This window comes from Emydura macquarii, unplaced genomic scaffold (assembly GCF_026122565.2).
Source record: "Emydura macquarii macquarii isolate MOO-44397 ecotype Brisbane River unplaced genomic scaffold, CSIRO-AGI_Emac_v2 contig_2636, whole genome shotgun sequence".
Lineage (NCBI taxonomy): Eukaryota > Metazoa > Chordata > Testudines > Chelidae > Emydura > Emydura macquarii.
This window is the reverse complement of record NW_027132773.1, coordinates 28,036,834-28,108,922: the sequence shown is the minus strand read 5'-3', so window position 1 is coordinate 28,108,922 and position 72,089 is coordinate 28,036,834. Positions and strand designations below refer to the sequence as shown.

Sequence of the window (72,089 nt, the reverse complement as noted above, 5' to 3'; positions counted from 1 at the left end):
GTGGTCAGATTACACCATCCTCCAGGACTTCCCCCACAGTGGCAGGAACTTACACCTCTACCAGAAAACTTCACAGAGACTGGAGCAGATGGGCATTAAGCAGACTTGGACTCAATGCTGGAAATGCATCAAGCACTTGAGGCTCCTTTGCGGGAGAGCACAAGATTCCAACAGTCACTCCGGGAGGGCTCTTTGTACATGCCCCTTCTACAATGAGCTGGACTGGGTGCTGTCCAGAATCTCAGTACAGAGCCGGAAGTAGCTCATGACATGCTCCTTAACCCCTGCAGGACTCTATCTGATGGGAAGCTGATGAGTGCCAGGACCAGAGGACTCAGGAACTGCAGAGGATGCCCCAGAAATGAAGCATGTGATCTGGCACCTCTACCCAGAGGAGTATCCCCCCTCCACTGAACCTGAGGAAACCAAAACCCAAGGCTGGTAAGTTACAATGGACTTCCACTCTCCCTGCCACTATCTCCTCTTGCTCTGGTGCAACATTCCTGACTTTAAGCCCAGCCCTGGCTCCACTCCAACTTTTATATGGTCCCTGAGTAAGATGTGGCTATAAATCAATGATTTTATTGATTTCTGAGGAAGCACTACTATGCATTTGGCAGAACATACGTCTGAAAAACAAACCATTGTGGTCTTGTGTATGTGCATTTCTTTACCAGCATGCAGGCAACAGTTGTCCTGGATTCATGCATAGCAGAGGAAGGGAAGAGGCAGGTTTAGAAAGATCCTAGCTGGGGCTGAGACAGTTGTAGAAAATGTATAGCTGTTGTCTAAAGTCAATAACACCTGTCTTTTGTCCCTTGGAAAAGTACACAGGTTCAGTGCTTCTACCACACCCCCAATCTTACTACTCTTTTAAAACAGGAGCCAAGTGGAACAGGAAAGGGAAGGGAACATTTTAATTGTCTGAGGAAAATTTAGTCACAACAGTTATTTCTCCCTTGGAAAATTACAAAATATTTACCGTCCCTATCCCTGGTGTCTGGCCTCTCTCTGCATCGAGCCCTGCTGCACAAGCCAGAGTAACAGGAATGGGAGAAGTATGCAGTCTGTCTGCTAGATAAACACAGTGCAGCATTCCTTTGCTGTGGAGAGGGGAGGGGCTTGTGGTGCTGACCTGACACTTCTGAGAATGAAATAACACTGTTGTTCCATTTTACTGTTAGGCAGGCACAGGGGCAGGATTTTATGATAATGCCAGGGGATGGGTGTTTTTCATGGTTTACATCTCCCTTTGCATGGAAACTCCATATGCAAACTGGGAATATAGTTGAAATGCCTCCAACTCATGTAACCATATTTCAGCAAATTTCTGGTGTAGCAGAAACTCCAGCTGAGTCTTGAGGAACAATAGTAGTGCAAATCTGCTTAGTTCATCGTCATAACTGATCAGACCCTTCCATTCAGCAATATGTAGAAGGGTGATTATGAGTAGAAACATCTCTCTAGCATAAATTACTGGATCTCCTCCGCAAGATGGAAAGCCACCGCAAGATGGAAAGTGAGTATGTAGGGCAAATGGCACAGGCACACTATAGAGAACCATACGGTTTCTGGGAATAAAGTCCCTTCTCCCCCCTTCAAGTACAATCCTGGTCTCCTAAGCATTGTGGCATGATGAACTTTTCCAGTGATTCCCATGTTGGTATTCATGATTCTGCCTCTGTGGTCCATTCAGCCTTGAAGAATGTATGAATAGTAACTTTTTTGGTTCACATACTCATGTGCCACTTTTGGTGGTCAAAGTAGTGGGATGTGGGTGCCATCTGGAACTCTTCTTATGGCAACCACCTATGGGTATATCTCAGTGTTAATTGCCTCACAAATCAGCACAGCCATTACCCCAACAGTCGATTTTCCAACCACAAAGTGGTTTGCAACGGACCTATGCCCATTTACTGTTGGTAGCTTCCACAGGGCAAGAGTCACCCACTTCTGTGCTGGTATGCTTCCCTGAATAGACTGTTTTAATGCTGGAGGTTTGGTGCGAGTTCATCACACAGCACCATGAAGCTGTGTTTCCTCATTTGGAAGTTCTGAAGGCACTGCTGGTCATCCCAGGTTTCCACAATGACATGATCATACCACATCATGCTGGTTCTTCTGCACCAGAAGCTACTGTCCATGGGCATACAATGGCAATACCAGCATTTACCCTATCTGTACCATAGGAGCTGAATGAATTGTTATTGACATTAAGGTCAGATGCCTTCCATGTGTCAGAATGTTCTGCCCAAATTCCATCCAGCATCTTGCTGATAGCCTAATCCATTGCACAGACATTTGGCCCATGACAAAGAGCAGGAGTGGAACCATGTCTTCCACCCAATTTGGCGGGGGGAGACATGAGCAGGAACAGCTATTGGCAGATGTGGGCAGGAGGGGGACTGTACCAACAACACATAGCAAAGCAGTTCCTAGAATGTCTCCCTGTGAAGTACAGAACTCTGGGATACTAGCCCTGAAATGGTAGGGCTAATGTCATGTAACAAATGTGGCAGTGTAGATGCGGGTATATATGTGTACATGTGGACACTCATGCAAGAATAGGGAACATGTGAGAATGCAGAAGATCAAATAACCAAGTATGCATGCCAGTGTAGACACAGCCTATCTTTAGCCTTTTGAGTATGCTCTATGTTAATTACTATAGAAATTTCCATAAGCCTGAGCAGACTCAAATGGAGATGACCACTTGTACATTTACTAAAAGTGTTGGGGCTGCTGCCAACCACCTTTATCCCTGAGTGATTACTGAACATTACACAAAGGAATTGGCAGACTTACTTTTACAAACTGTTTACTCTCTGTAAAAATAATTTTAAATTTGACCAATTACTGGGATGAAAAACAATTGAAATTATTGATCTCTTGTGTCTGAGTTTCAGGAGATGGTTTGTGTCTGATCTTAGTTTTATCTCAACAGGTTCATGTTTTAATTAGATAATGTTTGCTAAGTGCTTTGAAGATTGATTAAAAGATTTATACACATAATTATTAAGGTAGAGAAAGTCTTCATTCATTTTTCAAGCAATATCCTCGTCTTTGTAAATGTTAAATGAGTAGATTTGCAGAAAATGCATCCTTTGTTTATTGATTGAGGGGTAAATGTCAGGCAGGCAGTTCATAAACAGAACCTCTTTCTTTGATGCTACTGTTTTCTAGGACCAGAAATAATTCAGTTCATACTGCCACATCTCTCTCTTATGCAGAAACCGTCTCAAACAGTCTCAAATTATGGCTCCTGGATTTGTGATTATTAGTGTCGGTGAGAAGTGAGACACCAAACTCATTTAACTCTGGCTCACAGGGTTGCTTAAATTTTAGCCTTGAAGGTGAAAAGCAAATCCTATTTCGACTAAGTTTTGCGGCCCCAAAGGATCTGTGGTGTTTTGAAAGTCAGAGACATAGGCCAGTGCCTAAATACACTATAACACTACATAACTGCCCTTGCAGGATCAGTAATATTTTCCATCACATTCAGCCAGCTGCTGACTTAGAAAGTTGAAGGTTTATAAATGAATGGACTTAAATAAAGCCACATTTTGGAAATTTGCTTGAAGGACTGATGGAACAAACATTAATGTGGCTGAAATCATGCAGGCTGAAATTATACTTGTGTCTAAGATTATTGGTCTTCCACTAGCTTTTTACAAAAGATAAAAAATCCCTTTTCATTCATTTTTGCCAGACATGAAGGGCAAGAAGCTAGAGGCCATTGCTTGCTGCTTGAACTAAAATGGGCTTAACCTTATACTTATGATAAACAGTCTTTAGACATAGAATGGAAAGAGCCAGAAGAAATATTCTAATAGCTATGGGAATTAGTGTCAAAATCAGTTACATTGTCCAGGACTTACACAAACGTATTTAGCTGGAGATTTGGGGGGGGTTACATTTGAAAATATGATGTTTCAAAATGTTTCTCTCTTGAGGGGGAATGGTGAGTGGGTGGGACGAGACAGGGGCTCACAGAACTGTGAAGTTGTGGATTGTGACTCAGTGGGATAATGTTAACATCCATAATAGAAATGGTCAAATAAAAAGACAACTGATGTGAACCTTTGCCTAAATCACAAACCAGACCTTGGCTTAAAACTCCAACCACACCTAAACTTTTTCTTAAACTATGAAAGAATTTCCTAATTTTCAAGGGCTATATACAGGTCTGTCTCTTATGTCTCCACGTTTCAGATGAAACAGAAACACCAGCATAACACAAAAATGCTATTCATTCACATAGTATTCCTGACTATTTCTGTATGGATAACTGATTTTTCAATTCAGTGTCCAGTGTTCAGTGTAATTTTTTAATTATTATTAGTTTCAGGTTGACCCAAACCAAAAATTTTCCAGGGAACTGAAAAAAATGTTCATTTCTGTTGAACAAAATGTTTTGTTCTACAGAAATCATTTAAGTTCATTTTCAAGTTTTTTTTACACATTTTTATTTTTTTAAATACAATTGAAGTAAATTTTTGAAAGAAAATGTCATTGTGAATTGAAAAATCAAAACCACTTCATTTTTAAAATGTTGAAACAAAACCTTTCAATTTTTTTGAGATTTTTTATTCACTTCTTTCTGACAAACTATTCAGTGAATTCCACATGAATTCACTAAATGTTTTGGTTAACCCTGTATCCTGATCCTTTTGATGGTTCATAATTGCATTGATTACTAATTGATACTAATTTAATGAGCTCAGAGCAATAGGGTTTTCACCCCAGAATAGGCTTCACAGAATTAAAACTAACAAGTTCAATAACTTGTAGAGAACTCCAGGGTGTATGGCAAAGACACACACTCTGAGAGCAAAGCAAAGCCTTAGCCACTGTTATTAAAACAATAAGTAAAGACAAGAAAGCTCCAAACCACAAAAAAATAAATAGCAGTAATATAGTAGTAGGGATGTCTTTGGTGTCATTCCCTGCATATGCTCATATACTTATATATTCACACCCTTTCTTGAGGATCTGGGTGTGAGAGCAAAGGACCAGCCCTGTTCCTGGCATGACAAATAATTCCAATCTTCCAGACCCCTAATATCTGAAGGATGGTGGTAGATAGTAACAATGAAGTGTTGAAAGGTCAATGATGGAAAGCTAACACCTGCTCTGTGGTGGCTCAGCCTATTATTGGGCCTGGAAACTATCATGAATATTCATCCAAATATCCAGCCTCCCAAGTCCAAATCTAACTGCCTCACCCTCCTAATATTGGGGTTCCCTTATGCTATAGGTTAACATATTAAAGCTTTTTTGCTCATTATCATATACGTCACCTATTGCTAAAGTAAATTTGTGATTTAACATATGCCAGTGATTCTATCCTAAAATATCCAAACCCAGTATCAGTTCATTGTTCCTGCGGTTGCCTTTTATATTATGTACCAACTCCCTCTCTTGAGCAAGCTATTCCCAGTTCCCCAAAATCAAGGGTAACTGTCAGACAATTTTATATATGCTGAGGAACATAGGCCTACTTCACTTATACTAACTTGCTTATGTCAGTGTCCTACAGGATACATGTCTGACAGTTCCTTGCATTACTGTTAAGTAAAATAAAAGGCCAAAATAGTTCTATAGGTTACAACCCGAATCTGCATAATCTCATGACAAAGCCTGCTTGTAGTATTTCCAGACTCTTTGGTGGTATTTTGGCACTTTAAGGCCAGCGGGGGAAGTTTTTGGAGTTAGGCTAGCCCATTCTAGAAGGTCTATTGCAGACAGAGATTCAGGGAAAGACAATGATAGCTGCTAAGAGAGTGGAAGTGTAATTTTATTACAGTTTTGCTAATCTGTTAGTCTTTGTCTCTAGGGTTACCACCTTTGAAATGCAAAAAAAACGGTACCCTCCCTCCAAAGGCAAACTGGCTGCAACCCCAATCACAAGGCAACTCCCCCCCCCCCCTCAACAGCCACTTAGTATCTAGAAAGAAAACACATATAGATGAATAACATTGTCCCTCACTCGCACATGACTCAAACCCTCTCTCACACATGCTGTGCGCTTGCATGCTGGTGGGTAGACAGCTGCTGTATTTCAACAGTTTTGGTCGGTTATTGCTTAAACTGCAGAAGTGGGGACACTGCAGCATCTTTAGTTGGACACAGAAACTTTTGATATTAGATATCCCAGCGTATTGTGATACTAATACAAATATTTAGACCCACGTAAAAAAAAAAAAAAGCCCTGCTGATTACATTATTTTTCTGGCAAATCCATAAAAAAACCAACCAAGCCAGTCAAATACTGTCCAGGTGGTAACCCTATTTGTCGCAAGCCGAGAGTGGAACTGATTCATAGAACTTGCAAAGTGAGGCTTGCTTGGGCCACAGTCTCAATGGGTTGCTTGATACTAAGGTACATAATTACAGTATGTGTTTTATCAATGAAGAGATGATACATGCCAATTTTACTTTGGACAATCCATTTTTTCAAGAGATTTCTGTTAGGATTCCTGAAATATCTTAGTTTCTCATCTCTTCAAGCAGAACAGTTGGGTTTCCTATAGCAACAAAATATTTATGCAAGACCTATTGCTACACTGTTATAGAACCTACAGGTAAGTATTTTTGTGCCAACCATTGTTCAAGGCCAAAGCTTGTCTTACTTTGTCAGGTGACAACACTGCAATGCAAGTCCAATGAGCATAGTCAGTGCAAAAGACCCCAGCTCTGGCTCCTTAGGGAGGAAGGTGGTGACTACCTAGCAATTCCTAAATTACTGGAAAAAATCATCCTGTGAGAAATAGGTACAGATTAACGTTGAGCCAGTAGTAGCGCCAGCACAAACACTAAAACAAGTAAGTATACTTCTGCCTTTTATGGGCAACTGCAACCATAACAAAATCTTGCCACAAATGTCTTACTTTTGATTTTTAAATTATCATCACCTTAGTGATCAAGTCCTGCATAAGTATTCATTCAGACAGCACAGCTCAATCCCAAATCCTGCTCCAGGGTGCACTGGGGTTGCTGAAAAACCTGAGGATCTCTTGGGACAGTCTTTTCTTTTGTTGTGCCAAGGCCATGGTCAAGGCCAGAGCGATTCCAAGGAGGGGGAAAGTAGTGTTAGTCACATCAAATGCCCCAGCCTCCACAGTGCAAATAGCCTTATATAATCTCCCATAAGAGAACAGATGAAAAAGGAAATAAGCAGCACTGGAAAGATTATTGCAACTGGAATGGAGGATCCTGGTGGATTATTGAATCTAGAAGACAACTTCAGCTACGACTCTCTAAAACAGAAATTCCAAGGAGGAGGTAGGTAAGAGAAGAATCAACATTCAGATAATTTGGAGAGCAAGCCATACATAAAATAAACTCTACCGAATTACTAATCCCACATAACCTCAGTGCAGATTTTGCAGAGTCCATAAAACCTGAATGACGGTGGCCATATTGGGCTTGTGTCAGGCATGAAACTGCATAAGAGGTAGAATGTGGTCTGGGGATAAGAGGAAGGAGGAGACCCATAAGGAGATGAGGGATGTGAATTCCATCCCTGTAAACTCCAGTGGAAGTTTCTGCATGGCCTAAAAACTCCACCAGCGTGCTGTCGTTGAATAATTTTAAAACGGTTATTGACAGTTTAGCAATTTCAAAGCAAAATCTTCACAAAGCTGGAGTTATGGTTGTCAATATCTATCACTTACTGGTATTTAATGGAAAGATCTCTTAAGAGACTGTGGCAGCTTTCTTAGAAAATTAGCCTGGAAAGTAAAAGTGAAGGTTACAGTTAAAAACAGTAAAAAATTAGAAAGTATACAAATATAGTAATGTTCACATGACTAACTAACTCTGTATCATTTGTATCATTGTCCAAAAAATATGATCCCTAAGACAGTTCTGTCCTCAAATATCACACATCTCCATCACATCAACCACTCTGAAAATTGAGAAGTGATCTATCTGGACCACCTTAACTTAGCTGAAAGACTGCTTGTACTCTACCACAGCATTTAAACAAAAGTACATCTGTCTTTACATTGCTTCAGCAAAATGTTCCTGTGCTATTTAAGACCATTCAGAATCATTGGAATAAGACAGACTTTTACATCTCTTCATTTAAAAATTGACTAAATCTGGGACAAAAGTCAAGGCAATTGCCTTTGAGTGGGATTTTTAGAGGTAGTCAATACTGACTCAACTCTGCTCCCACTAAAGTCAAACGTAAAACTCCCATTGACCTCAGTGGGAGCAGAGTTAGGCCAATGCTGAACACTTTTGCTAAGTCACCCCAGGTTTCTAATGTAAATGCTGTCCTACTGTGAGGCTTAAAGTAAAAGCTAGCTGCTCTGTCAGGGACAATAAACCTCTTCAGTGACAGAACAAAAACTATATACTGGGGCATAGAGTGATGGGAGAGTCACTTTCGTGTATCTAAGCCTTGTTTATGCAATAGCCAATTCCTTGAGCCCAGAGACAAACTACTCCAATGAAGTGGATGTATTGGAGTCCAAATGTCTCTCCCTGTTGGCTGCTTACTTGTTTATTTCTTATCCAAATCTCCATCAAAATAAATTCTTCTGACATGCAAGGTGTGATGGGGGGAGGAGAGAGATAGATTAGAGACTGTTTCGGTGAGTTAAAATGTGCATTCCAGAACTTCTAATGCTTGTCTATCTAAAGCATAACTTTGAAGTTTTAGGCTTTCTGAAGTTTCTAATAAAATTACAGTGTTCTCTTAGAAGATTTGTTTTCCCTTTCAGTAACTGATAGATACTTTTTTTAAAGACTTCTCTCCAATTTAATGAACTTATCTACCCATTGATCTAATCTGATGTAAAAAGCTTATATTACAAGCTTTTAATTAATAAGTAATTGAAATGATGAAATGATAGTAGCAATGCTAGGTTTCAGGATTTACAATTTATTTGACAGGTTCCCTGAAATGCTGCAAGAATTTTAATTTTTTTAAGAAATTTGTTAAGTTTTTGTACTACAGTTACATTTTAGACTTCTATTTGTATCTAATCTTGTACATTATATATTCTATTTGCCTTCTTTATTTATAGCTTTGTCAACTGCTACTGCCTGTGACCAAGAGAACTGAATATTATTCTATGAATGAGCATTTCACTGGTGCCAGTGGTAGGATTTCATTCACAGCAGAAAATGAAATGCATCATCTATCCTACTGATTCTAACATAGCAGTAATATAGCTAATAGGACATCCCAGATCCAATAGCAATTCTTACCAGGTAGATGAATTGATGGTCAAATTCTCAGCTGAATTTTACGCTACTCAAAGTACTTACTCTAGACCAAATCCATTTACCTCATCTTGAATCATTCTAACAAATTTATTTATGTTGTGTACTAGTTACATGCCTTTCATGCACAATTGGTAGAACAATCTCTGCTATTGCTGTGCAAAAGAAATGCTACTAAATATATTCTCTCTATAAGAATGTATTGCTATGAACATTTTCCTCAGTTAGGGTTTTTTCCTTTGGCTGTTTCATTTCCCTCAGAAGGGTTTCTTGTTTCTCAGTGCATAGCATGTGTACACAGCTCAAAAATGCAAATACTGTATTGACATAACATTGTCTTACAAGTACTTCAAGCAGCACTGTTATACTTAATAATTCCTCCACATTTCTACTATAAACCTCATGATAGGGTCACTTATAGTAGCTTTAATAACCTGAAAGATATTTCTATAAAAAAGGAAAGTGAGTTCTAATTAATGACAGACAAGAGCTCTTCAAACTGAATTACAATAGAGAAAGTATATGTATTTTTTTGAATACACTGAGAGATGGGCATAGACCATCTTGATACTGTAGAAGGTTAATCATTAAAATAAAAGGCCCTGAAATCAAAGAACAGAGGGGAAAATTTAAACAAAAATCAGATTTGTAGGGGGTCTGAGATGTTTTATGGCTGTAATTTTGTGTATTTACTGAGACAATAAAGCTTGAATTTACTTGCTCAGAGTCTGATTTCTGCCTTTCAAAATGGGTGCTGCTCACATACCCTGATTTTCAACAGGCTGAAAAAGAGCTTCTGGTGAGAGTTCTGGTTACTCAGTGCCTTTGAAAATCAGGCCAATGGTGTGAGAGCAAACACTTTGAAAAGACAGTAGTATTTGGGATGCATGTTTTCTGACTTGTGGTAACCTGAACGGAGCTAGCAAAATGAATTTGGGAAAGAAAAAAGCTTGGTCACACTGTCCGTGCTGCAGCTTACAAGGCAGCCATTTCAAATTACAGCAGGTTAATCACTTGGCATGGACACATGGAGCCCTAATACTGCGTCCTACCAAAAATGTATGTACATTCTTTAAGCCATTTTTCATTCATAGAGAAGCAAATGGAAACAACACTGATTTTCTGAGCTTTGGGCTTTTGCTTTGCTGCACTCCAACCTAACTAAAAAAAGGCTCCATTTTAAACAAACAGAAAGGTACTGATGTTTATGGTTCCTCTGTGCACTGGATTGTTTGTGTTTGAAACATAATGGCTTCAGTATTTACAAGTAAAAATAGTTACTGGGCTGTGCTACATTTTCATGTATATGCAGAACCTCACTATGCTTCGCTGGGATTTTGTGGGTGGAGCTGGCCTGAAGGGGGCACAGCAGGGAACTGTCCACACGCCAAAGTAACAAACCTACAAGCGGCAATATTTTGGCTTAGAAATCCAGTTGATTCTTGATGCAATTTGGAGCTGAATTCTCTTTGAGTCCCATTTGTGACTGCTACTTTGCAAGCACACGGGGAATCCAGAAATGAAGCCAGGTTTCCAAGAGGCAGAGGGTTGTTGATATGATGGGGACTGGCAGCAGCAACAAAGATGGCTTTTGGCTCTACATTTCTAGGAAGACCCTCCTCCATAGACCCCAGTGCTAGGGGACCTTGGCCCCTTTAAAATCACAGCCATTTCCTAGTAAAGAAGATAATTGATCAGGAACTCTTCAGTTAGATTTGTAGCGTTTTCCTGCGTATCTGCCTCTCCCATGCCATCCCACTTGCACCACCTTGGTTTCTCCATAGAAATAGATGATACTTGAAGGTAAAAAAAATCATTGTGAAAACAAATGGGCAATGGCTAAATTCTGGCCCTTGGATACACATGAGACAACTCACTAAGAGTAATGCAAAAAACTATGTGCACACAAAGGCAGAATTTGCAACACAGATTTTATTTTTGATCTTTTACTCTCGACTATTTTGTATTCCAGTAAGTGAAATTCACTTCATCTACAAAGCCAGAGTAATTGTGGGTGAAGTGCAGAGTGAAAATCCAGCATCACAACCCAACACCAGAGTTCTAGATTGCAGAATAGCCTTTCACACTCTGCTGCCGCTCTAGACAAAATACTGGAATAGCAGCTGCAATCCATCTACACCACTTGCATATGGTATTAAAACTACAAGATGCAAGTATACATGTTTCCTGTAGCCTTCTCCTTTGAACTACGGTGAACTGGGCGTGTAGAACTTGCACTGTCTGGCAGAGCCATACCAGGCTTTTTGCAGTGGGAGTGTGGGACTGGTTGGGCAAGGAGACTAGGTGTTCAAGAGGCTGAGACTGGGAGCAGGTTGGCAGGGAGGGGAACATTGAGACTGGATGAGGAGCTGAAATCTAGTCCCTTTGACCTTACCAGAAGAATGTGTCTTCCAAACTCACTTCCAATCTGGGTTTGATAAATGAGTGTGTATCGTTTGATCTCAGTGAATAATTACTCCTGTTCTCAACTAACTGAGTTGTTGAGCAGTAATTGAGTGAATTTCTTTTCATGCATTTAAATAGATCTTGATGCTGATGCAATTTATGTTTATTCTCAATGTTTAATCATCCAGAACTCTCATACATAACACAGTGATGCATTCAAGAATGGCACTGCCATGTAAACCAATGTGATATATCATAGAAAACTTGCAATCCCTTGCAGCTGTGATTTCATTTCATTTTGATAAATGACATCTCCATAATCTAATATTGGCACTGTAGTTATAGTTGTGACACTAGCTGTTCTCTGGCAGGCAGAGTAAGATGAGCCATGGTAGAACACACTCAACCAGGTTTTATATTTATTTATATTGTGTTTTGAGGCACTGACGTGTTTAGCATTTTTATGTACAATTCATTGACATAGTACTTGAAACACAATATACAACCTACATTTTTAAGCCAAAATCCAAATAAATAAGCTATCATCACCCTCCCTATTCTTGGTAACAATCTCTTCTCCATTTCCTCACACAAAACTCCACAACCAATTAAGAAAAAACTTAGATCCCCAATCCAGCAAAGCACATGAGTAACTTTAAGCACGTCAATGGCACTACTCATGTGCTTAGTTACTCATCTATTTAAATGTATTTTTGAATCAGGGTATTAGTACACTGAAACTATCTGGCTTTCATGTTGTCTCTGGTGTATAAAATGGGCCTAAAATATTTGTCACTTCAGTTAGCATGTTATTATTGTTAGTGAAACACCAACATTTACTGGCAACATCTTGCCAATGGGAGATGACAAAGAGAAGGATGTAAGCCCCACCTCTTCCATAGTTAGGTGTCTGAATTCAGGCTGCAGGGAGGCGCCTATCTCAATTAGCAAGCCACAACTGGGAACCCTTCTCTTGGAGTCAGGTGGCTTAGATACCTAAATTATCAGAATATCCCATAGCTCAGTGGCTAGAGCATGGGCCTAAGAGGTAGGAGACCCTGTTCAAATCCTTTTTATCCTTCAGTCAAAGGAGGAAGTCTCCTGTTAACGTAATGGTTAGCCCCCTCAGCTAGACTGTGGGAGACCCAGGTTCAAATTCCCCTCCTTCTGCCTGAGAGAGAGAAAGGATTTGAACAAGGGCACATCCTATCTTTTAGAAGAGTGATCTAGCCACTGAGTTATGGTATATTCTGATGTAGGGTTCCCTCAGTCTTTTTGTTGACACTGGTCCACTTTGTATAAATACTTAAGAGTCACTGGGTGAGAACACAAGAGTGTGAATGACTCTGTATCTCAGTGGTTAGGAAACCTATGTGGGAGACTCAGGGTCCAGTCCCCCTACTCCACTGACTTTTTAATTATTTATACACAGTGGAACAGTTTCAACAGGAGAGACTGAGGGAGCCCCCACAGCACACTATCCAAGAGCTCAATGGTTAGAATGCTCTTCTGAAAGGTGTGAGACCTCTGTTCAAATCCTTTCTTGCTCTTCAGCAAATGATTTTATCACATCCCAGGTCAGTGCTCTAACCACTTGGCTAAAAAATAGAATGTGACCCCCTAGTCAGGTTTTGAACAGAACCCAATGCAATAGGCTGTCCCTGAGCATGCCTACCAGATCAGGCCATGCAGATGGGACAGGTACTTCTCCACGTATCTTCCCCTAGTTTGTGGATCATGCTGGGGCTTACACTGGAGATAGGCATCCAGATACTTAGAGTGAGACAGACTGTATACGCCAAGTGACAGAAACTTAGGTGTCTAGGGAACTCTTACAGTGAAAATTTAGGTGCCAAGAAACTTCAGATCATTAGAGTTAGGGTGGCAGCCATGCGGAGGTTTTGTGTATCGTAGTGGTGCCTAAAACAGGGACTTACAAGCCTAAGTAGAGTTGTAGATCTAGACCAAAGCTTCCCTCATTGATTTTAGATTTGGGTTGAATACAAAACAACTAAAATTCAGTAGTGTTTTGATTTGGAGTCTGGAGTCAGGATCATCTGTAATATAAAGTTTTAATTTCCTAAAACTCATTATACTGAAGGCAAATTAGTAAAATTCATACATTTAAGGAAATACAAAGGCTTGAGACTGACATTGGTCAACTCCAAGCAGGCAAAGGATTCCCTAAAGGTTCTAAATTTTAACGTGCAGAACTCCTACTTTTGCAGTACGAGAGCTAAGCTGTACTCACTAGTTGTGCTAAAAAGCATTTCAATTTATTACGTAAACAATCATTTTCATCATAAAGATGGAGACATTTCATTCACTCTTTTTTGAACCCCTATTCAAACTCACATCTGCAGCTGTAACAGCTGGTATTGCCCCGTTCTAAATGCAGGGCAAGAATCTCAGTTGTCTTAAACTAGCATTGTTTCACTGAAGTCAATGGCGGTATACCAATTTACACCAGTTCAGGATCTGGTCTAGTATATAAATACCAATGTTTTCACACTTCAGTCTATTATTAGTGAAGGTTTATTATTGTTTAAGTAAAGAATGAATCCAACCAAAGAAAACTGAATTGATTTGAGATTAGCTGAGTACATAGAAAACTAAAGCTAACTCTTATGGGGCAAGATAGGCCCAAAGAACAGAAAAAGGCAGGATTTACATTGGCTTCAGGTATAGCAGGCAGGTTTAGACAGTTTTTCTACAGTCAAAAAACCGACAATTTTAAATCTAATTTTACAAAACGTAGCTCCAAGCACTGCCCGTTTTACAAGTGATTCCACTGACACTACTCACATGATGACAGCAAGCAAGATTTGCCCCAAAATTTAGAAGGCTCTCATGAATTTCATACTGTCCTCGTTATTTAAAGCTCTCTCACTAAAGAAGGTTTTGGTTTAATAGTCTAAAAACATGTCTTTTAAAATATTGGTGATTTTTGCATCCTGACAGTGCAATTTCCTTGAGTCATTCTGAGAATTTCTAAGTGGAAAGTTGAAAATTTCCACCACTATTAAGCCCTAGGCTGGAAATGGTTCTATTTGTCATTCAGGACAATAGGGGGACTTCTAGGTTGCAACAGTTGACTAGGCTGTGGTGTGACATGTAGAGATTACTTCTCCCAAAAGCCTAAGTGTAACTGAAAGTAAAGTGTGGTGTTTATCATTTGACACTAATACTGCCATTTCTTCAGTACCTGTCATCCAAGGATCTAAACCACTTTCCAAAGTTACTTAGTAAGCTTCAAAATACTGCATGCAAATATTCTTACACACATTTTACAGAGGATAGGTGTCTTTTTTTTGGTTGCAGTGAAAATACTAGCTTCGGGTGGAGAACACACTTTTATTAAAAGATAAATTTGTATCAAGTGTTTTTTGATGTTTTGATATTTGATATTTTGATGTTTTTTGATATTTTACAGAAAACATTCACTACTTAGTGACAAAGAATTGCACCTTCTTATCTACAAACACTATCTGTAAGTTTTGTTGTGAAGATCGAAATGGTTGAGACAAAACAAGGGGAAAAATATGATTTCTAATCTAAGTACACTCTAGTAGTCCAATATTATTAGGAAATTTCTTTTTCAGGTCTTGGTTGTATTACAATTTTGAAACACACTCTCCTGTAAATTAGACAATATGCCATCAGAAGACACTACTGACACTTTATAAATGATTGTACAACAATTCATGGTGTATAGAGTAGGACAGAACAAGCAGTTTTCTTACAGTCTGCAATACATCTGAGATTTGTTATCATAAGGTGCATTAATAATTTCTCATGCTGTTCCCAAAGAAAGCTAAGAATTTGTCTTCTTCCAGAAGCACATAATGTAGCTTCTTATACTTAGTGTGCCGTATTCTCAGTTGATGGAAACAGATGCAGTTCCATATATTCATACCAGCTAAGGATCTGTATCTCTCTCAAGTGTCTCTAGTAGTTATTAATTTTTGTGATGTTGTACACTAATTTAATATTTTTATTTTACATATAGTATTTACAAATATTTTTTTAAATTGTGAATGCATTTCATGGTCATTAAAGTAATGATCTACTAAAAATGTCTTGTATCAGATTTAGGGTTGGTTGGTACAGTGCAAGCTTTCCCATGTAGGTCTGCCCATACGTTTGATTACTGATTTGAATGACTCCTGCTATTTCAGTCTGTCAAAGAAGGCAAGCCTTCTGAATTTGACTCATCATTTTGTGCTTTGCATCAATGGAGGGAGAACTGAGAGCTGCAAAACAATCTAGGATTTGATCTCTACTCTTTAGAAGTGCAATACCAGAAAATTGCCTATAACGATACCCATACTCTTGTTCTTTCAATTGGAATTACATTTATTATATGTAATATATTAAATACTAGCCTGATTTACTTTTTCTTTTCAGACTGAAGCCCTCTGTAATGAATGGTTCCCTAAGCAATGAATGATAATGTACTGCTTCTGCAGCACTCACTGAAGCTGAAGGAATTAACTCCATTTGTCCTCTCATCCCAAATTAACTACAATACTATATTCCCACTAAAGAAAATGTATTATACTGTACTTTTGGCACCAGCACTTTCTACTTAATGACTACACATTTACTGCCTTGATGAAGATCACTGCATTTGAACCCAAAAGAGCTGGCATGGCATTCATTTATGCACCGCATTTAATAGGAGGGGAAAGCAATTATGAAACTAACTATGTTTGCTTGTGGAAAATTTCCACCACTATTAAGCCCTAGGCAGGAAATGGTTCTATTTGTCATTCAGGACAATAGGGGGGAGTTCTAGGTTGCAACAGTGGACTAGGCTGTGGTGTGACATGTTTAGAGATTACTTCTTCCAAAAGCCAAGCACATCCTAAATGAGGATGAGTGAAACATTTTGGATAAAATGAAATAAAAAACTCAGTATGAACCTTTGTACAAACTTAACCCAGATCATTTCTGAGGGTTAAAAAAAAGTTTGGATAACTTTCAAAAGTTCATTCTCTTTGTTTTTCTTTCTTCTTCTTCTTCTCCTCCCTGCCCACTAACCCCTACCAAAAACGTATAGTCCTCTGCACTTCCTCTGTCCAAAAATAGCCCAGATCTACAAAGGGATTTAGCTGTTAAAACACATTTTAGGCATCCAGCCACCCAAGAGAAGCCACAGACCCTGGGTTAGGCACCCAAGCTCCCTACACAATGCTTGGTGAGAGATAGATGCCTAAGTATGGGATCCACAAAAACAGCACTCTAGGCAGAGAGCCGCCTAAGATAGTCAATAGCAGATGCTGATGAGGGGGTGTGTCCTAATCCCACCCATCTCATGCAGTTAGGTCCTAAACGGTTTCTTATAAGGACATCAGCAGCACATAAAATCATAGAATCGTAGGACTGGAAGGGACCTCGAGAGGTCTTCTTGTTCAGTTCCCTGCACTCAAGGCAAGACCAAGCTTTATCTAGACCATCCCTGACAGGTATCTGTCAAACCTGCCCTTACAATTCTCTAGTGACTGAGAGTCCACCACCTCCCTAGGCAATTTATTCCAGTGCTTAACTACCCTGACAGTTAGAAAGATTTTCCTAGTGTCCAGCCTAAATGCCCTTTCTGAAATGTAAGCCCTTTGCTTCTTGTCCTATCTTCAGAGGTTAAGGAGAACAATTTTTCTCCCTCCTCCTTGTAACAACCTTTTATGTATTTGAAAACTGTTATCATGTCCCCCCTCAGTTTTCTCTTCTCAAGACTAAACAAACCCAATTTTTAAAATCTTTCCTCGTAGGTCATGTTTTCTAGACATTTAATCATTTTTGTTGCTCTTCTCTGGATTTTCTCCAATTTGTCCACAACTTTCCTGAAATGTGGTACCCAGAACTGGACACAATTCTCCAGTTGAAGCCTAATCAGCGCGGAGTAGAGTGGAAGAATTACTCTTTGTGTCTCGCTTTCAACACTTTTGCTAATTCATCCCAAAATGATATTTGCTTTTTTTGCATCCACCGTATAGTAGCTCCATCTAGTTTGTATTTCCCTAGTTTGTTTAAGAAAAGGTCATACAAGACAGTATCAAAAGCCTTACTAAAGTCAAGATATACCACAAGATATACCAGATGCCTAACTCCACATAAAATAGGCAGGGAGGAGGAAGTCTCCCTTATAACTGTTAACCCAGGAGCTCACCTGGCATGTGGAGAAACCATGGCTCAGTTCCCCCTTCTGCCTAATAAGGGGCAGAGATTTGAACATGCATTTCCATCTCTCAGGTGAGTGCCCTAACAACTGGGCTATAAAGTCCCTCTCATTGTCTCTCTGGGCCAATATGTATTTAATTGCTTCAGCAAGAGGGTGGTTCAGGCACTCATCGGAGAAATGGAAAACTCATGTTCAAAACCCTTCCCCTCATTAGGCAGAGGGGGGAATTGAACTATGTTCTCCTACAGCCTGGGTGAGTTCCTAAATTAGTGGGCTAAAGGTTACAAGGGAGGTGGCTGCTACTGCTGGTTGTTTTCAGTAGAGTTAGGTGTGCTCTAGCCTCTGTGCATGCATATTGCATCAGGTCTATAGGCATGATAGGTGGGAGAAACACCCATGTTCATCTGGTTTGAGGATTGTCCTATGGATTAGCCATTTATATGCCTGAGTGAAGCAGCAGTGTATGTGCACAGAGGCAGAAACTTAGCAGCTAGGGGACTTTACCTCAAAAATTTAAGTATGAAGGAATTTTAGGCATCTACAGGGTTAGATGGCAGCTGAGCAGCGGTTTTGAGGATCCCAGTGGCACTTAAATCTTGGACTTCAGAACCTAAAGTGGGAGCTAGGTGCCCAGTCCCTTTGTGGATCTGGGTCTATGACAATAACTTTATGTCACTCTGGGACATTGGGTGCTGTGGTGCTTTATCAAAGTAATCCTCAAATCTTTTAAGGTTCATCCATCACTGATAAAATTAATATTATTTTAAACATACAACCATAAAAATTTAAGAATGGGAGTGTGTATAAACTTATACAAAGATTGACACGTGCTTAACATTACTCTGTGAGTGGTATGTTGAAATCAATATGTCTACTCACAGTGCATAAAGTTTAGCACGTGTCGGCCTTTACAGGGTAAGATGCATATGTAGCAATTCAGCTGCTATTGCAGAATATGTGACTAAAATGCAGTAAAGCAAAAGATACAATAAACAGAAACAGACTGAAATTGGTGTCTAGATTCTTTAGGAAGTGTGCATACTTATTACATGCTCAAACATAAGTGGGTTAGCTATATTTCATTTCATTTCTCAATGGATATTAAAAGTTAGTACATAAGTCTGAATTTCATGCTGGGTCCTATGCATGGAATAACCTCAATCCCAATTCACCAGGCCACCATCCTCTTCTCATTTAGATCCCTCATAAAATCACATTTATTCTGCAATGCCCATAAACAGAATCTCCAATTCAAGATTATTTTAGAATTTTGACCACAGGGAAGCATATTGAAAAATATCACAGAGCCATCTGCAACTTGCATTTCTTCTCATTGCTTTCCATTCCTTTAGTTTGTGAGTGAAGGATTATAAGAGGTTCCATCAAGTAGTCACTAAAGCTAGCAAAAGTCCCTTTTATAATCCCTTTTATGATTCTAATGATAACTATTTATTGTTGGACAAAAACGAGGATGAAAAATGATGCAAAAGTTTGGACATTTTTTTCCCATCAAAATTAAGAAAACTTTGACCAGCTCTACAACAATTAATTTCAGGTCTGTCCCTCCAGCTTCTTCTTGGCTATATTTTTTCAGAATGTAATTTTCTTATTGAAGTTATCTTAAGAGACTGTTTTTGTTTCTTTTGAGGTTAAGATTAATTCTATAATGTATGTTTCTGACCAATCAGTGACCTTTCCAAATCCAACACAGTTCTGGCAGTTTTTCAATCAATTTTCTAGTTATAACCAAACATGAAAAAGGCAAATGAGATAATTTTTTAGATATGCATATATCTCTGTTCTCAGTACTAAAATAATTCTTGTAATTTATAAGTTTAGGCAATGAACATTTTGGTTGATTATTCTACAGCCATCCAGGAGACATATATTTCATTAATTTTAATGGCAGATGTCACTGGATCCCGTACATTGTTTTTACATTTGAAACCTATAACTGAAGATTTTGTTCTGAAAAAGACTGTTTATTGCTGAATTGTATTTGTCCAAATATTGACATTTTAGTACGTTAAAAGGCAGTTGAGAAGTATGAGAATACATACAGCATTTAGCCTTTCTAGAGATGAAGCTTGTAGTAAGTAAGTAGGTTTCAAGAGCCCTTATGATTATTCAGAGATGTGTTCACTGCATTTGAAGTGACAGATAACTCCCGTTCAACTCTTGATAGACCAACATCAATGAGTAAATATACCCGGTGAACTGTGCCTTTAGAAATTAAAGAGAAGAATGAAGAAAAATGAGAAAGGTCTCAAACTTTTGTACTGTAGAGAATTACATTTTTTAAATGTGTAATGTTGTGTTTAAATACAATTGTTAGCAATTGTGGGCTTGATCCCGTACCTTTGGAACTGTAAGGAGCTCTGGCATTAACTTTGATGGAAATAGGATCAAGTCCCGAAATTCAGGGGTTCAATTTAAGCATGTTTCTAGAGATGCTCAAAATGTGTTTATTTTTCAAACTGTGGGGAAATATTGCATCTTTGGCAAAGGAATATGCAGAAGCATGTTGGACAAGTGGGCTTCTACTCTCCCATAGCCACTCCAAAAAGTCATCTGTACAGTCCTTTTATCTTGTGTCATATGCAGGATCCCATAACAGCCTCTGGCTATAATACTAATAACTATTGTTATTTCCAGATGGTCCCCTTTGCTGGTGGTTCCTAGGTTCTGATAATATATTCAATATACAGAAAGTTGGATTGTCACAGAAATACACATTTTTTGCCAGCATAGTAATGCCTAAGATTTCACTTGGAATCATAGAATCATAGAATATTAGAGTTGGAAGGGACCTCAGGAGGTCATCTAGTCAAAGCACCTGCTCAAAGCAGGACTAACCTCAGCTAAATAATCCCAGCCAGGACTTTGTCAAGCCGCATCTTAAAAACCTCTAAGGATAGAGATTCCACCACTTCCCTAGGTAACCCATTCCAGTGCTTCACCACTCTCCTAGTGAAAACTTTTTCCTGATATCCAACCTAGACCACCCCCACTGCAATTTGAGACCATTGCTCCTTGTTCTGTCATCTAGTACCATTGAGAACAGCCTAGCTCCATCCTACAAACACTTTACAAATGAGGCATCCCACTTAACCCATGTGTATAAATATTTGCAGGATGGGGTCCTAAATATGTAACCAAAAGATACTATGACTTCGTAGAGCAGTAGTCCAAAGTACTACAGCTTCCAAAGTTGTTACTGATATATTTTAAATGTTATGATTATTGAATACTCTAATATTTGTGTTTAAAAGCCAATTGCTTCTCTGTCAGAAAAAGGCAATTTCACTGGCAGAGTATCTTTATTTGTGTGTGAGTGGTTGAGGAATAGTATATCAGCTATGTATACTTTTATTATTATCAGAGCTTTGGGACCATAATGAAGGGTCTCATCAGGGAATAATAATACTAAGTACTTTTCAGTATATATTAAACTGTGGCATTCTTGCCATTTTCTCATTTGAAATCCAACAGAAATGTTTCATTCCTATGATTTTTGCTGAAATGAAGCATCTTATTTTATGCTAGTTTTACACTTTAAAAATTCTGTTTAACAATATTTGTCAGGGTAACTTCTCTTTCTTCCACTGGCAGAGGCAAGTACCTAAAAATGCCCATGCACACTAATGTGTTACCTAGAATGTTTTTTAAAATGATTCAGCAGCCTGTTTATCTTATAAAGATAGATTTTCTGATGGGTAATCATTCAGCACTGGCCATTCTACAAACTAGACAGTCTTCAAGGCTATTCCTTACAGCTATCCAAATTTCAGCCAAGCTGCCAAGTATGCATTATCTACTAGTACTCTCTGAAGGAAAAACTAGGATTGTATGTTGTAAATTTTCAGTGGGTAGGGTTTTTTAAAAAGTACAATAGCACCACAGACAGGGGTGGGCAATCAGGGCAGTTTCCATGGGCGCCAACTTCCAGGGGCACCAAATCAACATCTGGGGGGGTGCCACATTGCTCAGCTGGTCTACTATCTTTTTTTTTGCCCTTGGACAAAACACCTAAGGCCAGCCCTGATCTCAGAGTTAGCCAACACTTCTAAGGACTGTTGTTTAAGAAGTTCTTCTAATGTCTTACAAAAAATATAAAATTTACAACTAAGTATTCACAGGACAAACACAATTGTATCAAAGACTGTCTACAGGACTATGTGATCAGAATTAAGGAAGCAAAGAGATCTTTCTCTTCCATCATCACAGCGCAAATGCACAGCTGACAGAGCTATTCTGAATAGGGAACTACTAGATAGCCAATTCAGGCTGCATCGACTAAACATGGAATCTAAGTATCAACCATAGTTAGGAATTCTCTTTCTGACTCATAGAAATCACAAAAAGATAAAGTGGCAAAGACAGAAAGCTCTAACCCAGAACAGACTGCATTTAATAACGAAACAACTCTATCAATCATGACATAATTTGACTCTCTTGCATATGCAGAAGCTCATGAAACCCTGAGAAACAGTTCAAGCCACCATCAAAGAATAACTACGCCCAGTACAAATTATGATTATCTATATCTCCTTCAGAGAAACAAACCTACCATCCTTCCTGAAACTGGAAAATTTGTATATTTTTTTGCAGGGAGCGAGGGTTGTTTTATTTTATAATCTGATTGACACCTGTCACACACGCTAATGTCTTTGAGGTGGGCAGTATGTTTGAAAGTATTTCCAGGCTAATAGACAAGAAAGCACACAGCCACATCCATGATAAATCCTTAAGGGATGCACCCTCCCTGCATCCCCTGTCATGATTTCCTTGAGCTTGATAATCATACAGGGCAATAGAGTTGGACAGGTGTCAGTAGAAGAAGGCTGTTTTATCCAGTCATGCAGATTGTTGCTGCAGGGAGGAAGTGTCCCTTTGAAAACAGGCTCTAATCCAGAAAACATGTATCAGTACACACATGTTTAACATTACATACATGATCAGCCTTGTTGAATTAATTGAACTAAATATGTTCTTCAGGTTAAACACATGAAGTATCCACGACTTAAGCAATAGCACATACTTTGGTTTGACTAATAGCCCAATCCAACACCAACTGACGTCAGTGAAAAGACTCCCACTGACTTCAGTGGAGATGGATTAGTGTGAGATTGAGTGAGAGTTTTAAAGGTATTTAGGCACCTAAAGGACTGATTGGCAGCTGGCAGGATTTTCAAAAGCTTCTATGTCCCATTCAAGTATGTAATGGCCCCTTTTGTGTGTCTGTGGCTTTTTTTAGGAATTACCATTTCCATATAAGTACTTACAAAATATATTTTCAGTATAAATTTCAGTAAAGAGAAATATGAACAGAATAGAGTACATGCAGCATGATTTATTTGGCCACAACAGAATAAGCCCAGGGGAAAAACCATGAAAATATTGTATTTTAATCTATTTTTAAATTAATGTTTTCAACTTGATATTTTGTACTCACACCTTTGTCTGTCTTTTCTTGCAGAGAGGCATTTACCATATTGCAAATCATCAGTTGCTGCTGTTTCTATGTGCAATATTTCTTATCTTCATGATTTTTGTAATGAACAACTGAATAAAGGAATAAATTATCAGTTTTCCACCAAACCAATGCTGTTTGACAGTTTCTAATTGAACATAATGATTTTATTAGTGTATTTGACTAGAATTTAATCAGGGCATGTTATTGTTAGAATAATTACCTTTCTTTGATGGTTCTGCCTTTTCTTTCATGCTGTATAGCCTTCAAGGAGGAAGAAAGAAAGAAAAAAGCAGATTTACTTTGTATTTGTTGTTCAGTAGCTTAATTCTTCTACTTATTAATTCAGGATCAATTCAGTTTGACAGTGGGTCACACACAAAACCAGAGTTGTAGTACTAAGTAAAAAGTATGAAAAGTTATTAAATATGCATTGACTGATACTCTATCTGGATGAGGACCTTTTCAAAATAGCATACTAAACATTTTCAAAGGAATTCGATTCAAATTTGTTTTTTAAAAAAAATCAAAATAATAAACCCCCAACTTTTAACGGATATTGATAGATATTAACACTAATGGGCAGAGACATATAACGTAAGACCTTGGGCTATTTTATTTAAATGCTTTTCTAGAGACTCGTTACAGTTTACTAAATGGCTATTTAAATATACTGTAGGTCATAAGAAAAAAAAGTGTATGCTAAGGGCGGAGAGGGAATTCCTATCCCTCTCCCTTGCAAGACCACACATGACCTAAAAATTCAGTGGAACTTCATCTGCTCTTCATTTCCACTGAGCAGGGGAGATGTAGTCATGGACACACTATTAAGTGAGACTCCAGGCCCTCTGCTTGCTGTTCTCCATTACATCTATCTCAGGGCTTGTTGACACTACAAATTCTTTGCTGGCATAGCTATACCAGTCTACCTATGCTGGCAAAGCCCTTCAGTGGAGACACAGGTTATACTGACAGAAAGAGATATTTTGCTAGCACCACCTCCCCAAACAACACATGCTATACCAACAAGGTCTCTTTGCTGGTATAACTGCATCTACGCTAGGGCTTTTGCCAACAAAGTTAGTCACTTGGTGGTGTCATTTTTCACACTCCCAGCCAACATAGCTATGCTGGCAAAACTTTTTAGCATAGACTAAGCCTCAATAAGAACCTCACAGCAATGAACCACCTGTTCTATTTTGCCTTGTGATGTGCTCAGATACAGCACCATGATGACAAGATCATAATAAATAAATAGATGGCACCAACACAAAAGTGGGTCTCTAGGAGCTTTTGGAGAAAGGGAACAAAAAAGTGAAGCAGGCCACCATAGCTGCACCCTAGATATTGAAGTAGTGGTATTGGGAAGACTGCCTGGATGTTTTACAAGCTGCAGAAGGATCTATTTCCCCAAGGTAAATGTCACTGCACAGAGCCTATTTATTGGAAGTTTCACCAGAAGATGACAATTTACCCATTAATCTTTGCAGAATTTCTATTCCCAGTTTTTATTTTTATTTTATGACTAATTTTGCTGTTTATACACTTTTAAAAAGTATTTAAATTATTATTTAAATATCAACTTTTTCTTTACAGACCCAAAAATGAAGAGATCTAATTGATACTGGCACGTTGTTTATTTTAATCGAGTACACACTGTATTTCCAGGATACCTGAAAACTTACTTTTGAAAATATATTTATAAAGTTAAATTCCTGAGTCCTTTCTTGGTTGGTTATTTTTACTTAAAAACTGTACAACTATATAATGGTCACACATGACAAATGCGGTTCAAATCACTTGATGCCCATTCAGAAGGTGCTCAGAATCCATGGTGATGAGGACAGTATAAGAACCCTGAACAGAACAGACTAGAATAGTGACAGTTTGTATTTTTTGTATGGGGTGTGGATTAAAAAAAAATCCTAACGTAGAATATCAAGTTATGGTCCAAAACAAGTTTTATGAAAAAATTATTTAATGCCTAAAAATAGCAATTGAATAGCCCCTTAATTACAGAGATGTACTCATGGCTCTGTATGAACATTTTATTAGTTATTTGACAGAGCAAACGATGGTGTAACAAAGCTAGCTGGGAATGCTGAAGATGCCACACTTTTCTTGATTATTCCGTAAGTGTATTGATTCTAGTTGCATCCTGTACTGACAAAGCATTCTACAGCTATCTAGCAAATAGCTCCAGAAAAAGGAATTTGTTTTATTATTTTTCTTTAAAAAATATGCCCCTAGGAAATTCCATTAAATTCCATTAAAAATGTTATAAGAATGTTAAGATTGTAAGATGAAGACAGGAAAAACCAATTAAAGTTGCCCACCCAACCTTAGTTCTGACCCAATCTTTAGTTATAACATAACACACTATTTTTCCACAGGACTTCAGTCTGATTCAGAGTACAGGATGGATGGAGAATGTGGGGGTGTGTGTCCAACTTGCTTACCAAAGGGAGCTGTGATCTTGTGAGGAAAACAGTATGTAATCATGTAGTTAAAGACTCATTGGTACTGCATATACAAAAAAGGATAGAGTTAAGGGTGTTTGGAAAATTTTGGCATTCCTTTTTGCTTTATGTTGCAGTCTTAATGCTCCTATATTTGTGAATGGAATATAAATGATTGTCAAGCAGTGTTGCCTTCAAGAGGAAAACCCTACAGCATGAATCGAAAAGCAGAGTTTTTACCATTCATTTCTTCATGGTTCAAAATCAAAACAACACAATAGATATTTTCTATGTTCTTAAAGATTATACACACTGTGTTAAGGAAAAATGTGGCGACCGAGAACAGTGTTAAAATTGTTTGAAAGGAACATCTGGTTTCAGTCCATTTCAGCCTTTATAAAAGAGAACTGCTCAGCATTAATAATGATACCCATTACTGCCCTAACAGCTGTTTGTTGTCTGTTTATTCTTAAAGGAGACAGACTGTTGTTTCTGTTCTCTGATAATGTGATCCCATCAAAGGAAAACCCACTGTTGTAGTTATACTCATGTATAGAAATTTCCAACTCTGATCATTGTTTTTGAAGAGATGGTCCAGATCAGTGGAGACAAACAAAGCAAAACAAAAACACCAACCTTTTCTTTAACGGTGATCATCTCTTATATATGGAAACACACAGCTTCTGTCTGTGGCTAGCAGAAATATCCATTTCAGAGCTGCAATATGACCCAAAAATTACACCCCAAAGTTTCTGGTTGTGGTCTAAAACATTTGTGGGTAACAAGATTTTTAAAAATAAACCTATTGAAAACCACAGACTGAAAAGAAAAAAACAACTAAATTGAAACCATCTTTATTAAATGTTTCTATTAATGTGTTGTACATAATATGTCAATTTATGCTGATCATGTTGCATTTTCAGATATTGTATGTGAAAGGCATTGGAAAATTATGACATATTATGAAATGCCAGAAAAAATAATTAGAATAATTAAGAATCTATATGATAATGCTAGATATGCAGTCAGGGATGGTGACTGTGACCAACTGTAGCCCTGTATTTAGCCCTTGCACCCTATTGTAATAATCTTTGTACAAAGTATGCCTTCTGTGGTATCATTTGAAAACTCATAATTTGCTGATAAAATATGTGTAGCTACGTTATAGGTAAAGTTATAAGATTCCATTGTACGGTGGTACTAGAACATGTTCTAGTATATATGTGAGCAGACCAGGAGTGGTGGCTACAGCAGCGAAGTGGTAAAAAGGCACCCTGGGTTAGAGGGCAGAGAGATAGAACTGCTCAGTCTGAATTGTACCTGGGTATGTCATAATGACAACAACAGCCAAGGGTTTGCAGTGACAAGTTGAATAAGGTAGGTGTGTATTATATCTCCCACTATGGTTTGAACTGGTCAAGCGGAAAGTAACTGCAGAAAGCAGCCAAGGAATTTTATGAACAAAGAATAAAGCACAATTGGATGACTTTGTTTTTCCTGATGACCTAATCCTGCTTATTTCCAAACAACATTAATGGAAGGAAAGAACCAGCTTTGGCAGACACAGCAAAACAAATTGGTATGTCCATCAACAAAGGGAAGTCAAAATATATAAATAGCAATGTCCCAAACGGTACCCTCCAGGTAGATGGAGACACACTAGAAGAAGTTATTTTACGTATCTAGAGAGTGAGATGATATGCAATGATTGTGACATTATGATCCATGTCAAGCAACAAATTACAAAAGCAACAAACATTTTCATAACTTTGAAAAGATATGGAAAAAGTAGCATGATTGGCACTGATATAAAAGTACAACTTTTTAACATCAGCATTACATCTGTCATCCTTTGCGGAGTAGAGGCATGGAAAATTACAACATAAATTGATAAGAAGATAACTCATTTCAAAGAAATACCTGTGAAAGATCTTCAGAATAAATTGGAAAGAGTTTCTTGCAACATCAGAAATTTTAAGTAGAGCAAATCAACCCAAAACATCAAACATGGTAAGAAGACGATGACGGACACATTTATGACACATTTTAAGGATGCCACTAACACAACTTCCACATCAAGTGATAATATGGACTCTACCTGGTAAGTGAAAAAAAGGGCCATCTAGAGAAACATTATACAGAACAACAGAAAAAAGCCAAATCCATCAACATGACAGACAGCACAAGATCAAAATAAATGGTGGAAACTGGGGGATGTCCTATGCACAAAAGGCAACAGGAGGATAAAGAAGCAGCAGCACCAAAAGGCACTGCTAGACAAAGTCCGTATTTCTAATTTTAGTAGAATAATAATAGTAAAATGCTTTTTAAAAGCTATTCTCCCCCACCACCCCCATATAGGAAGCAATCCTAACACTCAATACACAGAGATATCTGCCATTCATTTCAGTAAGAATTTTTCTTCTGTCAGGACTACAGGATATTGCACTAGGTCTCAAGAGACCTGAGTTCAATTCCTGCTCCACTACAGACTTTCAGTCTTTTAGTCTGTCTTTATCCCCATTTTACAGAAGGGGGTCAGTGCCTCAATTCCCCATCTATAAATAAGGATAATAGTACCTCCCTACCACCTCACCTGTTGTGGGGATAAATACATTAAAGGTTGTGAGGCCCTCATATGTTACAGTAATGATGGCTGCATCAGTATCAAGGATAAATAGATCTATCAAAGATGGATAGACTGACTCTACAAAGCACTTAATCATGTGCTTAATTTTGAGCACACGATTATGTGCTATTGACCTCAATACAGTTTAAGCATGTTCTCAAAATAAGGGACACACATAAGCATGTTCAGAATCAGGATCTTAAATAGCACCTATAGCAACAGTATTTAGGCCCCAAAGTGTACACAAATGTGTATACATACAGATACACACATACACACTATCAGCCCACTATCCAAATGAAAATGTGTGTTCACAGGTCAGGTCTATACTAAAATGTTAAAATGACCCAGTTATGTCCCTCAGGGGTATGAAAAATCCACCCTAAAAAGCTGACCTAATCCTCAGTGTAGACAGTACTAGGTCAAAGGGAGAATTCTCGGAGAGGTGGATTAACTATAGTTATGGGAGAATCCCTCCCATTGCTGTTGTGAGTGACTACACTTCAATGATACGGTGGCACAGCTGCAGCGGTTTAAGTGTAGAGATAGCCTGAGTGACTCCTGAAGTAAATCAAAAATTCCCATAGAATTCAATGGGAGCTGGATCAAGCCTATAGTATCTTAGGTTTCCTCAGAAAGGCACCTATTCAGCAACACACTTAAGCACATGCACACATCCCACTGAAGTCAGCAAGCTGTAAGTACCCAGGTAAGATTAGATCAAAGGCAGCATCTGCTTTTTTTCATTATGTGCCAGATTTACAAATTTGGTGATAAAGATCTGAGGAGGTCAGACGGATTGCCAAAGGATTGCCCTTTGTTCTAACAGTTAGGCTACATGATCTCCACACAGATATCGCAGCCTTTTTGAAACTTTATCTGAGAGTCCATTTCCTAAAACAGCAGCTGTATCATTTTACTGACATTTCCAGTGCTTCATAGATAGCTTAGTACCTCTTGTCTATCAATCTTTCTAAAGAATCTATGCAACTTTTCTGCTCTCCTAACGTGTGTAATGGAAAGAGAGTTGGAAAACAAGTAAAAGCATTTATGGGAAGATGTATGGTATAATTATATCAGTGTATTATTAGAAATGGTTAAATGACACTATGTGTGTAGTAGTACTTGAGGTGTGTCTGTAAAATACCTCCAAAGTAACAGCCCTACCTTGAGCATTGGTAGGTGCCAGTGATGCATACACTTAACAATTTAGCAGATGTCATTCTGAGATGCAACATCTTTGGATTCTCAACTAATCAGCGTTCTTAATGCTACAAATGTACTCCTTGGCTTGTCTTCCAGATATTTTTCTATGGAAATCCAGTAGGGTTACAAATTACTTGTAGACATCCAAACACTGGATAATAGCTGAAATATGCCACATTTGCTCATTTCAAACTACTATAACATTCACTAATTTTCCAGAAATGAGACCACTGTCTATATGCAATAAGGCTACACTGATTTACACCAGCAAAGGATCTGGTCCATGGTGCATATTTGCTCCTCCTGGATAAGATGTATATGGTGACCTTTACAATCAGTCATAGTACTGATTCCCAAAGACACAAATAGCTGGATTCTTCATTGGTGTTAATGGGCACAACTCCATTGAAGTCACTTGAATTGCACCACTTATGATGAGGTTAGGTTTGCCTTTATAGTATATGTACATTATAGGCAACAGCATGATAAAGGAGGAAGGTAAAGGAAGGGGAAGTGGGAATCAGGATTTTTGGAGAAAAGGAATGATGTGAAAAATCACCTGAAAACCAGACTTCTATGGAGATGATGAGATACGCAAGAAATAGTTATAAATTTAGTTCCACATTATATTGCAGCTCAGCTTACTTGCACCTTCAGCAAAATAAAACAAAGACAGAACCATAGCCATTCACAATTGCTTTTATTATTTGTTACTTTGGAAGGGGAGTGCGGTCATTCATATTTGGAATTTGCATGTGGATTCCAGATTATCTGCTTAACAGGAAACTACTGAATTAACCAGGGAAAATGCCAACATACATATTTAGCCACTTGTCTATGCACTGATTAACAAGAGACAATTTGTAACCATTTTCACACACTATTTTTAGAAACATTATTCCACTAATTTGCCATCTGTGATGATTTTTAATTTTTTCCCCTGGTAAACATTTCTGAGAAATAATTAGAGCGGTAAAAGCTTGAGAAAATCTGCCTGGCAAGCAAACTCATCTCCCTCCCCTTGTAAGGCAGACAAGTTTTCCAAGCCCAAACAGATTTCATTAGAATGAATGTAGAATTTAACAGTAAGAAAAGAAAGAAAAGCAGCTGAGTTAAGTGAAACAAACACTAGACCTTCTTGATATCAGTCTAGGCAAAGTCTGAGTCAGCGGATGTAATTTATACGGTATAGGATTTTTTTGGAAGGGAAAATGAGAAATTGAGAGGAAGGATGATCTGGAATTGGGACTAGACTGAAACTTGGGAGATCTCGGTCGAATTCCTGCTCTGACACAGACTTCCTGTAAGTCACTTAGGACCCTGTCCTGCAAGTTGCTCTGCTGGACAGGCCCTTAAAGTCAATAGGGCTGCATGCACATAGCATTTGCAGGACTGGAGTCTTAGGCTACAGCTACACTGACAGCGGCAAAGTCGCCGCCATCAGATCGATTTCTCTGGATCAGCTGAGCGGTCAGTGAAGACCCGCTCAGTCAATCCAGAAATCGACGTACTAGGACCACCTTCGCAAGTGGCGTAGTGCTGCGTCGACTGGAATGCTGTGCAGTGAAGACGGCGCGCAGAAGAGGAGCAGAGAAGTCGAACAAGTTTTTTGTGTAGCTTGCGTAACTGCTGCCGAATCCCAAAGGTAAGTGTAGACAGGGTCTTAATCTTTGTGCCTCACTTCTCCAATCTGTAAAATTGGCATAAAACTTCTTTTGTCATGTCTATTATATTGTATATCCCTAAGGGCAGAGACTTCTTTCTTACTATATGTATGTCTACACAGCAAAGAAAAACACATCGCTGGCCAACTTGGGCTCGTGGGACTTGAGCTGTGAAGCTGTTTCATTAATATGTAGATTTCCAGACTTGGGTGGGAGCCTTAGCCCTGGGACCCTCCCACCATGCAGGATCCTAGAGCCCAGGCTCCAGTCCGAGCCCAGAAGTCTACACAGCAATGAAACAGGCCCGCAAGCCTGGGTTGGTTGGCACAGGCCAGCCCCAGGTGTCTAGTTCCTGTGAAGACATACCCTATGTGTCTATTCAGTGCCTTCAATCTTGGTCCTTACTTCTAGACACTACTGTAATACAACTAAATAATAATAATGAAAGGCAAACTAATTTTTATTTTAATAATATGGGATTGAAAAAGCAGTTCATTTCTTATTTTTACTTTAAAAAAAAGAGGTAATTAGAATCTAGAAGATCTTTTCCAATAAATAATAGCAATTTTAAGGCATGTCAAACTAAGTCCTGACTATATTTGATAGCAATTTTTAAAGATGACATTGACATTATTATGGGGTTAATTGTAACTCAGACATAAAACTTTGATGAAACAAAGAAAATCTCACACCATGTCATCGCTAATTTTATTCTGTAAAATTGCATTTGAGAATTTATAAAAGCATAAAATATAGAAATGTAGCAGGATGCTCTAAGATCCTCTCTGCTTTAAAGCATGGAAGGGAACTAAGAAAAGTAATACAGTAGCTAAAAAAAATAACCATTGTATGATTGGAAAGGGGAGTGAACAGTGAGATGGTAAAATTTGCAGACAATGCAAAATTACTCAAGACATTTAAGTCCAAAGTTTATGTGAAAAGCTACAAAGGGATCTCGCTAAACTAGGTGATTGGGCAACAAAATGCCAAGTGAAATTCAATGTTGATAAGTGCAAAGTAATGCATACTGGACAACATAATCCCAATTATAAATACAAAATGATGGGGTCGAAGTTAGCTATTACAACTCAAGAAAGAAATCTTTGAGTCACTGTGGATAGTTCTCTGAAAACATCCACCCAATGTACAGTGGTAGTCAAAAAAGCTAACAGATGTTAGGAAATGGATAGATAATAAAACAAAGTTTCATAATGCTACTATATAAATCCACAGTCTGCCTACACCATGAATACTGTATGCAGTTCTGATCATCCCATCTCAAAAAGACATTAGAATTGGAAACAAACATGTTTAGGGGATGGAACAGCTTCCATATGAGGAGAGATTAAAAAGACTGGGACTGTTCATCTTAGAAAAGAGATGACTAAGGGGGTAACATGAGAAAGGTCTGTAAAATTATGAATGATATTGAGAAAGTAAATATGGACATGTTTTTTACCCCTTCATATAACACAAAAACTAGGAGTCACCCAATGAAATTAACAGGCAGTAGGTTTAAAACAAACATAAGGAAGGACTTAACACAATGCACAGTCAACCTGTGGAACTCTTTGACATGGGATGTTGTGAAGACTAAAAGTATAACTGGGTTCAAAAAAGAATTAGACAAGTTCATAGAGGAGTGGTCCATCATTGGCTATTAGCCTAGATGCTCAGGGATGAAACCCCATGCTTTCAGAAGTTGGAACTGTCCAACAGGGGGATGGATCATTCAAAATTGACCTGTTGTGTTCTTTCCCTCTGAAGCATGTGGCACTGGCCACTGTTAGAAGACAGGATACTGGGCTAGATGGACTATTGGACTGACCCAGTATGGCCGTATTTATGTTCTTAGTAATGGGTATCGATGGGCTTGATCCTACAAGTCACAGGTACCCAACTTGACTTCAGAGGTAGTTGGGAGTCCTGGGCACCTCACAATGGGTGCTTTGCACATTGCAGGCTTGGTCCACAAGAGTACAGAAGAAAATTGTATGATAGTATACTGTATATTTGACAAATAGTTTGTGAATGTAATTAAAAACTCTAAGTGAAATCCTGGCCCCACAGAAGTCGATGGCAAACTGACTTCACCGGTATCAGGAGTTCACCTGACGAGAGAAAAGGTCGCACATTCAAAATTAGTGTTTCCATTTCTTGATTGTTGAGCATTTAAAATGTAAAAACCTTATTATTAAAATAAGTCTTTGTATTTTAATTGCCCTGGTGATGATTTTCCTTCCTCAAGAAAACAAGAAAAAAACAAACCCCACTCAAGTCCAAAGCAATTATTGCTGAGGAGCTTAGAGTCATAAATTGTGAGGCCAGAAGCGACCACCGTGATCACCCAGGCAGACCTCCTTTGTAACACAGGACATAAAACTTCCCTAAATTAATTTCTATTTGAACTACAGCATATATTTTAGAAAAACATCCAGTCTTGATGTAAACATTGTCAGTGACAGAGAATCCACTACAACGCACTTTTGTCCCACTTTTACAAATTTACACCTTATTTCCAATCTGAATTTGTTTAGCTTTGGCTTCCAGCCATAGGATCATGTTACACCTTTCTCTACTAGACTGAGAATCCCAATTACCAAATTAGTGTTCTCCATGTAAGGATTTATAAACTGTGATCATGTCACTCCTTTAATCATTTCTTGTTAAAACTAAATATATTGCGCTCCTTGTGTATATCACTATAAGACAGGTTTTCCAATCCAATTCTTGTGCCTCTTCTCTGAACCCTCTCCAATTCACCAACATCCTTCTCGCAGCCCGAATACCATGGTTGTTAACTCAAATGATTTTTTTGGAATGGGATTTAGGCTGGCACTGAAGCCACTCTCTCAATGGCATGAAAATCTGCTGTCCTCTAGGAAATTCCAAATCTGCCTGGGGGAAACCCATCCTCTGAGTGGCTGCCTGTCCCACTCACCCAGCTTCTGAGACAGAGCAACCAATCAGTGCCACTGCACACAGCAGGCAGAGCTCTGCCCCCCTTCTCTTATGCTCCTCCCCCATCCTTGCCATCCCTGGAAAGAGGGTGAAGATTCCTGGTGTTGCTCACCCCCAGCCTGGAAGGGGGAAGGCATCCCACAGCAGTTGCCTCCCGAGGCCTGGAAGAGGAGATGAAGAACCCCAGCAGGAGCAGAGGTGAGATATTGGGGGGTTAGAACTGTTGTGGGGGTGGAACTGATCTCGGGCTGGTTGGGGACCAGGGGCCTGAACTGATGGGAAGCTGAGTAGGGACTGGGCAGAAGTGCATGGGGGAAGGACAGGCAGAACTGATGAGGGAGCAGAACTGATGCAGGGTTTGGGGGGCAGAACTGATATGGAGAGTGGGGGTAGTCAACTTAATTACTGGGCAAGGGTGGACAGATATGGGGATTAGTGCTCCAGCTGTGGGGACCAAAATCATCTTACCCAATAAATCTGGGTAAGTGGAAAACACTAATTGTCATACACATGAGGGATGAGAAGGGAAGCTCAAAAGTCAAAAGACAAACCAAAAGAACACAACATGATCTTTTTTTTTTCGGAGTCTGACTCATGATTTTTGAACCTTTGGGGTTGGCAGTACTGGGACACAGTATTTAAGTAGCAGTCACACCAATGCCCAACAGAAAAGTCATCTCTTTCTACTCCTATTTGATATTCTCCTTTATTCATCCAGGAATTTAATTAACCATTTAGGATACAATGTTGCACTAGGAGCTCATGTTCCTTGGATTATCCAGCATGACCCCCCAGTCTTTTTCAGAGTCACTGCTTCCTAGAATAGAGCCTCCCAGCTCCATTCTTTATTCCTCGATGCTTAACTTTACCTTTGGCCATATTAAAACCCATTTTGTTTGCTCGCACCATTTGTTTCCCTGGGATCCTTCAAACTGTGGTGGTTACAGCCCTGCAGAAGAGTAAAGCCCCCTCCTCCTGCTAGCTCTTAAGGTACTCATCCTTCAGTGAACTCCACCTAGGTGAACCACAGTACTGATGCAGAAAGAATCCCATTGACTTCAATAGGTCTTCATGTTGATGCATGGATCTGTTCACGCAAGGCTCGTTAAAGGATCAGAGGCTGAAATGTTGCAGAAGAGAGGGGTCCCCATCCTACATGACTTCTAAATGCTGCAAGAGCTTAGACTTGATTACAGAATCCATATGGCATTGAGGTCTATCTACAGAGACTTATTCTACTCTAGAAATGCTACATACAGACTGCAACTATGATGTTCACTAGAAGCAATACTAAGGCCAACTTCTACTCAGCTTACATGAATTGTTCTGCCATAATTCCCCAATAGCCTCAGTCCTGCATGAGGACTTAGCAGTTTAGTTTAGCTATTTCAGAGTTATGCATGACCCAATAAAGAACCTTAAAATACTTAGACCCTGGTCCTGAAAATATTTATGCATATGCTTACATTTACAGATGTGAGTAGCCCCATTGAGCTCAAACAGACAACTCATGTGCATACATTTAAAGGCATGTGTAAGTGTTTGCGGGAGAGTGGCCTTAAATTGGGGACAGTATTTATGTACTGTTTTCCCCCAGCAGAATTCAGAAATAGCAGACGGGATTCTCTTCAGACTTTCAAAAAGAGGCCTTTGGACCAAAACTAAACATGGACATTTTCACCCCAAGCAGTAAAATTCCAAAAGGTTATGAGCAACCGAAAAAAGGGGCTATTGAGATAGCCTCACTGAGTGCTTCTTGGTGCCTTCTATAATTATAATGGCTCCTCCGCCTGTCTCTTTCTTGAATTATAAAGTTCTCTCATGAGCAGTTTGACTGATATTGAAACCACAGACAAGCAGTTCTTGGAACTGCTCTAAACATAAGCAGTATGGTTTAGTTTCTGGAAATTTTGTAAATATTTTCCCTATGTATAGAGAGCATCTTAATTACATAGCTACACGAAAGACCAGAACTTCTCAGAAGCGCCATTCAGGCACATAATAAGGTGTTTAAACATGCACACACATATATTATATAATTACTACGTTAACTCTAACTGTTCTAAAAGAAGTCTCTGAGGTACTTCAGGCGCTTCATGCTTGCTTTTCGTGTACAAGCGCATGAGGAGAAGGGTGAAGATTCAGGTACCATAAAACGCTTGTTAACTACTGTGACCCAAATCCTGCAACGGACTCTGCCCATGCAGTGCTCATTGTAGCACTGGGGCAGATGAAATTTACAAAAAACAACCAAACATACACACTTTGATAGGATAGCATTGGCTCATCTATATAAATGTCCCTACTCTGAGTTTAAATGGTTTAAATGTCCCTACTCTGAGTTTTACCCGAGAGTACTCTGAAGGACGGCTCTGTCCTTACATAACTAGGACTGTTTCCAGAAGAGCCGGGAAAGCTGCTTACATGGCATGCGTCTACAAAAAGCCCAGAATTCATGATAACAGTAAGGTGTAGAGAAGATCAGGAGTTGCCATGGAAGTGCTATTATTAAAAAGCTCAATCATTCTCAGTTTATACACAGAGCCAGCTCCTTAGCTAAGGATCGAGCTCAGAATTTGCTCTTATGTCTGAGGCTGGAGAAGATTTATTATTTTGTATGTTTATCTATGGGCTGTCTATCTAAATATGCTTATAATATCATTTGTGTGACTCTGGGAAGTGCATCTTCATATATAGCTTTAATTTCTGCACCTTTCTAATAAAAAACCATTAAAAGCATCTTGCATTTAAACAGACTATGAAACTTTCCCCTGCAACAACTTTATCACTTCACTACTGAAACACTGTTTTAAAAAACAATCCAATGTGGAGAATGCCCTCAGTTTGTAACAGAAACACACAATGTGCAGTTTTTATCTCATGCCAATCTGCATTCCCGCTAATTCTCTGCAGGGCCAGACAGCCAAAAGCAAGAGGCCTAGACAACATCTTTTGAATAGCCTACAAAAAATATGGACTAATTGGCTGAGGTCGGAATTTTCAGACTTCAGTGCCTAAAGCTATTGGCATAAACAAGCAGAAAGGTCTCAGTTATCAGTAAAACCCAGCAGATGTGAAAGAATGTTAAACAGAGTCTATTACAATGTTTCAGATGCAGTACAATCATTCACTATCCCTGCTTGTAAACACATCATAGTACACTTTTAAAAATAAGATTTTTCTAAAGTGTTTTTCCAAAATCCATAGGAAAGAGAAATACATTCTAACGAATGAAGAATGTATTTGCTTATTCAGTGCACGGATTTCTGCTCTGACCGTATCTGATATTCAGAGGTCATGAAAATTATTTTGGTGCCTGATGTTAGGCATTCAAGCTCGACATTTTTTGTCTTTGAAAGTATAAAATCAGGATTTGGTCCCAAGTGAGTTCTATTACTTTAACCACATTACCACTGAGTGTGACTCTGTAGGGTTTTATTTCTCTGGGATTTTTTCTTTGTTGCAAAACACACACACAAGCAGCATAGGAAATATAATAACCCTACATAGAATGCATAGTTCACATAGTTCTGCAGTAATAAATTTTTGTCCATTTGTTCTTGTGCATGTTTAAAAGGCAATTCACCAAAATAAAACCCTACAGAAATTCTCTGGAGGACTGCGGTTAGAGTGAAGGCACAAATCTTTCTTGTGTGTGCATTTAGAGCAAAGGTAGCTCTGCAAGAGCCCAGGAGACAAGATGTTAGATCCGTGAATCTATTACTGCAGTCGGATGTACTTTCAGACAAGGCAGTATACGGTATCTTTTGAACTCTTTGGATTTCCTGCCCCAGTGACACAGTATGTCTATGCCATTATTTCTATACAAGCAATCATATTGCAGTGAGTTAAAAGAAAAAATGGAGAAAAAAAAGACAGGTAACTTATATAGTGCTTGTAGCACGGGGTCCGGTCCGACCCCGCGGTTGTGGCCCTTCTTCGGGCCCCAGCTCAGAGGAAGGCCACTGCACCTTCCTAAAAGGGGAATGTTAGCTGTAGCTAGAAGTCTAGTGTCCCGGCCCTGAGGCAGGGCGGGCAGGCAAACAGTCTATTGCCCGGCCCTCAGTCAGGGGGGCGGGCAAGCAGTCTTTTGCCCCGGCCCTTGGCAGAGCGAGCGAGCAAGCAGTCTATCGCCCCGGCCCTGAGGCAGGCCGGGCAAGCGAACAGTCTATCGCCCCAGCCCTGAGGCGGGGGGGGGGCAAGCAAGCAGTCTATTGCCCCGGCCCTCAGGCAGGGCAGGCGAGCAAGCAGTGTCCTCGAGTTAGGAGTGCGGGGGATGGTACTCACTCTCTGGGTGGCAAGGATAAGGGGGAGGGGAGGGGAACGCAGGCCCACCCAACTCCACTGCGTCCCAGCCCAGGGCCCTAGCAGTGGCAAAGGCGTTGCCACTAAGTCGGCGGGGCTCCTGCCGCAACACGCCGACAGGGCTTGCCCCTGTCTCAGCCACGGTTATGGCTGCACCTGGGCTACTTCCTCCCCGTATCCCCAGGTAACAGTCCCTCGGCGTCCATAGGCAGCAAGGCGGGAAGCTCCTTGGGGAGGGGCAGCTCCTCCAGGTCCCAGGGCTCTGGGGACGGCTCGGCCTCTGGCAGCTCCTCTAGGTCAGGTCCGGCCTCGGGGGGGTCTCCCAGCCCTCCAGCTCAGGGGACTCAGTCCAATCACTTGGGCCTACGGGCTTGGCCGAGTCCTGGGGGCCTGTAGGCCTTGGCCAGTTTAGGGGGCCCGGGGATCTTTTCCAACCCTTAGCAGTTGGTCGTTTGGGCCACTCCTGGGGTCTTCGCCCCGGGAGGCGCTCGCTTGTGTCAGTGGCCTGACCCGGTTCAGGGTTCAGCTGTAGCCGGCAGAGCCGCACGTCTGCCTCCGGCGGCAGCTTGTTCTTCTCTGAGCTGTGGGGCCTGCTTCTTATAGCCTCAGCCCTGGCTGAGGGTCCGCCCCTCTGGTGCTGGATTGGTCGGCCGACAGAACCTATCACTAGTCGGCCATCCAGTTGCCATGCAGACTGGGCGGCTGGCCCTTTTCCTGTCCGACCCCGCGCTTGTGGCCCTTCTTCGGGCCCCGGCTTCCTACAGTGTTGTATAACAACAGAGTGTATTTGACTCAAAGCCTCTGTTATTTCAGTTGTATTTCACAAAAATAATATTTTGGGGGTAAATCTGGCCTCCATTTTGCCTTCACATTTTGATGCCCACAAAATAAATAGCAGATACAAGTCTGGGTACTTGTATTTCTAATCACCTGCAATTCAGCTGCACCCATGAAATACAGGGCCAAATTCTGTGGGTGCTAACAGAGCATGCAAAAGAGAGACTGGGGATTTGTGAACACATTCTTTTGCTTCTTGGACATCTAGACTTCACAAAATTGGATTTAGACATCAAATTAACAAAGCAAAGAAGCAATAGGTGATGTATCTCAACAAGAAAAACTGTTGGCCTTCTTGCTATTAGAGTATTTGAATATCAGATTTAGAGATCAGTACTGTAAAGAGGACATTCCTCAACAATGATTTAAATGGATGGGGTGAAATCCCTGTCTCTGTTTAAGTCAATGGCAAAATTCTCATGGACTTCAGTATGGCCTGGACTTTACCCCTATATTTTTAAAACATTAGTGAAGATAGTGTGCAGTGTTGCATTTCATTTGGTTATATTTATTAAGGTAATCCATGTTTACATATGTGGCTTTGTCCTCCTCAAGTGGTTGGACCACACAGAGGTTTATGAGCCTGTGCAACCTTTGTGATAACAGAGCTATGTGTTTTAGCTCAGGCAGTAAATGCTCATGCTTTGGGAAATAAATGCCTAGAGTTCAGTCCTTGCAGCTGAAGACTCATCCAGCAGTGTTGCATTGCATTCATGTTCAAATATGCAAATGAAAATCTTGTATCTATTTTAACCAGGTAATAGATATGTGCTGACATTATTGTTTTGATTCATACTAGTTTTGGGCTATTTCATACTCCTGAATGTTTGCTTCTTCCGAGGTTTTTATTGACATAGCTAGTTTTGCACAAAATGCAAAAATTTAAATTTTGGCAAGTTTCTGGGAGAAAATTCATGTTAGACCAAGCAAAAATATGAATTAAATTTCATTAAAAATGGTCCAGCTAAAACCTACCACATTTGCAGGTTTTTCATAAATAGAACCACTTTCACAAACACAAAATGGGAAAACCTCAAATTTCAAGTTCTTTTCATTTTGTTGTGACTATTTCTCACAGATCTCCTGGTTAGCAGTTTGAGAACACTAACAGATGTTGGTAAAATATCTTTATGGCTTAAAGATTCCTTGGGGTCTGATTCTTATCTGTGATGCTCTGTTTGTCAGTGTGTGCAGTATCTGCTTGTACAAGATATGCTGTAATGCAGCGGTTTTCAAAGCGGGGGGCATGGAGGCGGGGGAGGCGGCTGCAGGCGGCACGCCTGGCACTACTGGCAGAGTGGAGGACAGAGCTGGTCCAGCTCCCAGATGAAGAAAGTTAAACAGAGAAAATATCAAGATGAATATATTCAGTAAGGCTTTACCTACTTGCTTACTGAAGGTGAGCAATACCCACAGTATGTCTTATGTTCAGAAGTGCTAGTGCAAGATAGCATGAAACCTGTAAAGCTAGAGGCATTTGCACTCTAAACATGCTACACATACTGACAAGCCAGTTGAGTTTTTTTCAGCAAAAAGAGCAAGAACTGAAAGGTCAACAGGATGTAATGAGCAGACAAACAACAATACCTACAAAAGCACTTTGAGCATCCCATGCAGTTTCATATGGAATAGCTAAATCTAAAAAGCCACATACAATCGGAGAAACACTAGTTCTTCCTGCTGCGGTAGCAATGTCATATCATGCATGGAGATAAATTTTCAACTCTGCTTAAAGCTGTTCCTTTGTCCAATGACCTGTTGCAAGACGCATTGAAGATATTTCCATAGATATAAAGTTTCAGCTTATCGAACGTGTTAAACAGAGCCCTAAATTTGCCTTGCAAATTGATGAATCTACAGACATGTCTGATTCAGCCCAGCCACTCGTGTTTGTAAGATATTGCTGAGGGGAAACTAAACGAGGATTATTTTGTATCTCACTGCCAGGAAAGACAAGAGGACAAGAAATATTTTGCAATATTGACAACTTAATGTGCAAAGAAGGCTTGAAGTGGCAATGTTGTGTCGGTGTATGCACAGATGGATCTGGCGCTCTGATGGGGAAAAGACTGGATTAAAAGTAAAAGTTCTGGAAGTGGCACCACATGCTCTGGCTTCTAAGAAATTTGAACCAGAATTTAATTGTGTTCTGCAAATGGCAGTAAAAATTGTAAACTTTGTGAAGTCTTGACCCAAAAATTGAAGATTGTTTGCAATGCTATGCAAGGAAATGGAATCTGAACATGAATCACTGCTCTTATATACAGAAGTGCGGTGGCTATCATGAGGGAAATTCCTAATGCTTTTGTTTGAGCTGAGAGATAAGCTGCGTTTGTTTCTTCTTCACTCTGGGTCATCATTCGCAGAACACTTCACTAATTCTAAGTGGCTATCAAACTTAGCATACTTAGCAGATATTTTTGAAAAACTAAATGTCTGACTTCAGGGTCCCCAAACCAATGTTCTGTCATTAAGTGACAAGATTGATGGCTTTTAAATAAACTTGACTGCTGGAGGGAATGGCTGGAAAGTGGCAAAGTTGATATGCTTCCATTGTTGGATGAATTTTTACAGGAAAACGAACTTGAATTTGAACTTGTGAAAACAATAATCGACGGTCATCTCACAAACCTCAGCACTCACTTTAAGAAATACTTGGAAGATTTAACTCTTGATAAGTATGGTTGGATTCGTCAACCTTTTGCAACTACTGCAACCAGCAATCTGTCACCTGAGGCTGATGAAGCCCTTTTGGACTTGTCAAGTGACCGACTACTGAAGACAGTATTCGCTTTGACCCCAACTAAGTGGGTTCTGGCTGTCAGTTGCTGCAGAGTACCCTGCATTATCAGAAGCTGCAATGAACATTTTAATACCTTTTGTGTCAACCTACTTGTGCGAAATAGGCTTTTCTGCTGTCGTTTACATTAAGAACAAATACCAATCTACTCTTCAAGCAGAAGGTGAGCTTTGGATTGCCATCTCAGAAATACAGCCAAGAATGGAGATTCTCTGCTGCAAAAAACAAGCGCATGCCTCGCACTAATCAGGAAAGCAGCATGGTACTTTAATTATTATTTTGTTAGAATGCTTATTGTTTTCAATTTTGTGTGAGCTGTCAGCCATTATTGATATAAATGTAGGCCCTGGTTTTTTTTCTGAAAGGGGTTTGGGGAAGAGGAGGTGCATTTGTTACACAAAAGTCCACAGAGGGGCTCCATTTAAAAAGTTTGAAAACCACTGCTGTAATGCATAGTATGTGTGTCTGTGGTATTTGAAATAAGCAGGTAAGCATGGGTGCACCATATCCAAACTTACACCTGGTTAAACTTACTACTGGTTAAAACAGAAAAAGGAGACAGTTCCTTGAAAAGGGAGAAGTATACAAAAGGCACAAAGACAAGTATGGAAGAAAGAAGCATTTAGTTGGGAGACAAGAGCTGAGTAAATAGAACAAGGGAAGATGAAGATGAGAACAGAGATATACACGGGGCAGAGCTGGATTTAACCTTGAAGGGGAGGTTGAGAAATTTGATTGCAATGTAGAGGAAGTGAAGGAGCAGCAAAGGGGTTTGGAGATGGAAAAAAGTTAATATTTTTCTCCCCTTTTGTATATCAAAATGAAAAAAAAAACCCTATAACGGCAGAAAATGCTGTTGATGGTCTTCTGTCATTTGATGGTTTAAGTGAAATATATTCATGGATATGCTGGGAATGTCTCGTGGAAAAGAACTAACCTTCTTCTTGGCTTTTGCTAAATGTTTATTATAAGGGTTCTAGTGCTCATTAACAGAAAGTGTTTCTTTTTTGCACAAAGCTAAAAAGTTATCAGATCATCATACACTCAGTGTTATTGGTAGGACTGTGGGTGTGATAGGGTACTGCCCCATAGCGAATACCACATGCACAGAAACAACTCACTGGCCAACGTGTCTTTGTGGCTGGATGTGGAGTTGCTGGGCCATTCCCTTGGTTGCCTCCTCCTATTGGTCACCTCCATCTGGGTCATAGAATCATAGAAGATTAGGGTTGGAAGGGACCTCAAGAAGTCATCTAGTCCAACCTCCTGCTCAAAGCAGGACCAACCCTGACTAAATCACCCAAGACAGGGCTTTGTCAAGCCAGGCCCTAAAAAACTTTTAGGATGGAGATTCCACCACCTCCCTAGGTAGCCCATTCCAGTGCTTCACCACCCTCCCAGTGAAAAATTTTTTCCTAATATCCAACCTAGACCTCCTCCACTTCAACTTTAGACCATTGCTCCTTGTTCTGTCATCTGCCACCACATAGAACAGCCTATTTCCATCCTCTTTGCAACCCCCTTCAGGTAGTTGAAGGCAGTTATCACATCCCCCCTCACTCTTCTCTTCTACAGGCTCAGTTCCCTCATTCTCTCGTCATAAGTCGTGTGTCCCAGCCCCCCTAATCATTTTTGTTCCCCTCTGCTACTTTCTATCCAATTTGTCCACATCCTTCCTGTAGTGGGGGCCCAAAACTGTACACAATACTCGAAATGTGGCTTCACCAGTGCCGAATAGAGGGGAATAATCACTTCCCTCGATCTACTGGCAATGCTCCTACCAGTGCAACCCAATATGCCGTTAATCTTCTTGGCAACAAGGGCACACTGTTGTCTCATATCCAGCTTCAGTTCCACTGTAACTGCTAGGTCCTTTTATGCAGAACTGCTGCTTAGCCAGTCAGTTCCCAGTCTGTAGCAGTGCATGGGATTCATTTGTCCTAAGTGCAGGACTCTGCATTTGTCCTTGTTGAACCTCGTTAGATTTCTTTTGGTCCAATCCTCAAATTTGTCTAGGTACTCTTTATCCTATCTAGCACTCCCCCTAGCTTAGTGCCGTCTGCAAACTTGCTGAGGGTGCAATCCACCCCCTCATCTAGGTCATTAATGAAGATGTTGATCAAAGCCAGCTGCAAGACCAATCCCTGGGGCACTCCGCTTGATAATGGCTGCAAACTAGACATTGAGCTGTTGATCACTACCCATTGAGCCCGATGATCTAGCCAGATTTCTGTTATACTCATTCATCCAATGCATACTTCTTTAACTTGCTGGCAAGAATACTGTGGGAGACCATATCAAAAGCTTTGCTAATGTCAACGCATATCATGTCCACCACTTTCCCTACGTTCACAGAGCCAGTTATCTCATCATAGAAGGCAATCAGGTTGGACAGGCATGACTTGCCCTTGGTGAATCAACGCTGACCATTCCTGATAACCTTCCTCTCCTCCAAGTGCCTCAAAATGGATTCCTTGAGGACCTACTCCATGATTTTTCCAGGGACTGAGGTGAGGCTGACTGGTCAGTAGTTCCCCGGATCCTCTTTCTTCCCTTTTTTGAAGATGGGCACTATATTTGCCTTTTTCCAATCATCTGGGACCTCCTCCAATCGCCACACATTTTCAAAGATAATTGCCTATGGCTCCATAATCACCGCAGCGAACTCCCCCAGATGCATTGCATGTGGCCCCATGGACTGGTGCATGTCCAGATTTTCTAAATAGTCCTGAACCTGCTCTTTTCACCACTGAAGGCTGCTCAGCTCCTCCCCATACTATGCTGCCCAGTGCAGTAGTCTTGTCTGTTATGAAAGAGGCAAAAAAAGCATTGAGTACTTCAGCTTTTTCCACATCATCTGTCACTAGGTTGCCTCCACTACTCCATACAGGGCCCACACCTTCCCTGACCTTCTTGTTCAGTTCCCTGTTCCTTTTGTGGAACACCGAACCCAGGACTGCATCTCTGGAGGATAGGCCTGTATTCTAGGGGCTCACCACAGAAGATAGTACTACCCACAACCCAACTCAACTGCTCTCCTCCATAACCAGTCCCAAACTGCTGGGCTAATTGGCTTCCTGCATTTTTAGATCCTACAGCCAGCATACGTGGGGCAGGGCAAGGCTAATTAAACAGGTTTGGCCAGCTCCAGACTTCCTGACCCTTAAAGAAGCAGGCCATCCTGTTACAGGGGGAAGACCTATCATTGCTTCCATGTCCATTTATAAAAAACTATATAACCCTGTTTATCTCTATCTTATGAATTATTTATGTAAGTCAACCTCAGTACTGATACGTGATCTGTGTTAGTCAAAGTTAAAATTTCTGAAGATTGAGAAATCAAGAGAGACAGATGCTGGATATTCCATATATTGAAGTGCTATCACAGATTTAGGCCCTGATCGCACAGCTTGTTTCACATGGGTAGACCTCTACAACTCAATGGAGTGCCATTGATTTCAATGGGATTCTACACAGGCAGAGTGGTTCGTCCATGCAGAACAAGCTGCAGGATTAGGGTCTTGAATAGTAATGAGTCTTCTGTAAAGATGCTGCACACTGTTTATGTGCCAGATGAGAATGCACCTTGTAAGGAGCTCTCAGAGTAAAACACAACTGTGTATATCCACTATATTTCTTTTATGGAATGTTTCAAAGATGTTTTTCCTATATAAATAAACAATACATTTTAAACATGGGCCCATGGAGAAATTAGCTGTCAACTCCCTTTGAAGGCACTTGTGGGAATTCTGTGATTAATTATTCCTTGTACATTCACTCCATGCTGTCCAAGAAAATTAACCCACAGAGTTAGAGCCATATGCAGAAGATGAAGCCATGAATAGACTTGACAAAAAAGCTAGAGGACACTTCCAGGAATATTTTCATATACAAAGAATCATAAATTAATAAACCACTAAGCAAAGTTATTTAGGCAAATGTGCTGGGGTCATTCAGGAAACAATTAGATGGTATTCTGGGGAATAGACTATTAGTTACTTCATATTATGTAAGAATTGGACTGGATAATCTTAATAGCATGAATATCAATATTCTGTAAATAGGACTAATCAATCAGTAACAGGGTCATATTCAGTATCAATACAGATGACTGATGACATTATAGATTTTTTTTTATGGTTGGGATAATCTGTTTCAAAGCACTGCACCATAGCAATCTGTTCAAACCCCGGAACTAACATTGCTCATCATCACATTATAAATTGCTTTAATGGCCAAGCTACAAAAAACAGCAAGATACTTTTTAGGTGATTAATATTTTATAAATTTTCATAAAAAGAAATAAAAACACAAAAAGGTAAATGACTTACAGTTTGTACTTGTCACCAAATACTCACATTTCACAGAATATACAATAAAATCACGCAAATTTACCACTTGTCAAATAATATTACACAGACATAACATGTTAGGATGAGGGTAACAATAAAAAAAGACATATATAAATAGGTAAAAAAGAGAAGACAGGACCAGGGGATGGGGTGGTGTGTCTGGTGGAAAGGAAGTCTAGCATTATTGGGCAGTCTCAGTATTCTTTATCCAAATGTGTCAAGAAATGGGGTTCAAATTTCTTTGAATTCATATAATTGCTCACTACATCGATAAGCTGCCAAATCAGTCAGGTTCGAAAACCACTGCTTTATTTCTCTATTCTGGGCATAAGCCTACCCCTTCCAATTTTGTGGCTCTCATGAATCTTTGTGGCGGCGTTAAATCCAGCATAGTACATACATAACCTAGGATTTGATTTTTAGCCCAAATATAGGAACTCTAGTGATAATGTGGATCTGAGTGTTCCTATCAAAGATATGAGGAGAAATGTAATAAACATTTCTTTCAATACATTTTCATCTTGTATCAAAACTATGGAACGGAACTGCATCAGGTATCTACTGCATGTCACAGTTTATAGAGCAGGAGTATCTCTGCTAAATCTTATATTATTTACATACTTCCAAAGTATACAGTGGCTTTGTTAATTATTATTTGCATTGTGGTTGTGTTCAGATTTTTCCAGGTATTTGCAAAACACCAATGATGGGATATTCCCAGCCCCAAAGGTCTGATAGTCTACAAACATACAAAAGAGATGAAGGAGTGGGGAGAAGGAATGCAACATACAAGCAAAATGATCAGGGTAATAGCAGGCACATACCTTGTTAATTCCATGTCCATCCACCTCCCTGTAATTGGGTTTACAAACGCAAATGGCATTTTCTGTAAAGAGACAAATAATAGAAGATGTCCTCTACTCTAAAAAGCTCCCAACCTAAATAGCTAACACAGAGGATGGCAGATGGGATGCAACAAAGGCCAAGTGAATGAGCTGTGAAATTCAGTACACAGCTTTGTTAGTTCCACATAGTTTGTTTTTCTCTATTGTATAAATTCTTTTTGAGAATAAAACTAGGGTATCTAGGCCTCTTGGGCACGGAAGTATTTGAAAGAAAAGAAGATGGAGACATGGTGGACCAGGCTGGGTATGGGAATTGCAGAAGCACAAGGCCATGTGGAAGAAGATGTGGAGATGAGTGGGAGATGGATAGAAAAGAATAGTAAGGGAAGCAGGAAAGGAGGTCGTGGGCATGGAAAATACAGACATAGCCTCTCCCTTGGTTGCCCAGTAGAAATAATCCTGTTCAGTTACCTGGGACGAGCTCTCTGCTCCATACTTTGAATTTCTTATGAAGAAGAGAGCAAAAGTGCCCTACAAGGGAATAACTTGACCAAGTCAACTGCCTGTGGGTCTCCTCCAAAAACAACAACAAAATGTACTTACCAGAGGTTTGGGTTCTTTTAAATAAAGGGAGGAGAATCTTTTTTAAGATAACTCCCAAAATTGCTGTTTAATGAACAATGCCTAAAAATGAGATGTCATTTCTAGACTGGCCACTTGGGGAGGAAGGAGATTCTAGTGGATGTCACTTTACTCAATATTTTGGCACGCAGTGATTCCAAGCAAGACTGGACAAGCAAATTATAGGCTCCTTGCTGTTTTCCAATTAGCGTATCACACAAGTTTTTACCCAGCTCCAGAGGGGGCCTGCCTCAGTACCTTATCTCCTTCCTGATTAGAATCAGTCATTGTTTTCCTATCCTTTGATGACCTTTGCTCTTTCAGGGTTGGTCTTCCTTATAGTATCATTTCTGAAAGCTTACTTTTCCTTGGTAACTGACAAGTGCTGAATCTGCTCAGCTGAGAAAGGCAGGCTGGCAAGGATAGGAGGAGGACCTGGTAATTGCTTGGCAGGCTAGATTAAAGTACTCCACTGGTTAACTTTGACTGAAGGTTGTATGTCTGACACTGGTGGTACAAGTCTAGACAAACTTATTATTATGAGCTCATGTTCCAAATCTTAAATTGTAATGACTGAGCTCCTCACACTGGACACATTATTTAATAAGCGTAGTCTAAAATCCCTAATTCTTAAATAAATCTCCATGTTTATGCAAGGAAATTATGGTTTTCGAATTAGTGAGATACATCTCGTTGAAAATGATTGTATGATGGAAAACTAACTTTCACAGTATTATTTATACATTTAAAAAGCTGACTGACTTTAATTTTTAACTTTTTTTAAACATACTTACATGATTTTCCAATCAATATTGAGGACTATGGGCCAAAGTATGGACTTTGCAAAGTGGCCTGAAACAGGAGATCTACACACACAAGCACTGCAAAAGCAGTGTTAATTTGCATTCATAATTTAATCCAACTAACAAATTTCTTGCACAATCCACAGCTAAAATTATTGCTATTAGGAATAATCAAGATGGGAGGTGATGCATACAGGACATTGCTGGTTCAGGGAATAAACTGCCCCAGAAACTAAGGACCATCACAAACCCCATCACATTCCACTCCAGCTGCAAAATGCATTTTTTGACCGTGACTTCTCTAACATAAATATGTAGCAACATGATATTTAAACAAACAAAACCCTGCCAAAACAAAACTTTCCAAGGCACATGCTTCTCCCCCTCAGGAGGAGACAGATGTGTAGTCTCATTGCTTACTGCACTACTTGAAGGTACTCAGAACTATGGTGATGAGATTGGTAGAAGAACCTGTGCAGAATTCCTATGAACAAAAATACAGACTGAACTCTCTGAGTCTTGGCTCCACCTTCGCTTGCCTTCTTGGGTTCCTGTCATAGATTCATTCAAGATTAGGGTTGGAAGGGACCTCAGAAGGTCATCTAGTCCAACCCCCTGCTCAAAGCAGGACCAACACCAACTAAATCATCCCAACCAGGACTTTGTCAAGCCAGGCCTTGAAAACCTCTAAGGGGAGATTCCACCACCTCCCTAGGTAACCCATTCCCGTGCTTCACCACCCTCCTAGTGAAAATGTTTTTTCCTAATATCCAACCTAGACTGCCCCCACTGCAACTAGAGACTATTGTTCCTTGTTCCGTCATCTGCCACCACTGAGAACCACCTAGCTACATTTTCCCTGGAACCCCCTTTCAGGTTTTACTGGGAGATAGAATATAAGTGACTATTTTCTGTCACCCCTTGCTAAGAATGGTTTTTAAAATGGATGCCTATGTGCAGCATTTGCCAGAGTATGGTCTCACAATACGATATATACTCTCTTCACTATATCCTTGCATATTATATATCTTAAAAGCATATATTTATTCTGATCCATACATACTAAACAAATTATAAAAGAGTGTTAATGCTGTCTCTAGGTAGCTTTTGCACATATTCAAAATACGACTGATAAATCTAGATCAAGATTACTCTTTCAGTAATTTTCCGTTCATTTAATTCTGTCTTAAGACATCTTAACAATCCGACTACCATATTTTCGAAGAGCTTTGTGAGGATTTAGATGCGCTAAATAGGGGTTAGTAGCGAAAACCATATGTAGCACTTTTAAAATATATTTGAATTAGTGTGAGGAGAAATTTATACCAATATAACAGTGTTGGGTACCAGAAATAATAAACATTATTAAAACCTCATAAAGATTTCTAAAACACATCTTAGTATTGTTAATATTAATTTATAGTTTTCTGGGATTTTTTGATATCTGAAAAGACTGTAAGAAAAAAAAATACAGAAATTACATATTTTCAGTGGAAAACAGTAAGTAATGCCTATTGTTGTGTTTCGAATCACAATCCACTTGTTATTGTCTGTGAAATTGTGTTTTTGGCAAGATTTGAGGGACCAAAATTTGCTAAAAGCACTTTAGCATGCAAAAAGGAATTCCATTAATGGCAGTAGTGATTAATTATCAAGCTACAGTAGACTACCAAGCCACAGTAAACCGCTGCACAAATCTTTGTAAAGATTTTATAAGGTAGCATTTCTTAAACTTTATAACTTTGATGTGAATACACTATAAGCAATTAAAACAAATACAGTAGCTGTTGGTTTTATTACTAACCACTTGTAGTGATCACTGAACTACACAGGTAAAAAAATACTATGATTTTTAAGGTTCATTTGCTTCTCATTTGGACTACCATTGACTTCAAAAGGCCTTTGGACGAGGCCTTCATTGTGTACTGATCAATAAGCATGTGGTTACAAGAATAAAAAAGACAGTAATACAGTTGACTTTCTCCGATGTTTCCAAAAATAGAAAGGTGTGAAATGCTTTTCTGAGTGCCACTCAGATGCAGTTAAATATAGGTCTACATTAAACAAGACACTAGAAAATTTACTGTGGGAAACAAAGCCCATACTGCCTAGGTAATGGACTACATGAATAAACACACTGTTGTTTACCATGGTCTTTTCTATGTTGGAATCAAAGCTAATCACAGTAATAAACGGCCAGTAGTGGATATAGCTGCACCAGTGCAAACTTCCAGTGTAAATAAGGAAAGTAGAACTGGGAAGCATATGGTTCTCCCATCTCACAAATATTTTTGAGAGTTTGAAACTTTTTACCATCCTGAATTGGGACAAAAAACTGAAATCTTGAGGGGAAAAAACTGGTTTGGGTCAAATTAAATGTTTTGTTTCACTTTTGACCTCTCTCTCATTTTAAAAAAAGAAAAAACAACTTTTTTTTCAATCTAATTACCTTAAATTTCAGAATAAAAAGTTGTTTTGGACTGGAAAACCAGAAATTTTGTTTTTACAATTTCATATCTCTTTAAAATGATTTTTCAAATCAGCTGATTCATCAAAACACTAAGTTTCTGTTTCAACTAATCAGCATTTTTAATGAAATAATGATTCGTTGAAAAATGCCAGACTAGTTCTAAAGGAAAGCTGCCTTGTGAAACCAAGGAAAGCCCCTCAAATGCAAAGTCTGGCTTTCTTTGTCTATCGTTGGGGTTTGCACCAGTGCAGTTACACTGGTTACTGAAATCAGGGCAAATCCCCAAAATAGACAAGGCCTGTATCTTCATAGATTCTCTGTTACAGTTTGTCTCTAACTGGCATATCCATAATCATAATCTCACTGACCTGCCTAGGCATTAAAATACCTGTCACTACTTCTGTTTGGGAATTTCACTGTGTTCTGGCTCTGTATGCAATTATCATTTGACTGTAACAATTCAATTTGGGATTGCCAACAGGATTCTATGTAATCCACAAATTGTGTTCCATGGGGCTAATAAATAATAATATTGTTTTGAATAATGTCAACATAGCATGTGCATTTAAAAAAATCCCTAAATTAAAGCTGCAAAAAATACATCAGTCCTTAATAAATGGCAGTAGTTTTCAGTAATAATAAAGGGAGCAGTTGCCAAAAGGTGATTAAAAAAGAGGAGAGAGATCATCCATGGTACCAACATATTTTATATTAACAGCTCTCTTTCTCCCCATAAATAAATTTTCAACAAATACATCATACACCAACAATGGGCCTGATTCTTCACTACCTTCTGAAGTCACTTACCCTTGTTCAAACAGCATGAAAATTGGGTGTAAAACACTACCATTTTGACAGGGAAATGTACTACACTCACTTTGCACAAGTCAATATGGCAACAGAAACCACAAGAGAGAGGAGAATCAAGACCATTTTACCCTGAGTATTTTATCTGGACAAGTTCAAGATGTAGAAGAAAGAACATACCAAACGATAAAGTAGGTCATTGCTCATACCAGGAGCAACTTAAGTGGAATAATGTTAAGGTGAGAGAATAAGAAGTTATGAAAGGGAAATATCCTCCTACCCTCAAAGATCCCAAGCATCCTTTGTACCTGTTCCATGTCAAAATTCTTTTTTAAAAAATTAAAAATTAGACATGGTGCAGGTGGGAGATTCATTACTTACCATAATGCACAAGGTATTCTATATGGACAGGATATCTGTGCTGACCAAGATTGAATATACTCTTTGCATTTGGTCACAGAAAATTCTGACACTACGATGCATAAAGAGAATCATGACCTGGGAGAGTTGTATCTGAAGGCCTGCAGAATACCAGTCAGAAGCTAGATCACTGATTGAGAGACACCTACTGACTTTATTGGAAACTGGATTAGGCCTCTACTCAGATAACTCTTTATTACAGTCTGATTTCCCTAGCTGAATGACAGGTTGATAGTCATATCTAATCTATCAGTATCTAGCAACCAAATTCTTAGGTAGGATAAAGAAGGGAAATTCTTTTTTTAAGTTATACTGAAGTCAATAGGGCAGTTTCAATTAAAAACAATATTCTGTTAGCAGCAATAGATAGGACTTTGTAGTAGGATACATACCATAAAACTTGACATTATCATCATTTTTTATTTCTCTGATATCTATTTGGATGTCTAGGCAACTCTCAAACTTAAAAACACTTGATTCCAGTACTTCCCTACTTCGCTTGACTATTCAAGAATGTAACAGATGCAACTCATAGTTTATGGTATGGAGCGTTCCTACTACCTTCAAAATCTTATGTGTATTTGAACCTGTCTAATTCACTATGAAGAGCCTCCATTTGTCCCCTCAGTTTATCACGTTGTGTCCATAGAACAAGACAGGTCTGCTGAGTGTTCTGATCCTCAAAGTAACTAAAACTATTCACAGTAAGAATCTGTTTACAACACATTACTGCCAAATGTATTTCGCATAGAGTGGGATCCTGCAATGTACCTTGACTAAACCGTGTTTTCTCTGTTTCCCAGATTATGCAACAAGCTCAAACTTTGCAGGGCTATAGCATGATTCAATCCAGTCTATGCTAAAAGAAGGAACCATGATTTAACCATGTTGAACAATATCACGTTATAGTACATCATGGTCTCACATTATGGTAGTTTTCATAGTGTAGAAGGAAGCTATTCACTCTCAAATTTCTTTCATTTCCATGGATCTCTGCTTTATCTCTCTTTTCTTGGTTTTTTTTTTTTCTTTTTTCCTTTTGGCTCATCAATTTCTGTTCCAAATTTTTTTATCTCCAGAATGGATTGGCATTGGTGTAGTGAAGTGTATTAAATCTCAGTGTATGTATTGTTTAGATGATTTGGAAGCTTCAGAGATCATCATTTCTGAATAATTGGTGGCCTTTCAAGGTTAATAAACTCCATGCTATTAAGAAAGGGAGAACTAAATTAGGCTTTTGAGAAAGCTTGCTAGCCCTTAATGTTCCTATGAACTAAATGAAAATTTAAAAGCTTTTATCTAGTGCTCAGCTTACGGTTGAACTGAGCGACAAAGCTCCCACTCCTTCCATCTTGTGCATTTAGTGTAATTTGATCCTGAAAATCTTTATAGATTCCTACTGAAGGTGAATGTATGCTGCATTTGCTTATAATTTACAACACATAATATTATCTCTTGATTAAAAATGTACACAATATAGCTGAAAAGAGAAACTTTTAAAACAACTCTCAAACTTTCAAAAAGTAAGTCATCAAGTTTCAATTATTTAAGAGCTTGGTACTTTGTGGGTTTTTTTGTCCATCTGCAATTAGTGGTACAAAAATTCATGCTTTTGGTGGTTTTCATATTCAGTCATTTTTATTAGTGTTATTTGCTCATTCCAATAGAGTTAAGAATTTGTCAGCATTTCCATTGGAAATCTCTATTTTCACTGTTCACATGTTCACAGCCAAAAAACATTGTTATGGGATGAAACTTGGCACCCAAGGTCTCTGTCTACAGTAGGAACAATTTTTTTAACTACATTTGCTTTAAATTGGTTTTGGTGTTTTTAAGTTATAGGAGAGATATAAAAGTTTTTTGTGGCTTAAGATGCTCTTTTGCATTTTACAATTCAAAACAATTTCAGTTATTTAGAAAGAATATATTGTAGATTATTGCATAATAGAAACTCACATTTTCTGCCAGCAAAAATCAATATAAACTTCAAATACTTCATTAAATAAAGCAACTACTTTGTATGTAAGATAACTACTTTCCCATTCAAAATTTCTTCATGGGGGTGTTTATGATACACAGTGTATGGCTCTGCTATAACAAACACTTATGTACATATGTAATTTCACTCAGATGAGACGTTCCACTGAAATACTTGAGGGTTGTCAAAGGAACCAAGTTACGTATGTGTGTGTTAGCATGTTAAGGGCTTCATCATTTCAGTACCAGACAAATTGGTTCAAGCTATAGTAAAGAACAGAATTATCAGCCATATAGATAAACATGATTTGTTAGGGAACAGTCAACATGGCTTTTGTAAAGGAAAATCATGCCTCACCAATCCATTAGAATTCTTAGACAGGGAGTCAACAGATATGTGGACAAGAGTGATTCAGTGGATAGAGTGTACTTGGACTTTCAAAAAGTTCCGCACCAAAGTATCTTAAATAAAGTAAGTAGTCATGGAATAAGAGGGAAATTCTTCTTGTGGATCAGTAACTGGTTAAAATATAGGAAACAAAGGGTAGGAATAAATGGTCAGTTTTCAGAATGAGAAGAGGCAAATAGTGGGGTCACCCATAGATCTCTTCTGGAACCAGAGCTGTTCAACATATTCATTAATGATCTGGAAAAAGGAGCAAACAGTGAGATGGCAAAATTTACAGAGGATACAAAAATACTCACAATAGTTAAGTCCAAAGCAGACTACAAAGAGTTACAAAGGGATCTCAATAAACTGGGGACAGGGCAACAAAATGGCAGATGAAATTCAATGTTGATAAGTGAAAAGTACTGCACATTGGCAAAATAATCCCAACTATACACACAAAATGATGGGGTCTAAATTAGCTGTTAACACTCAAGAAAGATAATATTTGGAGTCATTGTGGATAGTTATCCGAAAACATCCACACAATGTGCAGCAGTAGTCCAATAAAAAGGTAACAAAGTTAGGAACAACTAGGAAATGGATAGATAATAAAACAGAAAGCTTCATAATGCCACTATATAAATCCATGGTATGCCCTTACCTGAAATACTGCATGTAGTTCTGGTCACCCCATCTCAAAAAAGATATATTAGAATTGGAAAAGGTACAAAGAGCAACAAAAATGACTAAGGGTATAGAACAGCTTCCACTTGAGGAGAGATTTAAAAGACTGGGATTTTTCAGTTTGGAAAAAGAGACCACTAATGGGAAATGTGATAGAGGCCTATAAAATCATGAATGATGTGGAGAACTTGCATAAGGTAGTGTTATTGACCCCTTCACATAACACAAGAACCAAGGGACACCCAATGAAATTAATAGGAAGAAGGTTGCAAACTAAAAAAGGAAGTACTTCTTCACATAATGCATAATCAACCTGTGGAACTCATTGCCAGGGGATGTTGTGAAGGCTAAAAATGTAACTGTGTTCAAAAAAGAATTAAATAAGTTAATGGAAAATAGGTCCAACAATGGCTATTAGCCAACATTGCACAGAAGCAACCCCATGCTCTGGGTGTCCCTAGCCTCTCATTGCCAAAAGTTGGGAATGGACGACAGAGATAACTCGCTAATTGCCTTATGACAGTCTAAACTATTATGGTCACCACTTTTACAAAACTATGATAAATTTTGTACAAAGTATGCCTTGTGATGTACCGTTTGGAAAATCACAACCTGCTGAGTATTAATTGTCCTGGTAAATGTGTGTATCAACACTGTATGTGAAATTATGAGATTCTACTGTGTATCGTTATAACATGCTCCAAGGTTCAGGCAAAAGGGTCCAAACCAGTTTTTCAGAGACAAAGTTTCACTGGCAACCAAGCCAGGTGTTAAAAAGCAATCACTGGCTTAAGTAGCCATTCTTCAGCACCAGGAAGGTGTAAACTGGAAATTTACACTTCATCGCAGAGATGGTTCAGAGCTCATTTACACAAGAGACTGTTTTTATGCAGGGGTAATCCTCAAAGAGGGGTGTAAAGATGTGAAACAGTGGCCTCCACCTTACTTCTCCTCCTCCCATCTCTCTCATGACATCAACAAACACCTGAAGGACTCTGAACTGGGGGAGGGGTCCCTTGCTGAAAGGAAATCCAGTCTGTGAACTATTACAACTTGTGCCGAGAGAAAGATACTTGCTTTAACTCCAATTAGCTTGTTACATTTTTTAAATTGTTAAAATTTAGGAAATAGCTTGTGTTTTTATCCTTTTATTTCTTTCATAACCAATTCTGACTTTTATGCCTTATCACTTGTAATCACTTAAAATCTATCTTTCTGTCATTAATAAACTTATTTTATTGTTTCATCTTAACTAGTGTGTTTGGATTAGTGTGTGTGGGGAACTCCATCTGGGATAACAAGGCTGGTGCATATATCATTTTTCTCTGTTGAAATGATAGACTTACTACGAGCTTGTACTGTCCAGGAGGGTACTATGCAGTATAAGACGCACATTTCTGGGTTCAAGGCTGGGACTAAGAACATGCAGGTATTGCCCTGTAAGTAACTTATGAGTAAGTTAGATATCTATCAATGTAGCTAGCAACGCTCAGGGAGGAGGGGTTTGTACAATGGTCAAACCCCTTCCATCACTGTAGGCTGCATCTACACTACAGGGTTATGCTGCCATAGCAATAGCATTGTAACAATGCCTCTATAGTCTCCATAGTGTAGATCTGGCCTCAGTGAAATGGAATTTAACTCTTACTGACCTTGCTTTTGGGATTTTTCCTAACCCAGTGACTATTCACTATCATTGTCGTTCATAGTGGCAATTCAGTCATTTATAATGGGCCATTGGGCCAAGGAAAGAGAGTGAGAATGACTTTATTGCCTGGTAAATAAGGCGTTCCTCTGGAGGTGGGAGACCGATGTTCAAATACCTGCTCTATTTAATTATTTACAAAAAGTAGAAATGCTTTGAGAAGACAGTTTCACAAAGACCCCTTCCAGAATATCCCACAGCCCAGAGGCAAGGACTCTCTTCTGCAGTGGGGAAGACTCAAATCCCTTCTTCACAATAGGCAGAGATGAATTGAACCTGGTCTCCCACATCTCAGATGAGTGCCCTAACCACTGAGCTAAATAAAGTTTATAAAGGAACTGCCATTGCTGCCACCAGCTCCTGCTTCTCTTCCTCCAGTTGTTTTGTGACTCCTTGGCTTTTGTCAAAATTCCAGAAAGCCAAAACAAAATATTTTGTTTTGACCTTACCAAAATGTTTAGACTCAAACACTTTTGTTTTGATAATGTAGAAATGTTTCAATTTGTTTCAAATCAATTTTTTTTTTCAATTTTCTGCTTCACCAAAATGTTTGGAAAATATTGTTTTCTGTTCAACTCCAAACAACTGTCCCCCTGATTTTTTTTTAAATTGGCAGTGAACTGAAAACTACCTTATTCACTCAGTTCTAACTATGAGTGCTTAAAAGTGTGCTAAACACTTTACAAAGAAAGTCGTGGTCCATCTTCCAAAAAAATCCAAAACACAAAACCAAAAAAACCCCACACACTCTAACTCAGACATAGCAACAGAACACAATCTCTAAAGATAGCTATCATGTTGATAAGTATGTGTGCATGCATTTTTAAGTGTGATAATGTTTTTCTTCTCCTACAGTCCAAGAAATATACTTTATTATATGCCAATAACAATTTCATTGCTTAATTAACTTTGTATTATTTTTCACTGCAGGTTATGTAAGCATTTGTTTAATAGTCCTTGCTCCAGATACAGCTATTGTGTCTTCCTTCTGTTAACACAACAGTACTGCCATCTCCTTCAAGATTGTCACAAGGCATAAATTACTGGTGAGCAATAGACTACATAGCATTAAAGCTCTTAAGTACTTTGAAGGGAGTTCTTCCATCATAGGCTTATTGAACTGTTTCTTTGACAGTGTGGCTGTTAGCAGCTATACAATAGAAAGTGTGGATTATTGCTGGCAAGCCTATGATCAGGTGTGCTTGACTGCAGCACTGATACATGACAGAAAAGAAATGGCTCTGACACTGCTGCAGATTAACAGATAGTGGTGGTGGTGTATTGAGAGGGTGGCAGGGGGTGGGAAAACTCAGGAACTGCCAGGAGTGATTCATTCATGGAGCTTGAAGAACTGTGAATCACATTCCAGCCTTGCTATTGCCATGTGAGCAAACCGAAGGCTCCTACCAGCAGCATCCAAGCTTTCTTTTCTGAAGCCTGTAACTGGCATCACCAATCTGCTACAATTTTTTAAAACTCTTGTTTAAACGCCTCATTCTGCTGAATCAAGCTATTAAAGATGCAGCTCAAATTTTTTTAGATTCTATTGAGGGAGAGAAGAATATATATCACACACACACACAATGATAGATTCCTTACAACCATATTGCACTGAAGTTCATCATTATAGGATTTATATATGTCTATTATGAATTGTTGTACTGTTGTTCAGTTGTAAAAACTAATATAAATGCTTCTATTGAATGCCAGTTCTAGAAATGGGAGATCCAGAACGTTGCTAGTCTGAGGATGATCTTTTTTTATCTGAGGGCTCCCTATAAGCAAACTGAGTTATTTTGCCAGTTCACTTTGCTGCTTAGTTGGGGTATCCTATATCAAGTCCTGGTTCAGAAGTTTGTTTTTGCTGAACACCTGAAAACTTCCTTTTTAAAATTAATAATTGGACGTAGGCCTAAGAGACCATGGATGACCTGGAGCTTTATAAACAGCCCCTTAATCTCTTTGATTTAATCAAAAAAGTCCCCATGTTAGTTTGATTTCATCCTGTCCTGATTTAAAATTAAGAACTGCTAAGGATAAGGGGTGCTGAAACTAGGGGTGCAGAGTGTGTGGCAGCACCTCCTGGCTTGAAGTGGTTTCCATCATAGATAGGTGTGATGGTGTATGATTAAAATGTGATCATGCATATCATTGTTGCTACCACTGTTATATAATTGCAACAAATATTATACAAGGTATATCAGGTAAAGTATCAATGGAAATGTTATGATTCATTAAGTATGATTATCCTGTTTATATGCATGTATCATCTTTGTATCTGAAGTTATAAATATGTCTTTTCATTTGGATTTCAAATGTGTTTGCTCCTGAGATAACAATTGTTTGTAGCCAGTCTAGTTATTTTGTGAATGAACAACACCAGCTGATAGCCCGACAAAAGATAACTTAGCTTTCACAATGGGCCATAAAAGGAGCTTGACACTATCTAGTGAACTTTCCTGTAGATGTTTTAGCAAGTTAATAAGTAGTGGCTGCTCCTATGACTCAACAAAGCATGCAAGGACATGTGACTTGCTCATGCAGCCCTAGACACCACCAAGGCAGCTTACCATAAGCGTATTTGGGCTTGTTTTGCAAGCCAGTTGCTTGTTTTTCCACGAGAGTCCTGGGTAATGGTTGCTTGGGCTCCATTCAACCTTTCTGTGGTTGTGTTTAATAACCTTTTCCTTGAAGAGAAAGCCACTAAGACCACCTCTCTATCCTCCAACTGACTACTCTGATTTCCACCAAACCCCTAATATCCATAGTTATTGTTGTAGGGCTTTCACCAGCTCAAGGGACATATGTTGATCCCCATCCCTAATCACTTGTTTGTTCCCTTCTGTACAATATAACAGAAGAGCATCTGACCTTTTAAAATATGTTTCTACCTGAACAATACATCTTCTTACTCCTCCTAACTATAAATCCCACAAACTCATCATGGACTCTGACAAAGAAGCTAGGTTATTTCCATCCCATGGAAAATGAGGTTCTACTGGCTAAATTTAAGTTCTCTGTGACACCTGAACAACCCCCACTGCTGGCTAATGGTTTGCTAATGGAGGTGTCACTCCAGGAATAATCTAAGGATGGTGGAGTTGCACAGGTTTTTCATCTTCCTTAGGGCCTAATTAGCCCCACAGAATCTCTATTACCAGTTATGATGGCATTAGAAAAAAATCTTTTTATTTGCAAACTGAGCAAAGTTGCTATGGAAATCAGTGACAATGATTTCTTTTCAATAACTTTTTAGGGTAGAACATTTATAATCATTTGCTAATGTTGAAACTTCTTGAATTTAATGTGCATTATAAACCAACACATTGGTGCTAAGTGATGCTTTTCAGAAAGCCTAGCATTTTCAGCAATATCTCTGTCAGAGTTGTTAGGCTGAAGTCCTTCAGTGTGTCTGACCTGAAGGCAGACATGCAATATAACTGCACTTATGCATGGTACAATTCTCAATATAGTGTTTCTTTATTCTTTCCAAGGCCAATAATTTTAATTACAAAGCACTTTAAAACACCTTTCTCCTCATTCTTTTAGAAATAAACTATTGGTATTCAAAATGATTCAAAAGTAGTGCAATTGGGAGGTCATGTGTACAGCCTAGAAGGTCATTCATTGACCCATGCATTAAAATTGAAGTATGGCTACTTTGCCAGTTTGGGGAATTCAGAGAAGCAGCACAAAGGAAGGCACTGGACCGGAAACAGAGCCTGCTGGCCTTGCCTGTGCTTGAGAGACACTCAGACTGGGAGACCTATACGAAGCTTGCACATGGCTGGGACTGATCATGCCCCTCCACCCTCAGGCATGAGAGCTATACCGAATATACCCCATGTTTGGAAAGAGGAGAAGGAATTACTGATACCAGAAATTGATTGGCATGCCTAGCTGACAAAGTGCAGGCCCTGAAGAGCCTACTACATGACCGGGACATCTGAGCTGAATCTGAGAGGGATAATGTGACCACAAACAGGCAGGCTGGCTGCAGATGGTTGGGCTGGAGTAGCTGAGGAGGATGCAGCTCCTGAGTTACCCTTTGCCACAGAGGATAGGAGACTCTGCTTGGCTTCTAAAGAGGACTAAGTGCTAACAGCACCTGACAGGTCTCCTCTGTACCAGGAGCCAGACTCTCATCCACCCAGGATTCACTCCAGCTGAAAGAAAGAGCTATTAGCTTCCAGCAAGGGACCCTAGCCCTTCACATCAACCTCCAACTCTACCATTCAGGTAAGGTCTGAGGGAAGACTTCAGGCTCTCTCATTAGATTAATTTAGTTTGTTTTTTTTAGTGTTTGTGGTTACTGGGCTGGTTAATTACTCATTTATCTGACATCCTTGACTTCTTTACCTGTTCCCTTCCCCTTCTTGCAATTAACCCCCATGCTTAATGGGAATATTTGTTGGTCCTTGATTTCCTGTAATTATAAAATGTGATATCCTAAAGGTCGTAGGAGTTGTTAATAGTTTATGCACCTGGCCTCTTGGTGGAGGCACCGTGCACAAAGAATCAAGACCCCACTGGTCCTTAAGAGAGTCACTTAGCCCCTGAGGAGGGAAGAAGAGGGGATCTACCACTTAGGGATCAGGGTTGCCCTATAAGGCAGGATATATAAAATAGCCAGGCCATTCACGTACAGTATTTCCATATTGTTTGGCTCACCTCATACTTGTTACACTAGATTGCCATTGGAGACATAATTCTAATTGCATAGTTTTAATGCAAATCAAATATTCCATAGCCCTTTTCAACTATTTAATATTTAAGGCTATTGACTCTTGTCTACACACAAAATTGTGCTGTTTGTGGAGAACTCAAGGGAAAATCTCTCTTAATAATCTATTCACCTACTGGAAAAGTATGAAACTAATAAGATCAAATATAAACCCCCCTAAATGATGTATTCCACAACTTCTTAAGTTAAAGGCTCAACTTTCAAGTGTGTATGGTAAACATCACCTTGTGTTCAGTGGACATTGCCTTTAGGAAGATTCCAGAAGAAGTTTCAAGCTGCAGAAAGCTGTCTGCAATGTAAACAGGCTACTGGAAACAATTACCCATCCATTACAAGTAATAGTTAGTAAGAAACCACAAAAAATGCTGCTTTACATTTAAAAAAAACACATCATTTTTAACAAAGAGGTTTTTTGTTCATGCTTTGAAAAAGAAAACTCTCTAATGTTCTTATTAAACACAAATGGACAAAATGGTCTTTTAAAAAAAAACAAAAGACAGTTATTAAATGATTAAAAAACCAAAGACAACGAGCAAAATTAAACTGTCATCTTAATTATTCAGCTAATTTATGGATCCTCGTACAAGCTAATAAAATATATAAAGATAAAAAAGTGACCAGGAAGGAGGTTTTAGCCTGGACCTTTGAGCACCATACCTCTCCATAATACATGTTATAAATTGAGGGACAGAAAAGAAGCCCCCCATTTATTTCTGGCTGAGAAACCTGAACTTAGTTCCATTGAATCTTTTTCATTTATTCCAATTGTAGCAGGATGGGGTCCTTCACATATGGAAGTTTAACATTTTTATTCAATTATCCTAATCTTATCCTAGATCATGACCCCATTGTGTGGAGGGTCCTTAACATTTGGATATCCGCTCCTCCATACAGAAGGGGGTTTCAGGTGCCTCTGTGGCACCATTACTTCACTGTCACAGGTTCTAGTGAGAGCTCCCTGCTGGTAGGACTGCTGTGAGGGGAATTCAAGCCTCTGCGCTGTGGAGGTATTAAGCTCCTAGAGTCTCTGCAGGCTGCAGCACTGGTTCTTCCCTTGATACCTCTGGCACATTTCCTGGGCACTGACTCTCAGTCTGCTACCCCTGCTCAGAAATGGGCTCCTCAGCCCACCTGCCCTGGGTCCCCCAGGGCCAGCATTGACTCTCTGAGATATCCCCATTGCCTGAACACACCCCTCTCCCAGAACTCCACCTAAAAGTTTCTGGTAACAGTTTAATACTCTCAGAGACATGCAGTAGTTGTAAAGCAGTCAACACACACATACACACACTTTGCACAGTCTGACATCTTTATGCTCTTTGATACTTAATCATTTCAAGTACATGAGAGTACAGATCATAGAAAACAATAAACATCTGAAACTGCAATGTCCCTCACTTTCTAGCTTACCCTTTCCTTGTGAGTCCCTGGCTTCAGGAAGGCAGAATGTCCTCTGCCTCATGAGGCATTACATGCTGAGTTGTTTCTCCCTCATGGACTGAAGGAAAATGGCCCCTGAGCAGAACAGCACCTGCCCTTTTAAAAGTTCAGCGCTCTGTGTCAGTGGACACCCTGCCAGCTTCCCCATATGAGCACAGACCCCTACCCACCTGGTCTCTTTTGTCCTAGTAAGTTTCCACTGTTCCTCCCTTTATGGGAGTTAAGCTGAAACTAGATTTCCAAGACTTGAGCTGGTTTTTAGAATAATCTTTGTGAAGTCTAAGTACAGTGAATTTTGTTACTGGCAACATAACAAAAAATTAAAGAAAGCCCATACTTTTCCTGTAGTAACTTTCTATGGTATAATAACTGATTTTCCACCCGTAGGAAGAAAATTTGATACAGTGAATGTGTGTACTTAAGAAGCATAATTGTTTGAAAATGAACATGGTATAAGAAATATTTGCCAGTCGAATAAACTGTGAAACACAGTTGAAACTAAAGTGTTTAATTAAAATTCTGAGTTCTTTGCTGGAGACAGCCATCTTGCTAATCATGCTATGTCTAGGGTGACTCGATGTCCTGATTTTATAGGGATAGTCCCAATATTCGGAGCTTTTCCTTATGTAGGCCCTTATTACCCCCTATTCCCTGTCCCAATTTTTCACACTTGTTATCTGCTCACCCTAGCTGTGACACCAACTGTTACGGGAGACCTTTGTAGGACTAAAAAACCAGCTTTCATCTTGATTTATAATCAGATAAAGAAAAAAACTTTACTCTGTAAATATTTAAAGGACAAGACAGTTGTGAACTCCGCCCAACCCCCAGTTGTGAATCTGTATAGGGACCAGGCACTTCTACAGCTGTTGTGGTCCCCACTGAGATAATGCAATGCCAGCATTGCTGCTTGCCAGGATCCTGCCTCCTCCACTTTCCACACTGAGAAGAGATGGGCAGGCACAAAGGGCACACAGGTTGCATACATACTCGTGCACACAAATCCAACTTGTGGACATGTATTGGACACTGTATCCAAGTCAGGTATATGGACTTTCGAAAGTTTGACCTAAAGGGTTAACAGATGATAAAAACTTCTTCAAAAGAGGTGAAGTCTTGAACAAAATCAGTTTCTATTTTTTTAAAAATGCATTCATTTTACTATGCCATTTTTGTTGCAGGACATCACTGAATATTACATAAGATGATCAAGAAACTTTGCATTATTTAATACACAAGAACAATAAGATATTCCAAATCAGTCACTGTAAAAGTTCCAGAGGCATATGTTAGATTTAAATGGTTGAAAATAATGTGACTGAGCTATAGAAACTTTTCTTTTACATGTGGTTATGGCTCAAGTACCATACATTTATGATTCTATAATGCATGGTGGGTTCCCTTGCTGCTTTTATATTTTACATATATGCTCTGTTAATTCCATCTGTCCCTCAGTAACTGTAGTCTGGCACCAGGAGAATTATCTCTGAAAAGAACGTAAATTCCGTAACACAGCTGCAAGCACAAAGGCACACGACTACTGTCAGACAAAATGACAAATATTCATATTTTATGTCTCTAATTTCTGCTTTGGTAGTTCTTACCTTTCATTTTTGTGGCCTGAAGAATGGGATCATTTCTCCGTCATCACAAACCTTTATGGTTTAAGGGAGTGGGGAGAAGGGAAGTTTGTTGACAAGATTCTTGAAACTTTTCTTCCAGTGCACCTCACTCCTGGCTTGCAACAATGCCCCTGTTCTTCTGAGGCCCAATCCAATACCATCAAAGTCAATTGGAGCCTTTCCAATAACTGGATCAGGCCCTCAAGTCCCAAAACTTGCCAAATTGCATGGCAACTTTGTGACCCATACACAAGTCCACTAGGAGTGCTGTAGAATGACACCAAACTGATTTTGCTTGTGACCTTAAGTTGGAATTTGAACCCAAGTCTCCAAATACTAAAGGCTAGTAGCATTAGCTGGCTACACCACTACATCTCTTCTGTTCATCCTCACATCTCTTCTGTTTCAGGATCTAATAAGCAGACTATTCTGTCATCTATCTTCACTGTGAAAGAAGCTGGTGCTTCAGATAGCATTTAGTGACTCATGTTCCATTAAGCTATGAATGTAACCACAACTGTTTGGAATGGTTTACAGCTGTTTTCTGGTCCAGTCCGAAAACTTGTATTTGTGTTTCTCATCAAATTAAGTTCTCTTATGAAAAATTTGCATCATTGTTCTATGAATAGACATTTTCCTCCTATAGCTTACGTATTTGATTGAAACACAGATGCCAGTGTTCAAATAATATGCTAGGATGATCTATTAAAGTCATGGGAAAATATCTATATCTTAGAGACTTGACATTTTGTGATTTGACAGTCCACTACAATATATTCTCAAACTTTGGGTGCATGATTTACTAAAATTTACATTAAATTACTGTAATGCTAATAGAGCCTACCATGTGTGAGTAGTTTGTTCTTTTATATTTGAGAGATTTGGGTTTCACGATTCATACTACAAGTTATTTTTAAATATACAGTTTCATGTTTTGGTCCTTGTTGATACTGGACACTTAGTGATCAGTGTGAATACCAGTGAGACACGGTATGCTCGATTTGCAGATCAGTAAGGTTTAATGTGCAAGGTTTTCTATAGATATACTAGTTGAATATGAAACCTAAAATTAACTACAATATATCATACTCACTAAACCTGGAGAGCTAAGTAGTCACTCAGAAGGCTGTATACAGGAATGCCTTGTTCAGGAGCCTCTCCAGGGAGTCAGTGGCCTCTGGTCCATCCTGCAGCACCTCCCACGGAGTCAGGTGTTGATGGAGTGCGCCCCTTTGTCTAAATAGTGACTTCTTATACCCTTCCATAAACAACTTTCACCTACTCATTATCATACATACTAATTACCTACATTGGGTTTTCACCCCTAACTACATTCCATTCTCACCATAATAATTGGGGTCATCAAAACATCTGGTGATAGGAGGGGCGGTGTAAAAATATGCTCCTTGGCAATCAAACAGTGTACCTCCAGACATTCAAGGATAACTTGTTGTTCTATCACTGTTATCTGTGTGCAGCTGCAAGCATACATGTTGTGTATTTCATCTTGTTATGTGCCATGGTATGCAGAAACAGAGACATCTGCAAGGTTACCCAGTAGTCCTATTCATCTCTGCCTACCAGAAGATGTCATGCTACAGGGGTCAGAATAGCCAAGCAAGCAACTGAAGCTATGCTAGGTCTGTAGGACAGTGGCCAGGCAACTCAAATTGTATTGGGCCTCCAATAGTTCTGATTATCTGAAGGGGAAAATATTTAATTTTCCCACACTGATAATAATTTGCATTTTTATCCAAGGATCTCCAAAGGGCTTTTTAACTATTCATCCATTTAGAAAAATAATCTAAGAGAGAACTGAAGAAGGACAGAGACAAGTTCAGAAAAAATAAGAACCAAACCAAATCGTCACCTATATCTAGAACTGAAATCAAACTTTTTTTTCAAAGTTTGAAAAATTTGGTTGAACTCCTAATCCAGCCCCACTCTTCCAGAAGGAGACAGCGGATGTCCAAACATTCTGGCACTCACTCCTATCGGCTGTGGAAGCTCTTTTAGAGAGGAAGTTCCAGAAGCTTGATACCACTGCAGGTAAGTATGTAAGGTGCTCAGACAGTGAAAAGGGAGCAAAATCTTCCTCTAAACACATTTCTGGGATACATACAGTATGAGGGAGATCCCAGCAGCTGTGAAGCCCAGCAAATCTGGTTCCTTTCACCTCCCTCCACTAAGTCTCAGTGCAGAGGCCTTTTAGAAGCAGGGAGTGAGAGTGACTGGAGCAGGATGGGGTCTTTATAATCCCACCTAATTTACGATCCCTGTGGGACCATACTAAGTGGCACAAGCTGCTCTAAACTGTGCTGTAAATGGGGTCAGATAATCCCTGACAGTTCCAACCCTACCTTCATCTGCGGTGCAGAAACAGAAACTGGACGCAGCAGAGAATCTCCTCCCTAATATTTATCTACCTATCTTCTCCCTTGAATCATGAGAATTCTAGTTAAAAGCCCTGATCCTTAAACTGATCCAGGTCAACATTTCTAACATTGTTCAACTGCTGACTTTAAAGAAAAAAACACTGCTTAATAATTCTAGTTATTATGACTCAGGCTCTACAAACATAATCCTAGCAAATTTCAAAATGTATATACATCTATATATACACTTGTGATTATGAAAAGAAGTGCCTGTTATTTAGTTTGGAGTTTTAAATATCTGGAAATAATTAAATTTTTGAGAAAAAAAGAAATAAATATGAATCATAGAATCACAGAAGATTAGAGTTGGAAGGGACCTCAGGAGGTCATCTAGTCCAACCCCCTGCTCAAAGCAGGAGTAACATCAACTAAATCATCCCAGCCAGGGCTTTGTCTAGCCATACCTTAAAAACCTCTAAAGATGGAGATTCCACCACTTCCCTAGGTAACTCATTCCAGTGTTTCACCACCCTCCTAGTGAAAAACGTTTTCCTAATATCCAACCTAGACCTCCCCATCCTTCAACTTGAAACCATTGATCCTTGTTCTGTTATCTACTACCATTGAGAACTGCCTAGCTCTATCCTCCCTGTACCCTCCTTTCAGGTAGTTTAAGGCTGCTATCAAATCCCCCCTCATTCTTCTCTTTGCAGACTAAACAAGCCTAGATCCCTCAGCCTCTCCTCATAAGTCATGTGCGCCAGCTCCCTAATCATTTTTGTTGCCCTCCACTGGACTCTCTCCAACTTGTCCACATCATTTTTTGTAGCGGGGAGCCAAAAACGACACAATACTCCAAATGCAGCCTCACCAATGCCAAATAGAGGAATAATCACTTCCCTCAATCTGCTGGCAATGTTCCTGCTAATACAGTGCAATAGGCTATTAGCCTTCTTGGCAACCAGGGCACACTGCTGACTCATATCCATCTTTTTATCCACTGTAACCCCCAGGTCCTTTTCTGCAGAACTGCTGCCTAGCCCCTCAGTCCCCAGTCTGTAGCTGTGCATGAGATTCTTTCTTCCTAAGTGCAGGACTCTGCACTTGTCCTTGTTGAACCTCATCGGATTTCTTTTGGCCCAATCCAATTTGTCTAGGTCGCTCTGTATCCTGTCCCTGTGGATCATTCCAGGGTATCTACCACTCCTCCTAGCTTAGTGTCATCTGCAAACTTGCTGAGGGTGCAATCTACCCCATCCTCCAGATCATTAATGAAGATGTTGAACAAAACCAGTCCCAGGACCGACCCTTGGGGCACTCCGCTTGTTACCGGCTGCCAGCTAGACATGGAGCCATTAATCACTACCCGTTGAGCCCGATGATCTAGCCAGTTCTCTATCCATTTTATAGTCCATTCATCCAACCCATATTTTTTTAACTTGCTGATAAGAATACTGTGGGAGACTGTATCAAAAGCTTTGCTAAAGTCAAGGTATATCACATCCATCACTTTCCCCACATCCACAGATCCAGTCACCTCATCATAGAAAGCAATCAGGTTGGTCAGTGTAAGCGTTTCGGGTTCCATGGGAGGCCACAGTGGCTTCCTACAGGGGAATAGCTCGCGCTTGGCGAGAGATCAGTCTATGCAATTAGCCCTCAGGTCGGGCGAGCGAGCAAGGAGTCTATCGCTTCAACCCCTAGGCAGGGTGAGCAGGCGGATCCCTCAGGCAGGGCAAGCGAGCACGGAGTCTATTGCTCCAACCCCTAGGCAGGGTGAGCAGGCAGATCGCTCAGGCCCTTAGGCAGGGCGAGCGAGCACGGAGTCTATTGCTCCAACTCCTAGGCAGGGTGAGCAGGCAGATCGCTCAGGCCCTCGGGCAGGGCGAGCAAGCAAGGAGTCTATTGCTCCAACCCCTAGGCAGGGTGAGCAGGCGGATCACTCAGGCCCTCGGGCAGGGCGAGCGAGCAAGGAGTCTATTGCTCCAACCCCTAGGCAGGGTGAGCAGAGGAGGCAACAGCTTCCGGCGGGGTCAGGAGAGCAATTCTCCTGGGGTGGCTAGGGCAAAGGGGAAGGGGAGGGGGACGCAGGCCCACCCATCTCCACTGCGTCCCAGCCCAGGGCCCTAGCAGTGGCAGAAGCGGCTGCCACTGTGCCGGCGGGGCTCCCGCCGCAACACACCGGCAATACGGCGGACTCAGCCACAGGCCGTGGCTGTCCCTGGGCTACTTCCTCCCCACTGACCCTAGTACCCTGTTGCCTCCATGCCCCAAGGATAGTCCACCTGGGGTAGCGTTGTTAGTCCTTCCTCGTCGACCGGGGGTAAGGCAGGAAACTCCTCTTCAGGGGGCAGCTCCTCCAAGTTGTAGGAGGGGAGTGGGTCGGCCTCGGGCAGCTCCTCCAAGTCCTGCCCCGCTGCAGGGAGGGGCTCGGCGGCCGGCAGTTCCTCCAAATCTGGCCCGGCCTCCGGGGGTGTCCGCCACTCGGGCTGCTCTGGGGTCTCGGCCCAGTCTGGTGGTCCCAGAGCACAGCCCCGGGCTCGGGGTCGGGGTAACTCGGCCCAGTCGTCCTGGCCGGGTTGCCTGGTCCAGCTCTTCGAGGGCCCTATCCAATCCCCGGGCCCAGGTGGGGGTGGGGCCGGGGTTCGTCGGCGGCTGCTAGGCTCCGGCCTAGGCCCCTGCTGGCGGGGAAGCACATCTGCCTCTGCCGGCAGTCTAGGCCCTACTGAGCTCAGGGGCCAGGTTTTTGTATTTCCCCTTCCTGTTGGGGCTCCGCCCCGGGGCTGCCAATTGGCCTGGCCGGGTGGCCCTATCACGGCCCGGGTCCCCTGTTGCCGGGCAGACTCTGGGGCAGGGTGTGAGTTGGGCCAATCAGAGCTCTCGGGCCCTTCCCCAGGCTCTGGCTCCGTGGGAGGCCACAATGACTTCCTACAGTCAGGCATGACTTGCCCTTGGTGAATCCATGTTGACTGTTCCTGATCACCTTCCTCTCTTCCAAGTGCCTTAAAATGGATTCCTTGAGTACCTGCTCCATGATTTTTCCAGGGATTGAGGTGAGGCTGACCGGTCTGTAGTTCCCTGGATCCTCTTTCTTCCCTTTCTTGAAGATGGGCACTATATTTGCCTTTTTCAAATCATCAGGAACCTCCGCAAATTGCCATGAGCTTTCAAAGATAATAGCCAATGGCTCTGAAATCACATCAGCCAACTCCCTCAACACCCTTGAGTGCATTGCATCTGACCCCATGGACTTGTGTATGTCAAATATTTCCAAATAGTCCTGAACCTGTTCCTTCAACACTGAGGGATGTTCACCTTCTCCCCATTCTGTGCTGCCCAGTGCAGTAGTCTGGGAGCTGACCTTGTCTGTGAAGACAGAGGCAAAAAAGGCATTGAGTACCTCAGCTTTCTCCACATCCTCAGTCACTAGGTTGCCTCCCCTATTCTGTAAGGGGCCCACACTTTCTCTTATCTTCCTCTTGTTGGTAGCACACCTGTAGAAACCCTTGTTGTTCCCCTTCATGTCCCTTCCTAGCTGCAACTCCAATTGCACTTTGGCCTTCCTGATTTCATTCTTGCATGTTCAAGCAATATTTTTATAATCCTCCCTAGTCATCTGACCAAGCTTCCACTTCTTGCAAGCTTCTTCCTTCTTCCCTATGATGATTACAATAGGCTAGTACTATACACTTCATATGCACATCTTAAAAGTTACCTAGAACTAATCATATTTCTCTGTATGTAATAGGTTGCAGTTAGATTCAGACATCCTCAAAGCTTTCAGAATCTAGATTTGAATGTTTGTTTAAGGCCCATCTCTAATGTCAGTAAAGAAAAAAGAAAGAAAAAACAAAAATATCTCTGTAGGTGGATTTATTTAAAGAAAATGCCACTCTTCTCTTCGAGTACAACTGTCATTTTATTAACATTCCTCTAAAGGCAGATAATATATTATATCTGCAAAATGATAGAGCAATATTTAAAAATGAATATGTAGGTTAAAACAGCCATAGAAAGAGAAAAGAGCTCCTACCATCCTCAGCTGAACCCAGGAGATTGTTCAGAGAATGAAAGATGACATAAATATGCTTAATAAAGGAAAACCAACTGCAAACATTGATTCATATTTTCCCAAGCAGATGACTATAAAAGCAGATACATCTTACAATACACTCAAGATTTTTTTTTTTAAACAAATGACATTTGTTTCTATATGTGAATAGAATGTTGGACCATGGTACAGTGAGCATACTGGAATTGCTAGGCCTGAAGAGTGCATACCCCACTATTGATTAGTGTCTGGAAACAGCCTCATAAATTGCTGATACAGACAAGCAAGCAAATTGCACTTTAGTTTGCACGAGCAAAGCTCAGTGATTCTAAATCAGTGTTTAAACAGTTTGCATTACCCACTAGCTATATGTTCTGTATATGTACCACAGTCTGACTAGCTGGAAAGACAACAAATCAAAATACTATAGGTTTGTTATCAATAGGTCACGTGTAACAAACAAATGATAAACACCCTCAGTTTATTGAATATATTTTAAAGTTATTTCTTCTAGTAAAACTCCCACAGATTATATTTTAGTTATCAATTTTGTAGAGTATACGGTATGTTATTATATGGTACCAGTAAAACCCACAGTGTAGCTAGTTGACAGATTTACAGGAG

At 39.8% G+C, this 72,089-nt stretch overlaps 1 long non-coding RNA gene across 1 annotated transcript; it reads right to left on the bottom strand.

The window, feature by feature from the left end:
* Positions 1-19,815: 19,815 nt before the first annotated feature.
* On the bottom strand, positions 19,816-47,395 carry LOC137163698 (uncharacterized). Its single transcript, XR_010922791.1, has 4 exons — positions 47,335-47,395; positions 23,521-23,561; positions 23,280-23,389; positions 19,816-20,047 (listed from the first exon to the last, which is right to left on the bottom strand). It is a non-coding gene; the product is annotated as an uncharacterized lncRNA (long non-coding RNA).
* Positions 47,396-72,089: the final 24,694 nt, after the last annotated feature.